We start from the raw sequence: 72,089 nt of genomic DNA on the forward strand, positions 1-72,089 counted from the left end.
GATGATCACTCAGCTTCCAATTATCTGCTACTTCAACAAGAACTACTACAAATATTTTTGTAATTTTTTTTTTTTAGGTTTTTGTGAGGCAATGGGGTTAAGTGGCTTGCCCAAGACCACACAGCTAGGTACTTATTAAGTGTCTGAGGTTGGATTTGAACTCAGATACTCCTGACTCCAAGGCCAGTGCTCTATCCACTGCGCCACCTAGCCACCCCTATTTTTGTAATCTTTACTCTTTTGTTTATGATTAATCTCCCCTTAAATCTTTCTTTCCTTTCTGTGGAATGAAATGAATTTGTGTACAAATGAATGTTTTTTTACCTTCCTTGGATTAGCAGATGAGCTAGTTCAAGTGTCACTTCTTTCCTCTTCCCTTCTTCTTGCTTTATGTAAACTATTAGCTCACACTCTTGCATTAAGGGATGTAGGCTGTGTTCATCAGGGTCAGAGGAGCAATTAAGGTCAGGTAGTGGTGGGGGTTTGATTTGACATGCTTTGTGTTTCTCCTTCAGAACACCTTACTGTTTTAGCTAGACTTTCTTGGCTGCCTAGTAGATAGCAATTGGTAGGGATGACTTGCCCCTTCTCCACAGCAGCTGCCTCTTTAGAGTTGGTTGTGAGGGATGGGCTAGAAGGTGGATCATTTAGCAATGTTGTTATTTAGCAGCTGTTGCTGGTGGTGGTAAGGAAGATACGATTCTCTACAATGATCCTCCTCTACAATCTCTACAATGATTCCTTCCTTCAAAGATGGCTCTAGGCACTGGTTTGGAAAAATTATTGGTAGTTTGGGGGGGACCCTAATCATAAGACTCTTGGGTTCAGGGTCCTGAGCAGTCTCTATCAGCATCTGAATAGAGAGCGATGAAGGTGGTGAAAGCAGCGATTTGATTTGTCTGGCACTTGCTGCCTCTGTTCTCTCCCAAGGATGCCCTTTGGATTTTGCCTATGATGTTCTTAGCAATTTTCTTTTTCCAGGAAGTGACTATGGACTCTATTTCCATATTTTCTCTCTGGTTCTTTTGATTATTGAGAAATGACATCTGGGTTTCTTTTTGTCATGGACTTCAGGGTGGCACAATAATTTTTAAGTTATCTCTCAATGGTTTCCTGGTTAGATGTTTTTGTTATGACACTAATGTTTTTCCTTTATTAAGTTTACAGATAATCCACTGTTTTTCTTCCATAGCTCTAATCTATACACCTCTCCCCCAATTTTTTCAAGTGCTCTCATTTTGTTTATAAAAATGTTTCTTAAATAAAAAAAAATACTTCATCTCTTCAAGGAATTCTAATTGAATTTGTAACCAATCTGTTTTTCAGAGATGTGCTTGAAAATATTTTGGAGCCCATCTCTTCCTCTAGATTTGTGTCTTGAGGGATTTTAATAACTTTTTATGGTAGGATTCCTTTCTATTCATTAATTTATTTTTCAAAGTATATGTAAAAATAATTTGTAACATTCATTTTGTTTTTGCGAGGCAATGGGGTTAAATGACTTGCCCAAGGTCGCAATGCTAGGTAATTATTGTGTCTGAGGCCAAATTTGAACTCAGGGCCGATGCTCTATCCAATGCCACCTAGCTGCCCCATAACATTTATTTTTGTAAGAGGCGGCTAGGTGGCGTAGTGGATAAAGCACTGGCCTTGGAGTCAGGAGTACCTGGGTTCAAATCCAGTCTCAAACATTTAAAAAAAAACCCTAAAAAAAATTTATTTTTGTAGTTTTCTTTCTCCCATCCTTACCTCATAACAAGTAATCTGATATAGGTTATATATGCACAATCATATTTGACCTATTTCTATATTAATCATGCCAAGAAAGAAGAATCAGATCAAATGGTTAAAAGCCACAAGAAAGAAAAAACAAAAACAAATTTTAAAAAGTGAAAATAGCCATGCTCTGATCTGCATTGACACCATAGCTCTTTCTCTGGAATCATAAGTCTTTCAGAATTGTCTTTGATCTCTGTATTGCTGAGAAAGCTAAGTCTGTCATAGTTCACCATCATATAAATTAAGTTGTCATCAGTTCATGTGTTTCCAGCTTTTCTGAAATCTACCTGCTTATCATTTCTTATAGTACAATAGCATTCCATTGCATCCATATAGCATTTGTTCAACTATTCCCCAACTGATAGAGAATTTTAATTCCCCTTGATTTCTAATTCTTTGCCACTACAAAAAGGGCTGCTATGAATATGTGTACATGTGGGCCTTTTCCCCTTTCTCATCTCTAATACTGCCCTAGTAGTAGTGTTGCAAGTAGTTTTATAGCCATCTGGGCATAATTCCAAATTGCTCTCCAGAATGGTTGGTTCAGTTCACAACTCCAATATTTATCATTTACCTTTTCTGTCATAAAGGGTGGGATTCTTTTTAAAATTTGCTCATTCTTCCAGACTACATTCTGGTTTTGAACTTTGTTAGAGCCAAGGCTCTGTGAATCTTTTAGAAGACAAATGTCTGGGCAGGATATTGTTAGTTTTCTTGGACTTTTGAGTGTTATATTACTCCAGCTTTAGTGACAGCTCAGGGTGAGAGGAAAACTAAAATTTCAGTGCTTCAAGTGCTTTGATTTAGGACAAAGTCTTGTTTCTGACTTGAACTCTTTTTTTGAGTGGGTTTAGATCTGACCAGTGTGAGGCCAGAGTGCTTGCCCTTGGATGGTGTTTAACAAATAAACTGCAAAAAAAGGTCTCACCATTATCAGCCAGTTGGAAAACTACTGGTTCAAAGACAAAAATGCAGGCTTCAGAGAGGACTATAGGCTAGAATTGATCCTACTCCATAAATTCTACTTCATGTTATATACCCTATGGTCCATGACCACTTATCATTTTAGAATTCTATCTCTAGATATAGGTCCCCTCCACAGTCAAGCACTAGATCTGTGACCTAAAATTGAGTAGCAAGCAGCCAATTGGCACCTATTCATGATTCTGCACAAGACTGAGCCAGTTTGGGATAGTCCTCTGTTGTAACGGAATCTTTTCGGTGAACCTTTACATATAATTGGAAAAAAATAATTAATAAAAAGAATCCTACCATAAAAAAGTTATTAGAATCCTCAAGGCACAAATCTAGAGGAAGAGATTGGGTTCCAAAATATCTTCAGGCAAATTTCTGAAAAATAGGTTGGTTACAATTTTTAGCCCTTGCTTTCAGTGACTAGGCTCACAGCACCATGCTCCACCAGCACAGGTGCAGCTACCAATTAAGCTTAAATCCTTATAACCCAGTGCCCAGTTTATGCAGATCTACAGACAAAGATATCAGGCCAAACATTGAGAATCAGTTCATTGCAAAGCTTTATTGGCAAATGGGAAAGAAGGAGAAACTCAAACACACACTGGAGGTACTGCACTGGGAAGTAAAGACCAAATGGACCAAAATCTAGCAAGAGTGCTTGGGAGTGGGATTCTTATATCCTAATTTTGGGTGGCTCCCCCAAAGTTGGCTGATTAGTGTATAAGGCCTCAGGGCATAAAGGGAATTCTATAGGAATTTTTGTATGGACACTGAGGGCTGGGGAACAGGGAAGGAAGATGTGCATAAGTGCAGAGAGAAAAAAACCAGCTGGCACTTACTTGATAGAATGCCATGTGGACACAAAGCTGCACTAATCTAAGAAAAATCTTGTTGCCAGTATTTTTCTCAAGAGTATTATCCTCTGTAAGTTAACAGTCTTCTTGAAGGGAAGACTGTCAGTGCTGGTCTCAAGACTTCCACCCTTCTAACAAACTAACAGAAAATAGTATTTGATTAAAAAAAACTTGTTAATTTTTTAAAATAAATGTTTATTTCAAGTATGAAAAGTAATGTTTAAATGTCCAAATTGTTTTCAATGTAAGAAGTAAAAAAAACAAAACAAGACTTTGGGGGAAAGTTTACAATCCAGTACAAAATTTAACAGTACAAAATGCCACTTTTAACAAAATACTCAAGAATATATTTCAAAATTCACAAATGTTAATATTTGCTAATACAGTTTATAAACATAAGAATGTATTTACAATTCTAATTAAAGTGTACATGTAGTTGTAGAGGAAGTTTTTCCTCAAATTTGTTGAATTTTAACAGCTCCATTCATTTGAAATACAAAAATAAGAAAAAAATTAAACAATTAAAACAATTACTCTATAATTATATGTTTGGTTCAACAATATAGCAGCTAAAATACTTTATGGTTTCCCTGCTAAGCACAATCAGGTTTCTTTGCATCAATTAATTTGATGTTTTTCTAAGCAAAGAAATGTTAAACTTTCTCCTCATAGAAAAAAAAGCAATTTCCAAATGATGTTAGAAATCAGAAATAAGGTTTATGATTGGAAAGCCTTCAGAACTGCAATAGTGAATCCAACACCAGTTACAGAATTGAGAATTTTAAAATGGAGAAAAGAAATTAATTAATCCTTGGAAGCAATAACATGTGGACATTTTCACACATTGCTTCCTAAATTTTATTTAACAAAAAGATAAATTACTTTGTAGGATTGTCATCTAGGCTTCTACTTCTTTTCTCCAAATATAATTTCTTATAGGTCTGAAACATTGTTTTTGAATCTTTTGATAGATTCTGAATATCCTTGCATCCATCCAAACTCAATGTTCTCCTGCATACTCTTGAATTAGATATAGCATTGTCATCTGAAAGGAAATAAATGTTAGTTATTATTAATCACAATGAAGTATAGAATTACTAATTAATAAAATAATAGATTACATTAGTTTGACTTAAAAAAATCAATGTAAAGCTAAGTATGGTTTATTTTATTCTTTTGATCTCTGCTCACTTCTGTATCTAATTCAGCTTTTCCATGAACATAATACTACCTTATTTCTATATTTATCTTTCAATTTTATCAGGTCCAAATGGATATAATCATTTGACACCAGTGTCCTTTTCTTTTCCCATCTCTTCCCATATCAGATTAAGTTCATAAAATTTTCAAAATTATGTACTCAAACCATACCCAAAGAAAAAATGCTTTACAACCTCTAGTCCGCTTTTATTCTTTATATTATTTCTTTAATGTCAGGCAGACCTAAGTTCAAATCCAGTCTCAGACACTTAGGTGTGTGACCTTCAGCAAGCCACTTAACCACACTGCCTTGCAAAGGCCAAAAGGAAAAAAAAAAGGGGGGGGATTTGTTTCTCCATGCTTTGGTGTTTGTCATCTCTTTCCTCTTTATCTCAGACTCTCACGCACTCAGATTCCCTGGTTTAGTTTCTTTCCATTTTTGCCAAATTTGTCTTAAGATTACTTCTCTCTTCTAGTTTAATAAGTCTTTTTCCTTTTATTTTGATTTCTAAAAATGTTTATTCATTCTTAATTTCCGGGATAGAAATTCCCTAAAATAGTATAATTTTTTAAAAATGGTTGCATGAAACTGAAAATTATATATAACTTACTATTCCTTTTTTTTATTTAGGGTGTTTCTTAGTCTACTGTCTCTTAACAGTCCTAACAGTTTTAGAATGAAAATCTCCAGTGAAGAAGAAGCCATTCCAACCAGACTCCTATTTCTGTCTTCCTCCAAGTAATCAAAAATCCAGCTAACCAGTTTATACTTTGCAGGCTCTACCTTTTTAAAACAATCACAGACAACATTGTAAATTTCTCTAGTCCTGTAGCTCTTTCAGAAATTGCTCTAAATTAGTAGATTAAGGAAATGCAAATCAAAACAACTCTAAGATATCACCTCACACCTATCAGATCATCCAATATGACCAAAAAGTAAAATGATCAGTATTGAGGGAATGTAGGAAAACTGGGACACTAATGCATTGCTGGTGGAGTTGTGAACTGATTCAACCTATCTGGAGAGTAATTTGGAATTATGCCCAAAGGACAATAAAATTCATGCATACCCTTTGATCCAACAATACTAGGTCTGTATCCCAAAGAGATCACAAAACAGGGTAAAATGTACATGGACAAAAATATTTATAGCAGCTCTTTTAGTGGTGGCAAAGAATTGGAAATGGAGAGGATGCCCATCAATTGGGGAATGTCCAAACTGTGATGCATGAATATGATGGAACAGTACTATTCTACAAATTATGCGGGATGAGACTTGAAAGTCTAGAAAAGACTTGCATGAATATCTGATGCCAAGTGAAATGAGCAGAACTAGAAGAACATTATACATACTAACAAGGGTGACTGACTTGTTCATTTCAGCAGTACAATAAATCAAATGACTTGTGATGGAAAACGCCATCCATATCCAGAGAGGCAAATGTGTAGTTTGAATGCAGACCAAAGCTCACTCTCTTCAATTTTTCTTTTAGAAAGATTTTATTGAGTTTACAATTTTCCCCCTAATTTTGCTTCCCACCCCCACAGAAGGCAGTCTGTTAAGTCTTTACATTGTTTCCATGGTTTACATTGATCTAAGCTGAATGTGATGAGAGAGAAATCATATCCTTAAGGAAGAAAAATAAAGTATAAGAGACAGCAAAATTACTAAGATAAGTTTCCCCCCCCCTAAATTAAAGGTCTTTGGTCTTTATTTAAACTCCACAACTCCTTCTCTGGATACAGATGGTATTCCCCATGGCAGACAGCCCAAAACTGTCCCTGATTGTTGCATTGATGGAATGAACAAGTCCATCAAGATTCTATCTTTAATTCTGTATTGTCATTTTTTTGCTCTTATAATGTTTTTTTCCTTTTGTTTGGATTTGATTCTTCTTTCCCAACAAGATTAGTTTAGCATAATTACCCATGTACAGCCTATATTAAATTGCTCTGGGGGGGAGGGAGGAAAATGTAAAACTCAAAACCTTGCCAAAAAAATGATTGTTGAAAAATGATTGCTATGTTGTTGGACAAACAAATGAATGTATATTTTTTAAAAAGGATAGCATCCAGGGAAGCAACATTATTGCTCCATGAGATCATATCTATATTGCATATCATGTTATATAAAGAGTACAAACACACTTAAAATATGTTAAAATATATTAACAGAAGGCAAAAGGACTGAAAATCATGCCTGAGAAGTATCTGAAAGTACTGATAGTATAAAAAAAGAAGTATTTTTGATTGTAGCTCAGTTATGACCACAATTGGGTTTTTGAGGCAAAGATAATAGACTGATTTGCCATTGTCTTCTCCAGTTTATTTTACAAATCAAAACAAGGAAAACAGGGTTAGTGGCTTGCCCAAGGCCACAAAGCAACTAAGCGTCTAAGGCCAGATTTGAACTCAGGAAAACTCCTGACTCCAAAGTCAGTACTTATCTGCTTGCACCACTATGAAGATAGAAGAGGGCTATAAAAATCAAAGGGTTGTCACTTGGAAAAGGGCAAGAATTTGTTCTGAGCTTTAGACAAGTAACTGAGTATTAGCAGCTAAGTAAAAGAAGCGGAAAGATTTTTGCTAAGACAGAAAAAAACAAAAAAATTTAATCAATGAAATCTCCTCGGGAGGGAGTAATTCACTATTTTTTTTTTTAGGATTTTGCAAGGCAGTGGGGGTAAGTGGCTTGCCCAAGGCCACACAGCTAGGTAATTATTAAGTGTCTGAAACCGGATTTGAACCCAAGTACTGCTGACTCCAAGGCTGGTGCTTTATCCACTACGCCACCTAGCCGCCCCTAGCAATTCACTATTTAATTGAATCTGTCACATGTAAATTTGCTGAGGATTTTACATAGAGGGTACTTAGGTATGATAAGAGCTAAATAATCTATGTCACCCTATTCAACTATGAAAGTCCATGATTCTGTGACACTCTCTAGAGCCATGTCTTATATTTGTATGGTTTTGTTTTCTTTTTCAATGTAGTTTTGCTTCTGTGCACTTTTGATAGTCATTTATGTTCCTTTGATGCTCAATGTTTTTAACTGATGTTTTCAATGAAACAAATTTTTACACATTCTATTATTGCCTTGCATTTAAATACAAAATTTTGATTTCTGCTTCCACTTTCAATTAAAGCAAAAAATCTACCACTTTCTCCCCCTCTCCCCATCACTGTGCTGGAAGCTTCCTTTATTTCTCATTTAAATAAACACTCAATAAGTAAACAAAAACACATGAGAAAAATGGCAGTAAAGCACAAATTATAAAGAATAAGTACTGCATGTTATTTTAATTAAGTATGCTCTTCCACAAATAAAGAGAAAAACAGTTAACATCCATCATTCTAAGGAAAGATGGCCATTAAAATTGAGTACAAGTAATATATCACCTTTATCTTTAACTGCTTCTATTTTCCTTTTCTTCTGAGGAATACATTTTAACCAATCTTCTTTTGTACTTTTTATGCCTGCAAATGATCAAACTGTCATTTTAATACATCTTGATTTGCAAATATTTCTAAGTGCTTGCATAACTATATTTGAAGTAGAAAAGTTGTATACACACAGAGTAAGTCAGAAAGCATTTCAGAGAATTATGAAAACATGATTTTAGTGGTCTCAATGAGAACATGCTCATAATTATATAAGATACTTTCTCTTTACAAAAAAAAAGTCAAAGAGTACCTTGTCAAATAAATGATCTTCCCCTCTCTAATGAACAAAACTTACCTCCCTTCACAAAAACTTTATAAAGAACAAATATTTCTTTAGTTTCTAGTTTTTTTGTACCCCCAAAGAGTTGATCAGACTATCAAGTCTAAATTTAATATTCCAGTGAGAAATAAGAATTCATGTAAAATATTTTCAGTTAAGCTAGTGATTTCCATATAGAATAGCTTAGAGTTCTTGAATGTAGTACTATTTCAAAAATTAAATAAACCAAAATGTTTAGATAGAAGAAAATGGCATGGGGAAAAAGACTATTTCAAAAAGTCCAAAAGCAGTACAAAGTATGAAAAATGTATACCCATGCTAATTATAATAAAATAATCTATTTTTAAAAATCAAAGAGTACAAATTCTCTTTTAAAAAATACACATATCTCTTAGTAATAGACTTATTGGAACTTTTGTATACTATTTCATATAATATTATTTTCAGAGTTCTGGGGTATTAATTTTTTAAACAAAAAATAAATAATACTAAGATGAAGAAATGGAGATAGAAAACAAAATAATGAATCAGAACAATTTTAGTTGCTAACATAAGACAATCATTTTAAACACAATTAGAACTTTCCCTACATAGTTAATCATAGTATAAATATTATATTTATAAAAATAAGTCATAATGATTTCTTACAAAATGGCACATATATGTGTGTATATATATATATACATATATATATATACACACACACACATATACATACATATTATATATATATACCTCACAACAGACTTGAGGCAAATACTAGCTATCATACCTATTTTACAGATAATGAAACTGAGGTTTAAGGGCCTGATTCACTGTCACATAGCAAGTTAAGTGTCCTTGGAAGGATCTAAACCCAGGACTCTAGACTTCAAGTCCAACACTCTTTCCACTACAGAAGTGATGCTTCTCAATCATCAAATTCTGTAAATAAATCATTAATTTACATAAGCAATTATCTCTTTAACAAATGCCATACCTTGTACAGGAACTTGCTCCTTCCTGGGAAAAGACTTAAAATCTGGATGTTCTTCACCGTTTTCATTTTTAAATAGTTCTTCTGGACATAGCTTAAATTCAAGCATTCTAGGTTTTTCACATTTATCATTCTCAAGTAAAAATAAATCTTGATTGGATTCATTACCATCATTACCACACTTAACTTGATTTGCAGAACTTCTTGGTGAACAGTCTAATTTTGTCAGGCAAATACTTTCTTGTGCAGTGCGTTTAAATGCAACTCTGTTCAAATACAGTTTCTTTTGTTCCTTTTGATCCTTTCCTTGAAGAGGAATTTGGTTATATTTGTTAACTTTTCTGTTTAAAATAGCATTATCAAGTTGTTTTTCATCAACTTTCTCTTGCACATTCCGTGCAATGCCACCTATCTTGGATTCTATAGAATGATGAATTTTACTTTGGTGAGATTTAGTGGCTTTATTATGATATAAATTATCTAATGATTTTTTATATTTCCGTACACCGAGTCCCTCATTTGATTTTGCACAGTTAACTAGTTTTATAGTGAGTTTGTTGCGCCACATACATTCAGAAACATGTGATTTATTTTTTTTTAATTTCTCACTTTCATGCCGTTGCTTTAAGTCTCCTTTATCAATCTTTTCTTTTTGCTTTTGCCTTTGAAAATAATCTTGAGAAGATAGGACTTTATTAATTTTACATGGTCTACCATTTGACTTTGGGTTTACATTTGAATTATTCATTATACTCTGGTGGTCGTTCTTTTCCAAATTTGTGGGTTTTGCATCTGCAGATGTTTTTTCATTGCAACAATTTTCTTCATTTGTGCTTGAGAGAGAGTCACACAATTTAGTCCCATTTACTATACATATTTTCTGTCCTAGTTCATATTTTTTCTTTTTCTGCTCTTTATTAGATACATTATATTGTTCTAACTTCCATTTTGGGTTTTTAAATTTTGAGCAACCTGACTTAAATTTTCGCTTTAACTTTTCTGATGATACTAAATCTCTTGAAGAACATTCCTTTTTAAGAAATTCTTTGTTTTTAATTGACCAAAAATGTGATTTCCTCTTTTCTCCATTTAAAGTAAGTAAGTTTCTTGCCTTAAATATCTTCTGTGGGCTTTCCTGAGAATCTCTTTCATTATAATTAACTATTTTCTTCCTTGAAGAAAAACTAAGCTTTTCTGTCTTCATGGCCTCTGGCCATTTTATTTCATCTTGTCCCATTTCAAGCAAACTTTTTTTTCCTTCAGGATAGTCCAGAGAATTCTGCAAGTTATTCTTTACTGGACTATTAATTTTTGTAGCAGGTATTTCCCTCTTGGTAGCTGGGTCTCCTTTGGAAACCAAGCTTTCTGAAAGTGAACTCTGGTCATCAAGCTTCTCTTCTGTTCTAATGTCCTTTCTAGAATTACAGAGACATTGTGGCACTCCATCATAAACAGTAGATAGCCAACCTAAAGCACAGCAATGAACATCATCTTTTCCTGTAGAGGATACTTTGGAATCCTGATTGACATTATCTTTTGGAGTTTTCATGTCTGAATCACGAGTCTGGACTTCTATTATTGATTCTTTTTTCAGAAAATTTTCCAATTTGTCTGGATTGTCATCTCCCTTGCAGATTTCTTTATTTTCTTTAGGGAATAATTCTTTCATACGTTCTGAGCTCATTATTGTAATTTTAATTTGGTTTACTGGATCTTCAGAGTCACAGTTACTTTTAATGCTGATTTCTTTATCTTTACTTACTGGGTCCATGGTTAATTGTTGTGATGATTTTTTGCTTTCTGCTGGTATAATATTGTGTGTATCTGCACATTCAATACCAAAAGGAAATTCTTCTACAAGTTCAGACAACTGGCCATCTAGATATTTCACAGATCCTGTCTCATCAAAAATAATCTCACTGTTTGCTCGTTCAGTATTTTGTACCATACAAGATAAAGGCTCTTTGGTGGAATGTGGGCTAGATACATCAGCAATTTCTTTAGAATTAAGATCTGGCTGATCATCAGTTGATGATGAACAATTTGCAATTTCTGTCTTTTCAATATTCTGTTCCACAAAATGTTTTTGCTTTACAATTCTATTATTTGTTTCACAATACTTTAGTTTAAATGATTTTGTCATTATTTTAGGAAGAACGTTAGTAATTTTCTGCAAATTTTGCCCTTCAAAATTACTTACAGATTCAAACTTTTTCTGGTTCAATTGCTCTTTTAGCTGTCCATTATCAATCACAGTGCTGTCTGGTAAAGAAACCTCTTTCTTATCAACCTGTGTTGAAGGAACAGAGTTGAACATATTGGCTATTTGGGAATTATAAAACATGGCACCTTCGACAAGAGAACAGACACTGGCAATTTGTAACAAGTCATCACTCATTGGACTATCATCCACCAACTTCACTGAAACTTGCTGGTCTTTGTTTTGTTCTATAACTTGCTCTGAGCTGTTTGTGTTGTTGGGAGAACAGTTCTTTTCTAAATGTGATAGGTGTGGCTCTGATTTGTCTAGTTTTTCTTTCATTATTTCAGATGAAAAATTTGGATTTATCTTTGAACGTGCTATTCCATCAGCTGATTTTATTTCTTGTAATTTGGAATCAAACTTATTAATTAGTACACAATTATTTGTTGCAACAGAAACTTCTACTGTACTTTCAACAGTATTAACATTTGATGAAACAATTGCTTTTTCATTAACTTGGTCTTGTAAACTACATACACTTCCTTCTTGAATAACTGGGAATACTGTTTCTAATGAAGGTTTAGTTGGCTTTAATGGTTGGTTACCTGATGGTTTTACTTCTGAAAGAATTAAAGGTGAAACAACAGCAATTTGAAGTTCAATTCCCTTTGTTGAATTCAAATTTCCAGATTCATGTTTGTGCCCAACAGGAGCACTTAAAGCTGGCAAAATCGTTTCATTTACATTTCTTATACTTATAGGAGATGACATTCCATCTGTTACTTTGTTTTTTCCTAATCTGTCACACTTCTGGACATTAGGGGGCTCTGATGGAGGCTTTTTCCATAATGCAAGACATGCTGTTAGTTCTTCCATGGAATAATTATTATCCTTTGCACAAGATTTCCCATTCAGCAAAACTGAAGTCGTATCTTTCAGTTTAAAAGAATTATCTAAACCATCTGTATTCACAATGGTAGTCGTTGGCAATTCCGGATTTTTCAATTGTGATTTAGCTCTATTAACTTCCATTTTCTGTTTTACTTCAGAATGGATAGATTTATTATAGTCCTCCCTATTTTCACTCACAATTTTTGACGTGTCCTGATTCATTATTTTGGAGGTAAAATCTAAAGTTGTACTGTTGCTTTTAAGGAGTTGAGAAAGAAGTATATAATTGTCTTCTTTATTTTTCAAAGTTTTTTGTCTTTGTTGGGCAACAGAAGTTTTAATTATATCATTGGATAATTGCTGAGATCTGCCAAATCTATTATCCTTATTACAATCTAAGGGAGTCTGATTTGAAAGTGTGTGTGCAGGAGTAATAGCTGAAAGATTTTTCTGACACACTGGAGAGGTTTCCTGCAAAAGAGCATTTTTGAGCTCTGTTTGCAATTTTCCAGAAGAGGCAGAATTAGGTAAAATTGAATTACCTTGGTTAATCTGTCTGCTGGAATCTACTTCTTTAATATTATTGAATATGTTGCTAGTTTTATTTGTATCTTCTGCAGACTTCATTACTGTGAGTGATTGAGGCTCTGAATTATTTGACATTAATTGTGGAAAAGGTTTATCCTTAGAAGGAAGTTGCAGAGACATAGCAGGACTCTGTGGCAAGGAAGAATTAAGTGGTTTATCCTGACTTTCAGAAAGAAAGGATTTTTTAATTTTAATTTCTTTTGCTAATTTCAAAAATTCATTTTTCATAGCCAGTAATTTTCTTATATCCCTAAATAACCCTTCTTTTGTTATCTTGGGATTACTTTCTTTTGATATATCAGTATCTGAATTAATATTACCTTCTCTATGAGAACCACTACCTTTTACCAAAGAACTACTATTTTCCCTGAGAGAAGCACTTTTACCAAGAAAACCACTACCTTCTCCAAGAGAATGACTGTTTATCTGGTTGCTTAGTCCTGGACTCCTGCCCAGTAATTCAGAAGGTACATCACAAAGACTTGTTCTCATTTGTTTGTTCTTATATTGAGGTATTCCAACTGCAAAAGAATTGCCTGATTCATTAAAGGGATAGCTTGTTTCAACATTCAGTTTCAGATGGCCATTTTCATTAGTGTTCTGCCACTGTTGTTGACAATCTCTTCCAAAATCTCTTTTTGTTTCAGAAAGATGTATTGGTTGAGCATGTAAAACTTCATTAGATGGATTTTGAGCTAAATACTGACTAGTTTTTTGAAATGGTGGAATTAATCTGCAATAGTAATTAGGAAGATTTCTATTACTGTTCTCAGTAACTGTACTAACAGCTGCATATTGACGGGATTGTACTATTGGATATGGTGGTGGAGGTGCTTCAACAGCTACACTAGGATTTAAAAGTTGATTATTTGTAACCTGTGCTACACTAGGATTTAAAAGTTGATTATTTGTAACCTGTAACGGTGTAGCTGAAGTAGCAGATTGCTTTTGAACGTTTATATTAGAAAGATTGGTTACTACACCTCTTTGCGAATTAAGATATTGACTAGATTGATGAAAAGGCACAGTTAGTCCACTGGATGTACAAGGTGGTATCCACCCACTGACCTGCTGTTCTGCTGAATACACATTAGATCCTTGATTTCCTGGATACAATGCTGGAACTTTTGAAGGATTTGATAACATCTGTAAGTGCATAGTATAGGTATTTGATGAGACATACTGGTCCTGAGATTTAAGTACATTATGGACACTACCTCCAACACTACTTTGTGATGTGCCACCAGATAATCCTCTGCTAAAAAAGATAGAATCACTCACTGAAGAACTTAACCAAGAGTTTCTTGGAGCCCCAAGTGATCTTTGTGAACTCTGCTCTGATTGATTTGGTACTACTTTCAACTGTGAAAAGGGAATTCTTTCAGTGGAAGTTTCTGGCATGACAACTGCCCTACTAGATATATTTGGGTGAGAGGCTTGCTGAGGGTTTTTAGGACTTTCAATATTTTGATACTGCAGTGACTGTAAAGTTGCATTTTTATTGGTAGGGCAAACAAATAGCTCCTGGTTGTTTCTAGAATAATTACAAGAACTCTGAAGTGTTAAAGTATGTGGACTCAAGGCTTTTCTCAAAAAATTTGATTGACTTTCCAAATAGGATGGAAGAGTAGAATTATCTTCTGGTTTGGTATTCCAATCCATTGTTCTTTTGTAGATGTACCAGTATAGTCCACATCAGGTTTTTTTTAAATGTCAGTAATCTGAAAGTCAAATAAACATTTATTTTTTCCAGTAATTGTTCCTAAAAGAGCTTATATGTTACTAAAATTTCTAGATAAAAAACTGGTTATTATGTAAACATTCGACTTTCACTGACTATTTCCATGATTTTCTCTATCATAGGATCCTGAAAAACGTTCTTTTGTGAAGAAATAAAGGTCACAGGCAAAACAGTATTAAGGTAAACATTTAAAAAAAACCTTTCAGTTCTATTAAAGGGCAAATTAAGGACAGACACAAGGTAAATGTCAATTTAAACAAGTTTCACAGAAAATCAAAATATCTTTTTTTAAAAATGTCCTGACCTAAAAGTTATTAAAATGCTCTTTCACAGTGTGGACATGACCATAGAAGTGCCATGTCTACCACGGACAAAAACGTAACTCACTTGTGTCTGAATTAGGTACAGGGAAGAACAATATCTGCAGCAGCAGCAACTTGTTATAACACGCTCTCCTTCAACCAGAGTTCAAGCAAATCTTTAATTTTTATACTAGATTGTAAGAAACAGCTAAACAAGCAAAGTATAAGATTTAAGTTGTGGGAAAACAATATCTAATTGCAACTGAAAACATTCTGGAAACAAATAACAAGTAAAAAATTAGTAAGTTGAACAAATGTTTCCCACTATTTGATTTAGAGATAGCAAATTCAGTGTGAATACATGAGCCCAGTCTATCCTTCTACATGAGAAATATCAAACATGTTGCCACAAGTTATCCATGAAAGTCTTGAATGTGGCCTGAATCAGATTAAAATGTAATCTAAAAAGATTTAGCAAAATGAAATCAGAGCAAACTATTTTCAATATTATTTTTTTCTTATGATTTGGTCCCTTTTGTTCCAAGACTTCTTTTAGAATATGACTAATATAAAAACGTTTAACATGAATGCACAAGCATAACCTGTTATCAGATTGCTTACTATCTTGGAGAAGAGGGAAGAAAAATCTAAAATTCAAATTAATGGTGAAAACTGTCTTTACAAATAATTGGGGAAAATTCTATTAAGATAAATGCTTTTTCATTAACTCCATCTTCTGCATCTACAGATGTCATTTGTTATATGTGTGCATATACAGTCACAGACACATAGACACACACACACATATTCTCTCTCTCCACATAGAATGTTGCCATTTGAAACTTGGTAATTTATTTTACCTGATTTTTAGTTGTCCTCTGAGCTGATGGAATTCCTTTATCAGGTTTCATTAAATTTTGAAGCTGCCAAAATTAAAATTTAATATAAATTTGATGTGAAAGGTCAATTGATATGAACTTACAGAATCAAAATAATAACAGCATCTATTAATCAGGTGCATTTTTCCATACCATACCACCTTAATTTTGATGGAAAATTAATCTCTTATGAACATCATATAAAATAAACCAGACTTTTAGATCTTGGCATTTTTCATGAGCAAAATGAGCTGAATCAAAAGAACATCATACACATTAACAGCAATATTTGAGTTGACCCACTATGATGGATGCAGTTCATCTGAACAGCAGTTCAGTTATCTTTGACAACTCTGGGAGATTTCTTATGGACAGTGCCATTCACATTCAGAAGAAAACAAAAAATTACACCTGAATGGATCTGAAAAGATACTATTTTTAAAAAAACTTCTCTTAATGCTTTTCCTTCCTATCCCATGGTTGTCTTTTCCCCCCCTTAGTCCTAATTCCTCAAACTCAAAATAAGTTTTTTATATATATATATATATATATATATATATATATATATATATATATATATATATAATGTTAAACACAAAAGTGTATGTACAACTTTTACCAGACTTGCTGAGGGAAGAGTGGTAGAAAAATATCTAGTTTATAAATAAGCAAGTGAATGAACGTTGAAAAACTTTTATAACATGGATTTGGAAAAAAAGAAATGAAAATATATGTTTCATTCTGTATCCTATGCTATTCATCTCATTTCTATGTTGTAGCTATTATACTTTATTGTCTAGCCTATAAAAATGGCTATTTTATTTGGTTTTATTTATCAGAATGTCCATGTCTTTTAAAATGTTTTTTTCTTTTGCAATGTTATTGTCATGTAGCTAAATTAGTATTATGTGCCTGGACTGGGGCACAAAGCTGTCCCTAATGAGATGAATTCCTAATTAAATAAGGAATAGAAGTGATAAGAATCAAGTTCTCTACACAAACATTAGAAATGCTAGAAAAGAATCTGATAAATGGGGGGGGGAGAAATCTTTGTATCAAGTATCAGAATTAAAGCCTAAAATCCAGATGATGATGATGATGATGATGATGATGATGATGATGATGTCCTTTGTTCTCAAAGAAGACCATGATAGCAGGGAGGTGATGTTATGATATGCAAGTGAATGGGATTTAAGTGACAGAGTGTTCTGAAAAGTCACCAGCCCATTGTCTAGATATAGATCAGAACCACTAGAGTTGGCCCTGGATGAAGTGAGAAACCTTGATCTTTTAAAGCTAGAGCTTTCTAAAGTTACTTTTTGGGAAAAACCAAGTTTGAGGAAGTTGCAATGAGTAGGCATACAAGGAGGAAGGAAAAAGGATTTAGAGAGTGGTTGACATTTGAATCTCACTTCCATCCTAACCATTCAAAGATAGAAACACACACACACACAAACACACACACACACACACACACACACACACACACACACACACAAATACATTTCATTCAACTAGAGGAGAAAACTGGAAGGAAAGAGAAGGAAGAAGGGGAACTTAGGAGGACTGATTAAGGGAAGGGTAAGTCGTAAGCAAAACAAACAAGTATATATAAACATGTCAAAGAAAAGGAATCTTGGGGATCTATAAAATAGAAAAATAATAAGAGAAAACTTTATGCAGTGACATTATAGTAAAGAAAAACAATTTTGACAGAATTACAAACTCTGACCAGCACATGACCAATCACAATTCCAGAGGACTCAAAATGTACACACCCTCCTTATGACATGTTTTTTGGTTATGCTTATGTGGAAATTTGCTTTGATTGACTACACACATACTGAAATAGGTTTTGATTTTGTTTTCTCAAGAGGAGAGAAGACAGATTTTGGCTGATTAAAAAAATACACACAATTTTTAAAAAATGCTTTAGTCTGATGAGATGGTTAAGGAAATTCAATTCAAGCACTTTTTCACATACACTATAAAGCTAAGTGAAAAATGACAGTTTTAACCCAAGACTGCTGTATTTATCCCTTATAAAAATCATTCACTGCCCCATATAGCTTCAATTATAGTTTAACCAGATGGCTCTACTACAGTGGGGAAAACTCAATATTTCAGTAAAGGCAAATGTAACCTTTTTTTGCTGCAGTTAACAGAAATATTTTAACCACAGGAACTGCTGAGATGAGCAACTCTGTTCAAAGAAAGAACCCCTTTCTAACTTCATTTTTTATGGTATATAAGGAATAATCTCTCCTGTAGGAAGAGTACTGGTAGAGTAATCTCTTGTAGGACATTGCTTGATCTCACAGTCCCTAGCAATAAACTTTGAAAAATTTACCTGCCAAGACATGTGGTCTTACCTTATATCTGCAATTCTGGATGTTCCACAAAGATTACTAATGACTAGTGGCTCCATAACCACTGAAGATTCCAACTGCAATACAGAAAGGTAAGGAAATATCCTTTAAGTGTTGTTTGGCCAGCCAACCTAAATTACATTCACTTGGGTTATAGGAACACATTTTTTACAATTATTTGTTTGTTCAAAAGTAAGTCAGCATACTGAAGACTCCTTTGGAGTCTTAATCCAAATTCATTCTGAGAGAGAAAACTAATGTGATAGAAATTTACAAGAGGAAAACTTGAACTAACCAGATCACACAAAGTCTACCCAAAGAGCCTAAAATCTTAACAAATGATATGTACTGATTTAGTAGAATCTGGCTGCCTGAATGAAGGTATGGAGATCTGTTCTTAGCCAATGAGGAAAAGTCTGGCCAACTGGGATATTCTACAACTGTCCCTTGTCCCCATAATGAGAATGGCATATTTTACATATACTCATTATAATACAAAATGTGGTAATTTCTGAGCTAAGGTTAAATTTAATCTTCTTGCCCAGGTTGGGAATAGAACTGTGGATACTAGATTAATTTGTCCTAAATTTAGACAAAATCAGATGATTTTAAAAGATGTAAGTTACCCTGAAATCTGAAGACTTTCTAGGTTTGAAGATAACATTTTTTTAAGAGATTGCAAAATGAAAATACCAAGGAAAAACTGGAAATCACAGAAAAACATATTGTTGACATTAAGAGTTTAAAGGGAAAATCTTGAATCCGAAAGTTTGGGAATCATCAATTATTCCCTAATCTTACAATTCCAGAGGAAAACACTGTATTGATCCTGATAATCTTGGACCTCTCACTTCCCCTCCTTTTAATATTAACCACTGTTGCTCTTCATTACCATAATTCTCCTTGTGCTTAAAGACCCATTTCAAATTTGGCTTGGTGGCAATGAAACCCAGAGGCCACTCTTTTGAACAGTACAATAAAATTCTTCTAAAATTTTCTTTCTGGCTTCTTTGTCCAAGTTCCCAGGAGGTTTTGATAATTGCCCATACATCCTCTTCAGAAAAAGCTCAAAGTTCTTACACAGAACTTTCCCAAACACATAAATTTCAGAAGCTTGAAGTGACTTTTAAATGTTACAGAGTTCCTTTGCCATATCAAACTCCCCAGTGCTTAGCTAAGAAAATTCAGTCAAGATGACCAGAGTCCATGATACTCAAAAACACCCAAAGATTAGCTCAAACTTGGAAATAAGACTTGACTCCCACAGCAAAGTTTCTTTACAGATCCTTGGAAAAATTGTTACAACTTTAGGAAAAACGGTAGAATTAATGCCCTAGAAGGCTTCAAATTAAAACTGCATGAAAGATGACATTAGTCTACCTTTCCTATGTATATTTCAAAGAGAAACTAATAAAGTAAGTTAGGGCAGCTAGATGGCAGTGGATTAGAGAACTGGCTTCAGAGTCAGGAGAACCTGAGTTCAAATGTGACCTCAGAGACTTAAAAATTACCTAGCTGTGTGACCTTGGGCAAGTCACTTAACCCTATTGTCTTGCAAAAATATACATCAGATATAGAACATATATATATATATATATATATATATGAATATATATGAATATGAAGAAATTAAAGCCTCCAGCACTCAGGCAAAAAGCAAATATGCCTACTATGCGCCAGTAAAGAACAAGAATTCCTACATTCAAAGAACTTGCATTAATGGAGGAGACAGTACACATACAGACACACAGACACACACACACACACACAAACACAGACACATACACAGTGTAAATGGGAAATAATCTCAAAGGGAAGTCAATAAGAAAGCGGAGGTATCAAACATTAGGCCAGGCACAGGGGACAGCCATTGAAAAGACTGTCTTAATTCAAAGAACATCAACTTTTGATATTTTTAGAATTATGTATCTATTCATTGGGGTCAGAACACTTGCAAACATCAAGACTGGTTTGAGGAAAATGATGGGGAAAACTATTCCTTGTTTGCTTCTAATATTGGTTTTTTAATGTCTAGATCCTGTATCCATTTTGATCTTATCTTGGTATAGGATGTGAGGTGTTGGTCTAATCCAAGTTTCTTCCATACTTAAGTCCAATTTTCCCAACAGTTTTTATAAAAGAGAGATTTTTTTATCCCAATAGCTGAACTCTTTGGGTTTATCAAATAGCAGATTACTATAATCTTTTCCTGCTATTGTACCTAGTCTATTCCACTGATCCACGATTCTATTTCTTAGTCAATACCAGACAGTTTTGATGACTGATGCTTTATTATATAATTTTGGATCTGGTAAGGCTAAGCCACTTTCTTTTTTTCATTAAATCCCTGGAAATTCATGACTTTTTATTTCTCCATATGAATCTAACTTACAATTTTTTCTAACTCATTAAAGTAATTTTTTGGAATTTTGATTAGTAGGGCACTAAACAAGTAGTTCAGTTTTGGTACAACTGTCATTTTTATTATATTTGTTCAACCTATCCATGAGCAGTTGATATTTGCCCAGTTATTTAAATCTGACTTTATTTGTGTGAGAAGTGTTTTGTAATTGTTTTCAAAAAGTTTCTGAAGTCTGCCTTGACAAGTAGACTCCCAAGTATTTTATACCTTCTGAAGTTACTTTGAATGGGATTTCTCATTCTAACTCTTTCTGCTGCATCTTGCTAGTCATATATAGAAATGTTGAGTATTTATGAAAGAGTTTATTTTCTAGTAGTTTTTTAAGATGATTTTTTGGAATTATCCAGGTATACCATATCATCTGCAAAGAATGTGTTTTGTCTCTTCCTTCCCTATTCTAATTCCTTTGATTTCTTTTTCTTCTCTTACTGCTGAAGCTAACATTCTTAACAAAATATTGAATAGTAGTGATGATAATGGGCATCCTTGTTCCATCCCTGATGTTACGGAGAATGCCTCTAGTCTATCCTCATTGTATGCACTGCTTCTTGATGGTTTCAGATAGAGACTGCTTATTATTTTAATGAACAATCCATTTATTCCTATGCTCTCTAGTGTTTTTAGTAGGAATGGATGCTGTATTTTGTCAAAAGCTTTTTCAGAATCTATTGATAAAATCATATAATTTCTGATAGGCTGGTTATTGATATAATTAATGCCTAGCAGTTTCCCTAATATTGAACCAACCCTGCATTCCTGGGATAAATCCTACCTGGTCATACATGTATTATCCTAGTGATAACTTATAGTCATTTTGCTAAGATTTTATTAAGATTTTAAAATTTTTCTTTCTCTGTTTTAACTCATCCTGGTTTAGTTATCAGTACCATATTAGTTTCATAGAAAGAATTAGGCAGAGTTCTGTCTTCACCTATTTTTTCAAAGACTTTATACAGAATTGGAATCTATTGTTTCTTAAATGTTTGACAAAATTCACTTGTAAATCCATCTGGTCCTGGAGATATTTTTTCTTAGGGAGTTCAATAATGGCTTGGTATATTTCTTTTTTCGGAGATATGGTCATTTAGGTATTTAATTTCCTCTTCATTTAACCTGCGCAACTTATATTTTTGTAAATATTCATCTATTTCATTTAGATTATCAAATTTATTGGCATAGAGTTGGACAAAATAATTTCAAATTATTACCTTAATTTCCTCCTCATTGGTGGTGAGTTCACCTTTTTCATTTATGATACTAGCAATTTCATTTTCTTTCTTTTTTTAATCAAACTGATCACAGGTTTATCAATTTTATTGGTTTTTTCATAAAACCAACTCTTGGTTTTACTTATTAGTTCAATAGTTTTCTTGCTTTTGATTTTATTAATTTCTCCTTTAATTTTTAGAATTTCTAATTAGGTATTTAAGTGGGGGTTTTAATCTGTTCTTTCTCTAATTTTTTAAGTTGCATATTTAAGTTCATTGATTTCTTCTTTCTCTAACTTATTCACATAAGAATTTAAAGATAATAAATCCCCTGACAACTGCCTCAAGTGCAAACCATAGGTTTTGGTATATTGATTCATTATAGACATTATCTAGGATAAAATCTAGGATAAAATAATTAATTCTTTCTATAATTTGTTTGAACCACTCATACCTTAAAATGAGGTGATTCAGCTTCCCATAGTTTTGATTCTCTATCTCCCTGGCCCAATAACACATGTGATTTTTATTGCATTATAATCTGAGAAAGATGTATTCACTATTTCTGCCTTTTTGCAATTGATTATTAGGTTTTTATACCTTAGTATATGGTCAATTTTTGTGTAAGTGCCACATCCTGCAGAAAAGAAAGTATATTCCTTTCCATTCCCATTCAATTTCCTCCCTAAGTCTATCATGCCTAGGTTTTTTAACAATCTATTTACCTCCTTAACTTCCTTCTTGTTTATTTTATGGTTAGATTTATCTAAATCAGGGAGTGGGAAGTTGAGGTCTCCCACTAGTAGAGTTTTGTTGTCTATGTCTTCCTGTAACTCCTTCAACTTCTCCTCTAAGAATACAGATGCTACACCATTGTGTGCATACATATTTAGTACTTTAGTGACTTTATTGTCAATGGCACCTTTTAGGAAGAGATAGTTTCCTTCCTTATCTCTTTTAATAGTATCTATTTTTGCAACTGCTTTCTCTGAGATAAGGAATAGTTTACCTGTCAGATCTATGGAAAGGGAAGCAGTTTATGATCAAGGAAGAGATGGAGAATACCATTAAAAATAAACTAGATAACTTTGAGTACATTAAATTAAAAAGCTTTTGCACAGACAAAACCACTGTAATTAAGATCAAAAGAAATGTAGTAAATTGGGAAACAATTTTTACAACTAGTATTTCTTTTTTCTTTTTTTGTTTTTTGCAAGGCAGTGGGGGTTAAGTTAAGTGGCTTGCCCAAGACTGCACAACTAGGTAATTATTAAGTGTCTGAGGCCGGATTTGAACTCAGGTACTCCTGACTCCAGGGCCAGTGCTTTATCTACTACGCCACCTAGCCACCCCCCCGACTAGTATTTCAGACAAAGGACTCATCTCTAAAATATAGAGAACTGAGTCCAATTTAAAAAAAAAAAGACAAGCCATTACCCAACTGCCAAATGGTCAAAGGATACACAAACGTAATTTACAGATGAAGAAATCAAAGCGATCCATAGTCATATGAAAAATTGCTCTAAATCACTAATTATTGGAGAAATGCAAATTAATCATCTCTGAAATGCCAACTCACACCTCTCAGACTGGCCAATATGACCAGAAAGGACAATGATAAATGTTGGAAGGGAAATCTGGGATACTAATATATTGTTGGTGGAACTGTGAACTCATCCAACTTTTTTAGAAAGCAATTTGGAATTATGCCCCAAAGACAATGTGTATATCCTTTTATCCAGCAATGATGAAAAAGGGTAAAAATATCACCTGTACAAAAATGTTCACAGACAGAACCAAATTGTCCCTGACTACTGCACTGATGGGCAAGTCCATCATAGCTGATCATCACCCATGTTGCTGTTAAGGTGTACAATATTTTTCTGGTTCTGCTCATCTCACTCAGCATCAGTTCATGCAAATCCCTCCAGGCTTCCCTGAATTCCTGTCCTTCCTGGTTTCTAAAAGAACAATAGTGTTCCATGACATACATATACCACAGTTTGTTAAGCCATTCCCCAACTGAAAGACATTTACTTTATTTCCAATTTTTTGCCACCATAAACAGTACTGCTATGAATGTTTTTGTACAAGTGATGTTTTTACCCTTTTTCATCATCTTCAGGGTATAGACCCAATAGTGGTATTGCTGGATCAAAGGGTATGCACATTTTTGTTGCCCTTTAGGTGTAGTTCCAAACTGCTCTCCAGAAAGGTTGGATGAAAATAAAACCTTTCTAAAATTAAAAAAAAAAAATGATGGGGAAACACAAAAGCAGTTAAATGGAAAAATTAAAACTCCATTCAGTTTAGCAATAAAATAGTTCATCCATTTCTAAGGAAGCCATTTAATTTCATAAAAATAAAGTTCAAGTGAAGTTTAGAGAGACATAGGACTCTTGGCTCAGTAAGAAGGCAGATGAAATTCACTTTTATGCAGATAGCAACAATTCACAATGCTTAAGGCTATTTATGAGCCAAAGACATATGGTGCATCTCAGGTATTCAGTGTTGATGGAGCTCAATTGTTTAATGATAGGTCTGAACAGACCATCATCAATCAATGCAAAAGCCATTGAGCACTTACCTCAAGTTGAAGTCAATCTACCCCTAGCTGAAGCAACAACTGAAAAAGAGGTTTTGAATTTCATTAGACTCCTTTCACCTGGTGCTAATTTTATTTTAGCTGAGGAGGGGAGGGAGAGTTGGAGTATATACATGTCCAATGCTCATACAAAAGCTGACTGAAATTTTCAGATTATATGTCATGAGCAGCATGTTGAAGGACTCAAGAATGCTGCCATCATTCATCCATAAAGGCAAAGGGAATAGATTGTCCTGTGACAATCACAGGTATGTTTCTCTCTTAGTCACTGCTGGTAAGATTCTTGCCAGAATCCTCCTTAATTGGTAGATCCTTCACCTGAAAAAATGGTCACCTATCTAAGAACTAGTATGGTAACTTCAGAAAGGGTCAACGGCTTGACAACTCCAGGAAAATAAATGTGAGAAGAGAAGTCTCTATATAATGTTTGTGAACCTGACCAAGGTCTTTGATATAGTCAGTCATGAGGGCTTATGAAAAATTATATCAAAATTTGGTTGCCTGGAAAAGTTCATCAGTAACTTGACCACATGCTTGCCTGGGTTCTGGATAGTGGATGATACTCTCATGATTGCACTCACAATAGAATGAAATAAGGCTGTCTTAGCTCCAAGCTTTTTACCCATTTAGCCAAATGTCTTCAATGAGAATGAACATGGCCACTACCATGCAAAACTCTTCAACTTGAAAAGGCTACAAGGAAAGACCAAAGTGGAGTGTTGGTGCACAATTTTCTGTCTGCAGATGATTGGGCACTCAATGCAGTCTCTTTAAGTTGAGACAAAAGAGTATGGCTCAATTCTCTGTTGCTTGTGCTAATTTTGGCCAAACTATTGGCAACTAGAAAGCACAGGTGTCCCATCAGTCAACACAACATCCATATGTGGAACCACTGATTACAGCAAATGGATAAGTTTTACTTTCCAGTTTTACTTTTCATTCATTGCCAGAAAAAAATGTGGGAGGGAAGAGGTAAATCAATCTACAGAACCACTGTGCTAGCCTCATTCTGGTATGCCTGTTAAACTTTGACAGTCTACCACCAGCACCATGCCAGGAAACTGAATCTCCTCCATTTAAAATTGTCTTAGGAAAATTCTGAAGATCACCTGGCAGGATAAGATAACAGACACTGAAGTCCTTTCTTGAGCTAAACTACAGAGAATGCAACTCCAAAGGGCTGACCACACTGTTCAAATGCCAAATGTACACTTAACAATAGACTAGTTTATGGAGAACTCATACAAGGCGGGGGCTCAGAAGGAGTAATACAGACACACTCTGAACATCTCTCTTAAGAACTTTAAAATTTGGCATGTGAGAAGGATTCTGTGTACCTTAAAGATACTTGAAAAAGGGGGTAAGGTAAAAAATGGCTGTAATTATAATTTGAAGCAATTTAAGTCAATGCTACTTATCAAGCAATCAAGTAAACAATCTGTGATGACATGATGATAACAATAGGAGCTTACCAAGCATTCAAATAATCAAACTGTGAATGAAACCCGACTAATAATATTAGAGAGGGGGGCGGCTAGGTGGCACAGTGGACAGAGCACTGGCCCTGGAGTCAGGAGTACCTGAGTTCAAATCTGGCCTCAGACACTTAATAATTACCTAGCTGTGTGGCCTTGGGCAAGCCACTTAACCCCATCTGCCATACAAAAACCTAAATAATAATAATAATAATAATAATAATAATAATATTAGAGAGATAAATAACACCAAGGGAAGAGGCAAAGATTTATAATTTTAGAGGGAAAGAAGGGAGAATGTGAATGCTAAGTAAATTCTATTCAATAGATCTGGTCCAGTGAGGGAATAAAATACATTCCCACTTAGGTTTAAAAATCTAATAATCTACAGAGAAGGGGGGGGGGGGGGTTGGGGCTGGGAAAGGGAAAGATAAGGGAGGAATGGATTGATAAAAGGGAAGGGAGGGTATAAGTGAAAATAAACTGAAAGTTAAATTTTTAAAAGAAAAGTAAAAGGGGAAAAATGGTTAGGAGGAATAAGAGAAAAGGAAAGATAAATATAAATGGAGAAAAATAGAGCAGAGGGAAATGAAGTAGTAATCTTAACTGTAAATGTGAATGAGATAAACTGTCCCATGAGACAGAAACGGACAGCAGAATGGATTAAAAAACAGAATCCTACAATATGTTGTTTACAAGAAACACATTTGCAGCAGAGCTGCACACAGGGTAAAGGTAAAAGGTTGGAGCAAAATATATTATGCCTCAGCAGAAGTAAAAAAATCCGGAGTGGAGATCTTAATCTCAGACAAAGTAGCAGCAAAAATCAATCTCATTAACAGGGATAAGGAAGGAAACTACATCTTCTTAAAAGGCACCATTGGAAAGAAGCTATATCATTACTAAACATTTATGCACCATATGCTATATGGTATAGGATATAGATTCCTACTAGTGGAAAAGCTGAGAACTGCAAGGAGAAATAGACAGCAAAACTTGAGTAATGGGGGACCGCAACCTCCCTCTCTAAGAATTAGATAAATCTAACCACAAAATAAACAAGAAGGAAGTTAGTAAGGTGAATGAAATCTTAGAAACCTTAGACAAGATAGACTTCTGGAGAAATCTTAAGGGGGAAGAAAAGAATATACATTTTTCTCACAGTACATGGCACCTTCACCAAAATTGTACTAGGGCACAAAAACTTTAAAATAAAATGCAGAAAGGGAGAAAAAATAAGTACACACTTCTCAGACCATAATGAAAAATTACATGTAATAAAGGGTCAGAGAAAAACCAAGAACCAATAGGAAATTAAATAACTATCATAAATAATGGGTGGATCAAACAGCAAATAATAGAAATAATCAATAATGATGAGACATCATACCAAAATTTATGGAATACAGAAAAAGCAGTTTTGAGGGGAAACTTAATATCTTTAAATGCCTATAGGAATAAAATAGAGAAAGAAGAGATCAATAAATTGGGTAAAAAAAAGCTAGAAAAAGAAATTAAACTTACCCCAATTAAATACCAAATTAGAAATTCTGAAAATCAAGGGAAAGATGAATAAAATGGAAAGCCAAGAAAACCACTGATCTCATAAATCTAAGAGTTCGTTTTATGAAAAAAGTCAATAAAATAGATAAACCTCTGGTTAATCTGATTTAAAAATGAAAGAAAATGACCAAATTACCAGTACCAAAATGAAAAGGGTGAACTAACAACCAATGAGGAGGAAATCAAAGAGACAATTCAAGGCTACTTTGCCAAACTATATGCCAATAAATTGGACAACTTGAGTGAAAAACCTCATTTCAGAAAAAGAAATGGAAAAAAACCATCAATAAACTCCCTAAGAAAAAGTCTCCACGGCAAACTCATTTTATGACACCAACATGGTGCTAATACCTAAACCAGGAAGAACCAAAACAGACAAAGAAAATTATAGACCAATCTCCTTATTGAATATTGATTCAAAAATCTTAAGTGAAAAAATAAAATTTTAGCAATGAGACTACCTTAAGTTATTACCAGGACAATACACCATGATCAGATTGGATTTATACCAGGCAGGCAGGGATAGTTCAATTTAGGAAAACATTCAACATAATTAAATATCAATAGTAAAACCAACAGAAACCATATGATTATCTCAAGAGATGCTGAAAGCCTTTGATAAAATACAACATCCATTCCTATTAAAAACACTAGAAAGTTTAGGAATAAATGGAGTTTGCTTGAAATAATAACTAGTATCTATCTAAAATCATCAACAAATATTATATTTAATGGGAATAAACTTAGAGCAATTCCAATAAATTCAGGGGTGAAACAAGGATGCCCATCATCACTATTACTATTCAATACAGTATTAGAAATGCTAGCAGTAGCAAGAAGAGAAGAAAAGGAAATTGAAGAAATCAGAATTGGCAACAAGGAAGCAAAATTTTCTTTTTTCTTTTAAAGATTTTATTTATTTTGAGTTTTACAATTTTTCCCCTAATCTTGCTTCCCTCCCCCCACCCCACACACAGAAGGCAATCTGCCGGTCTTTACATTATTTCCATGGTATATACATTGATCTAAATTGAATGTGATGAGAGAGAAATCATATCCTTAAGGAAGAAACATAAAGCACAAGAGATAGCAAGATTATATAAGATATGTTCCCCCCCCCCCCCCCAAAATTAAAGGTAATAGTCCTTGGTCTTTGTTCAAACTCCACAGTTCTTTCTCTGGATACGGATGGTATTCTCCATCATAGACAGCCCAAAATTGTCCCTGATTATTACAGTGATGGAATGAGCAAGTCCATAAAGGTTTATCATCACCTCCATGTTGCTATTAGGATGCACAATGATTTTCTGGTTCTGCTCATCTCACTCAGAATCAGCTCATGCAAACCCCTCCAAGCTTCCCTGAATTCCCATCCCTCCCGGTTTCTAATAAAACAATAGTGCTCCATGACATATACATATACATATACATCTACTATACACACACACACACACACCACAGTTTGTTCAGCCATTCCCCAATTGATGGACATTTGATGGACATTCTGTCAGTTTCCATTTCTTTCCCACCAAAAACAGGGCTGCTATGAACATTTTTTGTACAGGTGATGTTTTTACCCTTTTTCATCATCTGTTCAGGGTATAGACCCAGCAGTATTGCTGGATCAAAAGTTATGGCACATTTTTGTTTCCCTTTGGGCGTGGTTCCAAATTGCTCTCCAGAAAGGTTGGATGAGTTCACAGCTCCACCAACAGTGTATTAGTGTCCCAGATTTCCCACAACCATTTCAACATTAGTCATTGTCCTTTCTGGTCATATTGGCCAGCCTGAGAGGTGTGAGGTGGTACCTCAGAGATACTTTAATTTGCATTTCTCTAATAAGTAATGATTTAGAGCAATTTTTCATATGACTATCGATCGCTTTGATTTCTTCATCTATATATTGCCTTTGCATATCCTTTCACCATTTGTCAATTGGTGAATGGCTTGTCTTTTTTTAAAAAAAAAAGTTGACTCAGTTCTCTTTATATTTTAGAAATGAGTCCTTTGTCAGAAATACTTGTTGGGGTGGCTAGGTGGCGCAGTGGATAGAACACCGGTCTTGGAGTCAGGAGTACCTGAATTCAAATCCAGCCTCAGACACTTAATAATTACCAAGCTGTGTGGCCTTGGGCAAGCCACTTAATCTCATTGCCTTGCAAAAATATATTTAAAAAAAGGAAATATTAGTTGTAAATTGTTTCCCAATTTACTACTTCTTTTGATCTAGGTTATGGTTTGTTTTTGTCTGTGCAAAAGCTTTTTAATTTCATGTAAACAAAATTATCTAGTTTATTTTTAATAATGTTCTCCATCTCCTCCTTGGTCATAAACTGCTTCCCTTTCCATAGATCTGACAGGTAAACTACTCCTTGATCTTCTAGTTTACTAATAATATTGCTTTTTATGTCTAAATCCTGTATCCATTTGGATCTTACCTTAGTATAGGTGTAAGATGTTGGGCTAATCTAAGTTTCTTCCATATCAACTTCCAATTTTCCCAACAGTTTTCCCAGAGTTTTTATCCCAATAGCTGGACTCTGGGTTTATCAAACAGCAGATTACTATAATCATTTCGCGCTATTGCACCTAGTCTATTCCACTGATCCACCACTCTATTTCTTAGTCAATACCAGACACTTTTGGTTTAGCAAGGCAATGGGGTTAATTGGCTTGCCCAAGGCAACACAGCTAGGTAACTGTTAAGTGTTTGAGGCCAGTGCTCTATCCACTGTGCCACCTAGCTGCCCCTACCAGACAGTTTTGATGACATATAAAATAATTTTAGATCTGGTAAGGCTAAACCACCTTCTTTCACCCTTTTTTGCACTGAATCCCTGGAAATTCTCGACTTTTTATTTCTCCATATGAATTTACTTACAACTTTTTCTAGCTCATTGAAGTAATTTTTTTGGAATTTTGATTGGCAGGGAACTAAACAGGTAGTTTAGTTTTGGTAGAATTGTTATTTTTATTATATTAGCTCTACCTATCCACAAGCAGTTGATGTTTGCCCAGTTATTTAAATCTGATTTAATTTGTGTGAGAAGTGTTTTGTAACTGCTTTCAAAAAGTTTCTGAGTCTGCCTTGGCAAATAGACTCCCAGGTATTTTACATTGTCTGAAGTTATTTTAAATGGGATTTCTCTTTCTAACTCTTTCTGCTGCATCTTGCTAGTCATGTATAGAAAAGTTGAGGATTTCTGAGGGTTTATTTTATATACTATGACTGTGCTAAAGTTGATAATTATTTCCAGTAGTTTTTCAGATGATTTTGGGGGATTCTCTAGGTAAACCATCATGTCATCTACAAAGAGTTAGAGTTTTGTCTCTTCCTTCCCAATTCTAATTCCTTCAATTTCTTTTTCTTCTCTTATTGCTGAAGGTAAAGTTTCTAATACAATATTGAATAGTAGTGGTGATAATGGGCACCCTTGTTTCACTCCTGATCTTATTGGGAACGACTCTAGCCTCTCCCCATTTAATACAATGATTGTTGATGGTTAGGAAGCAAAACTTTCATCCTTTACAGATGACATGATGGTTTACCTAGAGAACCCAAGAATATCATCTTAAAAACTCCTTGAAACAATTAACAAATTCGGTAAAGTAGCAGGATATAAAATAAACCCACATAAATCATCAGCATTTCTCTATATGAACAACAAAGCCCAAGAACAAGAGAAAGAGAAATTCCATTTAAAATAAATGTAGACAACATTAAATATTTGGCGATCTAACTCCCAAGACAAACCCAGAAACTGTATGACTATAACTATAAAGCTGTCCTCACCCAAATAAAGTCAGATCTAAATAATTGGGAATATGTCAAATGCTCAGGGATAGGTGAAGCTAATATAATAAAAATGACAATTCTATCCAAATTAAATTACTTATTCAGTGCTATACCAATCAAACTACCAAAATAATTATTTTACCAAGCTGGACATCCCCCTATTTTACCAAGCTGGGAAAAAAAATAGTAACAAAATTTATCTGGAGCAACAAAAAGGCAAGAATAGCAAGGGAAATGATGGAAAAAAATTTTATGGTGATCTAGGTGATCTAGCTCTACAAGATCCCAAACTATATTATAAAGCAGCAGTCATCAAAATTGTTTGGTACTGATTAAGAAATAGAGTAATAGACCAGTGGATTAGGATAGGTTCAAAAGAAGTCACAGTAAATGACTACAGCAATCTACCATTTGACAAACCCAAAGACATCAGCTTCTGAAATAAAAACTCACTATTTGACAAAACTTGTTGGGAAAACTGGAAAAATAGTTTGACAAAAACTAGGCACAAATCCACATCTCATACCCTATACTAAAATAAGGTCAAAATGGGTACAGGATTTAGACATAAAGAGCAATACCATAAATAAATTAATGGACAAAAAATACTCTATCAGTTTTCAAATTTTCAAATAATCATGTGAAAAAATATTCTAAATCGTTATCGATTAGAAAAATGCAAATTAAAACAATGAGGTATCATCTCACAACTATCAGATTGGCCAAGATTAGAGAAAAGGGAAAATGATCAATGTTGGGGAGGCTGTAGGAGGATTGGGACATTGATGTACTGTTAGTAAAATTGTGAACAGAGAGTAATATGGAACTATGCCCAAAGAACAATAAAACTGTTCATACCCTTTGACCTAGCAATTCCAATTCTAGGTCTTTATCCAGAAGAAATTATTTAAAAATTGGGAAAAGTCTCACAAGTTCCAAAATATTCATAGCAGCTCTTTTTGTAGTGGCAAAGAACTGGAAATTGAGGAAATGTCATGGGGTGGCTAGGTGGAGCAGTGGATAGATCACCAGCCCTGGAGTCAGGAGTACCTGAGTTCAAATCCAGCCTCAGACACCTAATAATTACCTAGCTGTGTGGCCTTGGGCAAGCCACTAAATCCCATTGCCTTGCAAAAACCTTTAAAAAAAAACATGAAGGGAAATTGAGGGGGATGTCCATCAATTGGGGAATGACTAAATAAATCATGGTACATGAATACTATGGAATACTATTGTTCTATAAGAAACCATGAACAGTCAGACTCTAGAGAAAGATGGAATGTCTTATGGGAGAACCAAGAGAACTAAGGACACATCAACAACAACACTGACATGAGCAATTTTGATGGAAGTATCTCTTCTCAGAGAGCTAGGACAACTATTAGACCTGGCTACGGAATAAGTTATCCCCACCCAGAGGAAGAAAAACAAAACACAACACAACACAAACACAAAACAACCCTTCAGAACCCAATGAACACTTTATAAAAATTATCTCTTCTGTATTTCTTTCCCTTATTCCTAATTTCTCATACCAAAAATAACTGATACTGATCTATATTATCAAAATATGTATGTACAAGGCTAACCTGACTGTCTCTCAGGGAAGGGCGGTAGGAAGAGAGGGTGGAAGGAAATTTTGTTACTTAAAAATGTCTAGCATTTAGCAGGCACTAGTGTTCAGGTTCAGCACCCAAGAATCAGTACAAGAATTCAGAGACCCAGACTGTCTCTCAGTCAAGTAGGCTTTATTGGGCACTGAAGGGTTAGGGACAGGCTATATGTGAAGTGAACAAAATGTCCTTACCAACTATTGTGGTATGGTTAGATTTTGGATGTCAGAGGAGTCTTAATAGCAGAACATACATACATACGTACATATATATATATATATATATATATATATGCAAGCTTTTCAAAAAAAAAGCAAAACTCGTTCCAAAGTCATCAACATTTTTTTTTGGCTTTAACAAGGAACTTGAAGCAAAGAGGATTGGGGTCTTATCAAAAGCACCTCCCAAGGCTATTTTGAGGATTAAATGATATATTTGAAAAGCACCTAACATAGTGCCTTAAACATACTAATATGGATATGCTAGTCATTATTAATACTGGGTAGTTAGATGGTGATGTGGGCAGAGGGCTTGGAGTCAGGAAGACTATTCTCCCAAGTTCAAATCTGATCTTAGAAACTAGCTACATGACACTAGCTAAGTGACTGTATGAATCACTTAACCCTGTTTGCCTCAGTTTCCACATCTATAAAACGAGCTAGAGTAGGAAATAGCAAATCATTCAAGTATCTTTGCCAAGAAAAGCCCAAATGAGGTCACAAAGTGATGGACACGATAGAACAAGATTACTGTTATTTTTAAAGACTTAAGAGTTTTTTATCTTAGGGGCAATAGGGAGCCACTAATACTTACTTTCATTACTGTCTAGGATGCATTCTTGAGATTCTCTACAATAATAACCCAGAAACCTGACTCCACCCCTGGACTTGGCACACTGAACATAGTCTCTGCCCTTTTGATCTCCATTTTAAGGGAAAATACTCCCCCCCAAACCTCTTTCAATTTTCTTTTTGTTTTTACAAGGCAATGGAGTTCAGTGACTTGCCCAAAGTCACACAGGTAATTATTGTCTGAGTCTGAATTTGAGCTCAGGTCCTCCTGATTCCTGGGCCAGTACTCTACCCAGTGTGCCACCTAGCTGCCCATCTTTTCAACTTATGTGATCTTTTCCACCACCACCCCCCCCCGCCTTAGAAGATGGAGACAGTCCTTTCCAACTATAATTGTTTACCCAGAAGTGTGGAACACAATGCGCTCTTAATGAATGCTTGTTCACCAATTTGAGCAGGGAAATAACTTGGTCAGACTTATGCCTTTTTAATTCAGTTGAAGACAACATCTAAGTCTTTATATGAATTATTCACAAAAACGTTGAACAGATTCACTGGGTACTACACTAAAGACTTCTTATACTTAAGTTGATTCTCCAACAGGTTGGTCTTTAGGAGATGAATTTATATCTCTTACATAAGTTGCTGGTCTGTTCAATAAAACTATTCTGTATTCACCTAACTATGAGTTCCAATTCTGCCTTGGTCATTTATTACTACTTGTATGATACCAGGGAAACCACAACACTCTGAACCTATATCCATTTTCTTTTTTTTTTGCAAAGCAATGTGTTTAAGTGACTTGCCCAAGATCACACAGTTAAATATTAAGTGTCTGAAGCTGCATTTGAACTCAGGTTCTTCTGTGCTCTTATCTACTGCATCACCTTCAACTGGAATAAAAAACAGTTCATGAGACTTTTTGATGCATTGGCTAACTTTGCAAACCTGTTTTTCTATTTTTTTTTTATTCTTCATTATAAAAGTCAGCCTGGGAGTAAGAGTGGGCAGGAAATCTAATTCAGAAACATAGATGATGAAAAACAAGTAGGCAGTTCTATTCTTTTAAATGAATTCTTCAAACCAATTCGGATACTATTTGTAGCAAATCAGATTAAGAATTCACTGACACACAGACTGGCTCTCAGTCAACCAAGCTTTACTGATAGCTGTAGCATAGCAGGCTGGACAGGGAGGGGCTCAAGCACTAAGGGGCTAGGGGCCAGTTTCTTTTATAGAGTAAAACAAAATGTTCTTAGCAGGTGTTTAAGTCTTTAAGGATGTAGTTAGGGTGCAGGTGGATGGGGGAGGGCCTCAGGCAGGAGAAAGAATAGAATGGAGGGCAGTTAGAAAAAAGCAGAATTTGTGCCAAAGTCATAAACGTATTTTTCACAAGCAATGTTCTAGAAAAAAACAGAACTCAGACGGTGAGAGGACTTAGAAACGGTTAGGTTCTCATCACTATCATAAAATCAGCTTCTAGAAGGGCAGTCCTACTTATCTGTTTGGAGCAAATGTCTATCTATTCTAAATTATTCGTAAATTGAAAGAAGTGGTTTTTCCTGGACAAGATTAATATGTGGTTTAAGACTGAGTCAGACAGGGGCAGCTAGGTAGTGCAGTGGATACAGCACAGGCCCTGGAGTCAGGAGTACCTGAGTTCAAAACCTGCCTCAGACACTTAATAATTACCTAGCTGTGTGGCCCTGGGCAAGCCACTTAACCCCATCTGCCTTGTAAAAACCTAAAAAAAAAAAAAGATTGAGTCAGACTGTGAAGAACCTTGAAAATTCAATTTCCCTCTTTTTACTTATATTTAATGGAATCTATCAAACTGATGAAATCATTAGTACTTCTAGCAACTGTGTTAGAGCTGAACCAATGTGGGGAAGAAACACTGTCTGAGGTATTGGGATCCCAAGATTCTAATCTACTAAAGAAAACTGAGGCAGGAGGATTCTGAACAGTTCCAATTTAAGGAAACCAGTGATTCCCTAAGAAACTGGAGCCAAAATTTTCCTCTGTAGTCCCTCTGCCTAGTTTGAGGGGAATGTTTAAATAAGGAAAAAGCACTAAAAATACAACTTGGCAATAATTCTTTGATTGGTTAATTCTCAAAAGGACAAAGATACAATGGTCAAGGAAAGGAAGTGAAATTCCATGATGGTCATAGGATGGAGCCTAAGGAATGAGGTCCTATTTTTGGTCAAAGGAAATGTACCTCCCTACTCCCACCCAATGTTTGATTAGTGACTAGGCAAAAGAGATTCTGGAATTTTCTACTGTTTAGTCAGTAGCAAGATTCTGAGGCTTTGCTGTTTGTTATAACCATCCGATGCATAGAAAATGGGAAACCGTAGCCAATAAGAACATGGAGCAGGAGGAAGGAGTCCTCTCACTATCCCTAACAGATTAAAATAGGCCTATTTAATAAACTACATGGATATTGCCATCAATACATGTTAGATTATTAACTCTTATCCTAACCTTATTAACTATCAGAACTAACTTAAACAATCCTACTGCTAAATTCACTAATACAATCACTGATACCTATTAAATCAAAATGAACACATTAAAGATTGAGTAAGGTATCAAAACTATCTTCATAGATTATAGCTAAAGTAAGACCAGTATATACTCCTAGTACAAATTAATAGAAAATACAAGAAGTATTGCATACTCACTGTCTCTGGAGGCAGAGAACCTGGTTGAAATTTTACCTATGATTGTTTTACAAGTCCTTTAAATTCAGTTTTATGAAGGGAGATTGGACTAGATGGTCTCTGAACGTTAGACCTCAGACACTTAATAATTACCTAGCTGTGTGACCTTGGACAAGTCACTTAACCCCCTTGGCTTAAATAAATAAAAATTTTACAGCTCTAAACCTATGATTACAAGATCCTATAAGTATTTGGACCATTTCTCACAAAAAAATTACATTTTTATTTATTATTAAGCATAGACCAGGATATACACACCCCACACACCCCCAAAAATAATATCTGCATTCTGCATTCAGACACAATCAGTTCTTTCTCTGGAGGTAGGTAGCAGCAAATTCCATTCTTTTTTTAAGGTTTTTTTTTGAAAGGCAATGGGGTTAAGTGGCTTGCCCAAGGCCACATAGCTAGGTAATTGTTAGGTACCTGAGGCCAGGATTTGAACTCAGGTACTCCTGACTCCAGGGCAGGAGCTCTATCTAGTCACCCCGCAAACTCCATTCTTAATCACAATATCTGGAGTGTTTTTTTTACAGTATCAGTTTCCCTTACTGCACTGATCAATTCAGACTGCCTTATCCAATGCTACTCAAGACCCAAAACCACAAATAATGAGCTCATTAGCATAATAACTAAAATTAAAGAACTTTAATTACCATAACATTTTTAAGCATAATAACCACTTAAAAAAACAAGAATTTATTAAGTAAATGATTTATTTTTAAAGATTAAATGCCTACTATTTACAAGGCATAGGCAATACAAGGGTCAGAGTCCCACTCCTCAAGATGTTTCCAGATAAGTAAAGAGTGTAAACATGTATGTGAATGTATACAATATATAATAAATGGAGAAGTTACTGAGTGAAATTAAGGATGGCATTTAAGCTTAGCGAGGCTTTGCAGGGGCCTAAAAGACCTGTCTGTAGGCTATTTAGTCTGGCCAAGGCAACATGGGGGGATGGGGGAGATGGGAGGAGAGACCACCTTGCCAAAATTCAATAAATATAGGAGGTTTTAGGGGTAAACTAATTAAATGTTTGACCAAATGTAGCAAGCAAATGATGTTATAAATATCCAAACTCCTGCTTTAAGACAATGAGGAATTTTAAAAAGCCAAGGATAAACAGGGAGATCATGAGATATGAGATAGACTACAACATATAGAGTAGCCCAACTGAGGTAGTTTCAACTTCTTATATGTCACCTAATTTGGGAGAAGTCAAAAGATGACTTCCTCTACCAACCATCACCAAATTAGGGAATGTCACAAAACTATCCCTCTCTCCTCTCACTCAGGGTCACCAATTTTCTCTACCAATCAGAAACCCATGTCTCATCCCTATAATCCTGTGTTTTCTCCTTTATCACTTCCTCCAAATTGTATCTTAACTGTTTTGAGCTCCAGAGTTCAGTCTTAAGAAAAACAGAATTAGGTTACATGTGTGTTTCTTGCTTCTCAAGCTGGCAGCCTACTTGCAGGGAGCTCCACCTGAAATAAGACAAAGACCACAAGGGTGGTGGGGGTAGAGGGACACAATCAGCTTCAAGGTGTGACCTTAAGAGTGTCATGAAGTTCTCTTAGGAGGACTGGCATTTGTCACAGTTCTATTAAGGAAATCCTTTATTTAGGATGTCTACCTTCAGCCAAGTCACAGTTTCTTTAGCAAAGGAGAGGTGCCCCCTCACTCAGAATATTTTCATTTTGATGATGGATGAAATTTGTCCTTTGTTCTCAAAAAGACAATGACAATGAGGGAGTTGATGCCAAGAGATGCAAATGGACTGGATTTAAGAGAAAGGATGCTGTGCCTCACTTACTCTTCCAGAGACATCTGGTCCAATGGCCAAATATAGATCAAGATTCCTGGAAATGACCATGGATGCAAAAGGACCCTGGTCTTTTAAAGCTAGGTCTTTCCCAAGTCACAATTTGACTGAGACAATGCCCCATACTGTAATTAAGGTTGAATAAGAGAGAGATGAGGGGAAAAAAAAGAACAAGAACCAGCACTTCGGAAAAAAAAAATTAAGCTAGGATGATAAGACCCCCCCCAGTATTTCTGGCTGAAACATTAATAATTGTTATTTGCAGGGACAGCTAGGTGGCATTGTAGATAGAGCACCAGCCCTGGAGTCAGGAGGACCTGAGTTCAAATTTGACCTCAGACACTTAATAAGTACCTAGCTGTGTGACCTTGGGCAAGTCACTTAACCCCTCTGGCTTATATAAATAAAAATTTTTTAAAAATTATTATTTGCATTCTCTCTGAACCATTAAAGCTCAAACACTGACCAAGAGTCTTTAGCCTGAGACCCTTCTTCCTTTGCTCAGCTATGTGACAGCTCCATAAGGCAAGATATGGTTGCATACATAGCAGGAAGTTTAGAATCATTCAGATGTCAATCCAAATCCTTTCTCAATTCATCAGCTTTTCTTCTTCTTCAAGTGATGAAGAACTTAAACAGGTTTCACACTGTGTGGAAATTAATCGGACTACCAAGAACCCTGGACCTGAATTGTTTCTGCATAGCATCCTTTACTAAATAAACCAATTTTCTGGATGAAATTCAGTTACTTTATTCTACCATTACAAATTAGTCCTACAGTTTGAGGTTTAGACTAATGTGCAATTATACAGGAAAGAACTAGACTAGGAAGAGATTTAAGTGCCAAACAGATTATCCTAGAGGCAATGGAAAACTAAAAAAGCAAACAAACTTCTTGAGAAGAGGAATGAGATGGTCCTATCTGTACATTTTTAATAAATTTCTAACTGCATGGAAAATGGATAAGGAAAGACTTCCAGAAGATATTTATTTATAAGATTAATTCAATAATCCAAGACAAAGGAACTGAACTAGACCTTTGGATATGTATATATGAGTAGACAAAAGGAAACCATCTGTTGTGGTCAAACTAACAAGACTTGACAACTGTATGTGGTTCCTCCCTTTTATTTTGATTCTTTCACAACCTAATGTGGAAAGATGTTTAACATGACTGTACATAGACACACACACACATATTATATATTTGCATGTATCTATGTACAGCGGAGACAGCAAAGTTTTAGGGTAAAGTTTATTACTGTTGACTGTAATACTGGGGCTAAATACCCAAATCGTACAGTGAGAACAAACAGGGGAATGGAGTTTATAAAGGCTATAAAGGGCGGGGGGGAACTTCAGTCAAACAGGAGTTACAGAAGCGGGAAATACAGCAAAGGTTAGTTTACTTCAAGATCTGGTGAACATCTGATGCCACAAAAGATCTATGGTATATCTCATGACCTCAGAGTCAGTTATTTGAATAAGAATGCTGCCCTGTCAGGATGACCCCCAGGCTTAGGGAAGTTATAATTTCATAGCTGAGAAGATTTTCGGGACCCAGAAATTTCAAGGACCTCCTTCTGCCACATTTTCACAGGGGTTATACAAAGTTCAGCACTTCAATATAAATAACTATCAGATTGTTTTCTGTCTTGGGGAGGGGGAAGGGAAGGAGAAAAATTTGAAATTCAGAATCTTATTCAAAAATGTTGACTTTTTAAAAACTTTTATTATTTTTCCTTTCTTTCTCATGTTTTTTCCCCTTAATTCTAATTCCTCTTTTTACAACATGGCAAATATGGAATTAATGTTAAACACATTTGCTCACGCACAACTTCTACTAGTTTGTTTGATGGGGAGGGAGAAAAAGGGAGAATGATAGAAAAATGTGGAACTCATAAACTTGAAAATGAATGTTAAAAACTACCTGTGCAGGTAATTGGAAAAATTAAATAAAATTTCACTTAAGAATAAATAATGGCCGAATGAAAGACAGAAACTTTATGCGTACAAAAAAATAAAATAAACAAGTGGAATTTTTTAAAAAAAAGACAACTGTTTGGGGGCGGCTAGGTGGGGTAGTGGATAAAAACACTGGCCCTGGAGTCAGGAGTACCTTGGTTCAAATCCTGTCTCGGACACTTAATAATTACCTAGCTGTGTGGCCTTGGGCAAGCCACTTAACCCCCTTTGCCTTGCAAAAACCTAAAAAAAAAAAAAAAAAAAAGAGAGACAACTATTTGGCCTGGAGAGAGGGAAGGGGAGAAGTAGAGTGTAAAGAGCTTAAAATGATTTCTGGTTTGCAAACCTTAAAAGACTTTAAAGAACAAGGAGTATGGGTTTAGGTAGAAAAGACATGATACCTGAATAAGAGGTTTCAGGAGTCACCTGCAAAAGAGGAAACTGAATCTGTGGGAGATAATAACAAGATACATGACAAGGAATAGAACAAAAATACATTTCTAAAATATGTTCTTTTAGTTCTATAGTACTTAATCTTTTCTGTCTCATTAAACTTCCATTGGTGAAACCAATAGGGCCCTGTTCTTAAATTCATAAACTAAAATACAAGGATGACAAAGAAAAAAAAGAAAAAAGAAAAAAAAGCCTAGCCCCAAATTAAGAACCCTTGTCTTCCTTACCTTATGCTTAAAAATAAGTAATTTGGAAGAGTAGTTAGATGGCAACGAGCAGAGAACACTGGACCTGGAAATCAGAATAGTTTTTGTTGTTCACTTATGTCCATCTCTTTGTAACCTCATTTGAAGCTTTCTTGGCAAAGATATCAGAGTGCCATTTGCTTCTCCAGTTCACTATACAGATGAGGAAACTGAGGTAAATATGGTTAATGACTTATTCAGGGTTATAGGGCTAGTGACTGAGGAAAAAAGGTCATCATTCAAATATGACCTCAGACCCATACTTAGTTGTGTGTGTGTGTGTGTGTGTGACTCTGGGCTGTTAGGGTTCGAGAATTCCCCAATCTCCAAACAGAGACACTCGACATGATGGAGATGAGATGCAATAGCAAGGGTTTATTAAACTAGCTCGAGCTAGGGTTCCATCCTAGGGCAGGGCTAGGATCCTGAAGAGTAAAGCGAGGAAGAGTCCTTATATATGGTTCAGTAGGGGATTTCCAAGCATCTGCTGGTTGGATATCTTGAGATGGTGCAGTATGTCCTCATTGGATGCAGGTCCTCAGGGAGGTTCTTTTGTCACATGGTTTACCAGAAATGAACAGGCTCTTAAGGAAACAAACTTAGGAGTGAAGCTTAAGCAAGAGGTTGGAATTTAGGCAAGAGTTCATAGATGTTGACACTAAGGGTCTTAAAGAAATTTAGGCAAGAGTTCATAGGTTTGACAGAGTGCTTTCTATGGGGTGGGGGGGGAAGCAAGATTGGGGGAAAATTGTAAAACTCAAATAATATCTTTAATAAAAATAAATTAAAAAAACAACAAAAAAATAAGAGTTCATAGGTTTCAACACTCAGGGTCTTACAAGGCAAGTCACTTAACCCTGCCTTCATAAACCGAAGAAGAAAATGGCAAATCATTCCAGTATCTTTGCAGTATTAAAATGCTAAAAAGACATGACATGGGAAGATAGGCCCCACCAGACCCCAAGTCAGAAAGCCCCGTTGTCATGAATAAACAAAACAAAACAAAAAAAATACAACTTATGTCATTAAATGAGTAAAAAATAAAAATTCTTACTGCAAACTAAATAATAAATTGGATAGAGAGCCAGAGCAGGGAAGACCCAGTTCTAGACTAGTTTGTGATTTGACTATCAGAACTATCTTCAGATAGCTTCTAAGATTGTAAATTGCTCTAAGTTGCAGGATATAAAATAAACCCTCATAAATCCTCAACTTTTCTATATATGACTAGCAAGATACAACAAGAAGAGCTAAAAGAAGAAATCCCACTCAAATTAACCTCAGACAATATAAAACACTTGGGAGTCTATTTTTCCTAGGCAGACTAAGAAACTTTTTGAAAACAATTACAAAACACTTTTCACACAAATAAAATCAGATTTAAATAACTGGGCAAACATCAACTGCTCATGGATAGGTTGAGCTAATATAAAAATGACAGTTCCACCAACACTAAACTACCTATTTAGTGCCCTACCAATCAAAATTTCAAAAAATTACTTAACTGAGTTAGAAAAAGTTGTAAGTAAATTCATATGCAGAAATAAAGTCAAGAATTTCCAGGGATTCAACGAAAAAAAAGTACAAAAGAAGGGGGGCTTAGCCCTACCAGATCTAAAATTATATTATAAAACATCAGTCATCAAAACTGTCTGGTACTGACCAAGAAATAGTGGTGGACCAATGGGATAGATTAGGTGCAATAGCAGGAAACGATTATAGTAAACTGCTGCTTGATAAACCCAAAGAGTCCAGCTACTGGGATAAAAATTCTCTCTTCGACAAAAACTGCTGGGCAAATTGGAAGTTAGTATGGAAGAAACTTAGGTTAGACCAACACCTCACACCCTATACCAAGATAAGATCCAAATAGATACAGGATTTAGACATAAAAAACAATACTTATTATAAGCAAACTAGAAGATCAAGGACTAGTCTACCTGTCAGATCAATGGAAAGGGAAGCAGTTAGTTTATGACTAAGGAAGAGATGGAGAACATCACTAAAAACAAACTAGATGATTTCGATTACATTAAATTAAAAAGCTTTTGCACAGATAAAAACCACTGTAACCAAGATCAAAAGAAATGTAGTAAACTGGGAAACAATCTTTACAACTAGTATTTCTGACAAAGGACTCATTTCTAAAATACAGAGAACTGAATCAAATTTAAAAAAAAAAGCCATTCCCCAACTGACAAATGATCAAAGGATATGCAAAGGCAATTTACAGATGAGATCAAAGTAATGCATAGCCATATGAAAAAATGCTCTAAATCATTACTTAATAGAGAAATGCAAATTAAAATTTCTCTGAGTTACCACCTCAAACCTCTCAGACTGGCCAATATGACCAGAAAGGATAATGATCATTGTTGTAAGGGTTGTGGGAAATCTGGGACACTATTACATTGTTGGTGGAGCTGTGAACTCATTCAACCTTTCTGGAGAGAAATTTGGAACTATGCCCAAAGGGCAACAAAAATGTACATACCCTTTGATCCAGCAATACCACTACTGGGTCTATACCCTGGAAGAAATGATGAAAAAGGGTAAAAATATCACTTGTACAAAAATATTCGTAGCAGCCCTGTTTGTGGTGGCAAAGAATTGGAAATCAAGTAAATATCCTTCAATTGGGGAATGGCTTAGCAAACTGTGGTATATGTATGTCAAGGAACACTATTGTTCTATTAGAAACCCCGAGGGATAGGAATTCAGGGAAGCCTAGAGGGATTTGCATGAACTGATACTGAGAGAGAAGAGCACAACCAGAAAAACATTGTACACCCTGCCTAACAGCAACAAAGGGGGTTATGTTCAACCTTGATAGACACACCCTCCCTAACAGCAACATAGGGGGTGATGTTTAACCTTGACAGACTCACTCATTCCATCAGGGCAACAATCAGGAACAATTTGGGGCTCTCTGCAATAGAGAATACCCTCTGTTATCCAGAGGAAAAAAACTGTGGAGTCTGAATGAAGACCAAGGACTATTACCTTTAATTTAGGAAAATAACCTGGTATCTTGTCGTCTGATCTTGCTACCTCTTATGCTTTATGTTTCTTCCTTAAGGATATGATTTCTCTCTCATCACATTCAATTTGGATCAATGTATACCATGGAAATAATGTAAAGACCGGCAAATTGCCTTCTGTGGGGAGTGGAGGGGGGGGAATTAAGATGGGGGGAAATTGTAAAACTCAAAATGAATAAAACCTTTAAAAAAAAGATTGTAAATTGCTCAATGTAGGGAGAACAGCTTGGCCAGATGGAGTTTGCTCAGTGAATTCTTTATTAACACAAGTAAAATCAATTATAGATTTAAAACAAAACAAACAATAACAATTACTGTTACAGTTAACGGTGATTACTTCTTTTTAAAGTTTACACACTTAAAGCCACAAATTCTCCCCTTATGAAAGGGGATCCAAACATACACTCCTTTTAAATGTAGATGACATGAGACAATATAGTCAAACCTTATTTAAAACTACTAAGTGCAATACAAATACTGTGTCTATTTTACTTTAATATTGTTGTTTTGTTTTTTAAGCATTACAAAATACACAGTTCTGACTGAAACAAGCACTCCAAAGCTTAATGAGCCAATTGCTATGCTTAACGCTCCCAAGACCCTGATTTAGGGGATGAGATGTCCCTAGAGGCAAGCTTGACAAAGGTATGTTTCTATACAAAAATACCTAAGGAACAAAAATGCCTTTAGAAACAGAAATTGTACCAATGTGTACCTAAATATCGACCTCCTAGTGTTGCTTAAAACAAAAATAGACCTATTATATATGAGCAGAAAAATGTTAAAAGTTGACTTGTACTCGTTTTTTCTTTAAGGAAAAAAAACCCTGATTCACAAACCCAATAGTTTCACCATCACCTTTTACACTATTTATTTCCTTCAACTGATTATATCCAATTTATCCTATCAGGTCACCTCTCCTATTAGACTGTGAATTCCTTGGGAGGAGGTGTTTTTTTTCTCTGAATCCTCCAAACTAAGTTAGTAAGTAGAACAGTATTAGCTACTGATATCTTATTGCCTGATCCTGCTATCTCTTATACTTTGTTTCTTCCTTAAGAATATGATTTCTCTCTCATCACATTCAATTTGGATCAATTTATACCATGAAAACAATGTAAAAGACTGGCAAATTGCCTTCTGTGGGGGGTGCGTAGTAAGATTAGGGAAAAGTTGTAAAAGTCAAAATAAATAAAATCTTTAAAAAAAAAACAGTATTAGCTTTATGGTTATTTAGGCGACTAGGTGGCGCAGTGTATCCAGGATAGGGACTGAAATAAAAAGACCTGAGTTCAAATTCAAGCTCGCTCACATACAACATCTGTGACCCTCCACCAAGTTTTTTTGCCTCAGTTTCCCAATCTCTAAAAGAGAGATATTAATATCTACAGAATTGCTTCGAGAATCAGGAGACACAGCGGAGGTGCAATTTTTACTTACAACAGTTTTATTCAATTAGAGCCGAGGCCTTCTCTCTAGCACGGATCAACACCGTTTTCCAGTGGGTGCCGAGTCTGCAGAGCATCAGCCTCCCGAGGCCTCCCAAGCCCCGTGGCGCCCTCGCAGCTGCAGAAGCACTCACGGAATGCCAGAGGCCTGGGCCCGGGCCGGGGCCGGGGCCGGGGCCGGGGCCGGGGCCGGGGCCGGGACAAAAAGGCAGCGGCCCGCGCAGCGCGCTGCGCCCTCCTCTAGGCGGCCCCCGGCCTCACGGGGTCGGACGCGCTTTCCGGGAGAAGCCGAGCCCAGTTCCACGCGAGGGCCGGAGCCGTGGGGGGCTGTTCCGCTTCTCGGGGCCCCCAGTCTCCCCGGGCCGGCAACAGCTCCCGCCCCTTCCGGACCTCCGCGCTCCCTCCGGGCCTACAGCCCCGAGAACAAAAGCGACGCTCCCCAACGCCTCCCCACCCCCCGCTCTCGGACGGCGACCGGGCCCTTTACCGAGTCGGGGGTCCAGCTCCTTCCCTGCCGCCAGAGCGACGCCGGGGCACTGCGCCGGGGCCGAGGCGGCCGACCAGGAGGGCGGGGAGAGGCGGGAGAGGCCCGGGACCGCGCCGCGCCGCGCCGCACCCACTCCCGCTACAAACCGGAGCTCCCCCTCCCCCACTCCTCCCGACCCCGCCCCCAGAAGAGCGCCCGCGGACCCGCAGCCCCGGGTCCTAGCAACCCCCACATTCATTTCGCCAGCTGCGGATTGCAAGGAGCCTGGTGGCAAATGACATCTTCAAGGTGGGTCAAAACGAAAGGGTTTTAGCTCAGTGTTTAAAATATAGATGTTGAACTGGAAAACCTGAATTTCTCGGTTAAAGAAAAAAAGATTTGCCTAAGAGTGCAAAGAATTCTGATTGGAGTCGATTAAATATGTTCCGGATTTTAACATCTCCCTTAGTGTGTTTGACACTCTCCTCGTCAAAAAACGAACATGCTTTTTTTTGTTTGTTTTTAAATATATTTTAAACAAATACAAAATAAGAAAAAAATGCAGAACCTAAGAGAGAATTCAACATAAAGCAATAAATTTCCACTTCGGAAAACCCATATAATAAGTGCATTGTGTTTAAATTGTCCCATCCTTACTTGCTCCTGGGTTTTCTTTTGTTCTCTATTTTAAGCTTTTTCTCTTCCTCCCCTCAGAATACTATAATTTTGTATATATGTATATTATATATATATATAATATACATATATATCAAATATGTGCTTACATTATCTAGATAACTATAATAATACACATATCATATACATTCATTTGCATATACTTACGACCTTACTATATTACTTTCACTTGTCCTGTTTCTCTGAAGGTGGAAAGCATCTTCCTTCATTTTTTTTATTTTATTTTTTTATTTTTATTATTTTAGGTTTTTGCAAGGCAAACGGGGTTAAGTGGCTTGCCCAAGGCCACACAGCTAGGTACTTATTAAGTGTCTGAGACCGGATTTGAACCCAGGCACTCCTGACTCCAGGGCCGGTGCTTTATCCACTGTGCCACCTAGCTGCACCCAGCATCTTCCTTCAAAAGTCCGAGTCTTTCCATATTTTTCTAAGTCCACCAGTTCATTTCCTATACCACAGCAACATTCCAACCTTTTTACTCCCTAGTTATTTTAAATACTCTAAAACAATATTGATTAATATGGCTGACAGTGTAGTTTCTCTGTTTTCCTATTTTGATTAAATCTATTTTATCTTTGACTTTGTCTGAGATAATGATTACTACCCTTCCTTTTTTTTTATTTTACATAATAAATTATATTCTGGACCTTTATTTTAAGTTTGTATGCCTCTCACTTTTATAGAATTTTCTAAAAGCAACATATTGTTGAATTCAAATTTTTAATCAAATATTTCCATTTTATGAGAAAATTCATCCTATCCTATTCACCTTCTGGGCTATATTTATTTATTTTTTAATTCCCTCCCTATTTTCATTACTTTTCTTCTTATTCTTTCCCCTTGTTCCCTCATTCTATTTTATTTCCACCTCCTATCTTGTCTTCCTATTCCTTAATTTGCTTTTCCTCCAAGAATCCCTCTCTTATCCCCTCCCCCACCCTCTCCCCTTTCCCTCTTCTTTCTTTTTTTTTTTTAAGTTTTTCGCAAGGCAAATGGGGTTAAATGGTTTGCCCAAGTCCACACACTAGGTAATTATTAAGTATCTGAGGCTGGATTTGAACCCAGGTACTCCTGACTCCAGGGCCGGTGCTCTATCCACTTTGCCACTTAGCCACCCCTTGGCCCTCTTATTTCTGTCTGAATTTAGAAGACTTTTTTACCCTTCCATATACCCTTTTATACTCTATTGTTTGCTCTTTATCTCTATTCCATTAATTTACATACCCTTCCTATACCTCCTCTTATCCTGTTCCTTTATCCTTCTATTTCTTTATAAATTTAGAAGACTTTTATACCCGTTGAGACCCCTAAAATTGTAAGAACCTTAAAAACATAGGGTCAAAATAACCTAACAGAAAAATGTAGATTCACATGGGATTTACAGATCAAAACCTAAAATGATTGCAAGGAAACTGAGGGAGACACTGGCATATTTATCAAGACAAAAAAATAGGGAAATATCATTAACCAGCCTTAGTGGCCTGAACTTATAAGTTGCACAATATCACTACCCAAGACTGCTCCACAAAGACTATCCTTTTCATATCTCCCCCTGAATTCTTCTCTTGTCTCTTCCTGGGAGGATCCTTGCATCCTGATCATTGTCCTCCTGGGCTTCTAATTAACACAGAGAGAAACTTAATTTCTAAGGAGTGAGGCAAGCTGATCTGATACAAGGCTAGTGTACTCTAAAGGGAATTGATCTTCTATCACAATATAGTTATGAGAAATTATTATTGCTTTCACATCTTCTAAATGTGATGCTGAATCTCAACTGAGCTGGCTCTAACACACTCTGAGACATAAACACTTTTGGTTGAGATCTCTGGGTTTCTTCTAAAACTTCCATTTAAATTTAAATATCTTTCAGTTGTATTGTTCCCTACCAGATCTTATCTAAAACTTTTTTGGAGGCCTGCTTGATCTTACTTTGAATTCTGGGTCTTGAATTTAAGGACAGGCTATCTATCTAAGTGTCCAACTATCATATAGATACATATATATATATATATATATAAAATACATGTATATAATGTATATAAAATGCACAGTCAAAGAGTTAATTTATATGTTCATTTATATGACATATGTGATGAATTTAATAATAATTTAGTTTCTAGAGAACCTTTTTTTACAAGCAGACTCTGGGCCTGGAAAAAACAATGAAAACAAGGTAGCTAGTAGAAATTTGTTTTCATCATGATTGGACCTGCATTTCCCCTTGATTTATGCTTGCTTGTGTTGAATGAAATGTTACTATAACCCCCAAACTATACAATCAACCCAGAAGTTCCCAAAGGACTCCTACTTGGATGGTCAAAAGTGATTTAATCATTGTATTGTCCACCATGGTAGGCTCCTCCCAGGAACATCACTCAAGTCCCAAATCATGTATAAAATATCTGGCTCCACAATAGCAAGGGGGAGCTCCAAGGAATGGAGTAATCCCATGATTTGCAAATCAGTTCCTTATAAAAAAGTAAATCACTATATAATTTACTGGCACTTGATCTCTGGCTTACTTTGTCATTCTCAGGGTAGAGGCAGTTCAGTAAATACTTGGTTAACACTATATATACATACATACATATATATACATACATATACATATATATATTGTGTGTGTATATATATATATATATATATATATATTGTATATGTATGGTTTGTGAAATTGTGTAATACATAAATCCATCACTCACTCTTGAGTGGATCAATAAACTGCAAATTATCAATTTGTCTGTTACCAGTGCTGGCATATTCCTGCACTGACTAATGTCTAGTCCTGAAATAAATCAGTCATCAGTTGAGGAATAAAGTGTCTTTATTTAATTGAGGTAATGGGGTAGTATTTTATTGAGATAGCAGTGTAGCAAATCTGCCACCCTGGGAGATGTCCCATGAGTGCAAAGCATTCATTTTCTAACCCAAGCAAAAGCTTCTTATACCTTTAGGAGGAGAGGGAAAAGGGAGAGGCTGTATGACATAGCCAAGGCCTGGTCTTGAGACCACAGTGGTCCTTAGCAATCTGAGCTAGGAAAACTACTTCATTCGGGTTGTTTTGTCCTTCCTGTTATGAATTTCAAAGGAAGTGGGCAAGGACATTAGAAGCTCAGATTCAGTTAAAATCTAAATTCTTTTAAAAATGTAAACTCTCTAGGTGGTGGCTAGGTGGCTGCTAGGTGGTGCAGTGGATAAAGCACTGGCCCTGGAGTCAGGAGTACCTGGGTTCAAATAAGGTCTCAGACACTTAATAATTACCTAGCCGTGTGGCCTCGGGCAAGCCACTTAACCCCGTTTGCCTTGCAAAAAAACCCTTAAAAAACTAAAAAAAAAAACCCTAAAAATGTAAACTCTCCTATTGGGGGGAATTTAGGGTATAGTTCAGTTCAACCTAATCAAAAGTAAATATCTAAAGAATAGGAATGTAAATCCATTACTGAAATTTTGAAATTACTAGAATCTTCAAGTAACTTTACATTTGATATCAATAATTTTCTGTCATTTGCACAATTCCAAATTGCATTCTAGAATGGTTGAACAGCTCCACCAATAATGTATACCTATTTTTCTCACATCCCTTTCATCATTTGTCATCTTACTTTTCTTGTTGGCTTGGTCAATTTAATTGGTATAAGATGATACCGTTGAATCATTTTAATGAATATTTCTTTAATTATTAAAACTATAGAGTGCTTTTAATTATTCATATCCTTTTAATCATTTATCAGTTGGGACTATAATTTCCCTATTCTTGGAAATTTCTCTTCATTTCCTATATATTTTAGAAATTAGATATTTTTCAAAGAAACTTACTGAAAAGCTCCTCTTCCCCCAATTTCCTGTTTTTTCTTTCAATTTAAGCTGCATGTTTTGCTTATGCAAAAAAATTTTAATTGTATATAATCAAATCTTGATGGACAAATTTATTTCATCAGTGCAACAATTAGGGAAAATTTGGGGCTATCTGTGATGGAGAATACCATCTGTATCCAGATAAAGAACTGTGGAGTTTAAACAAAGTTCAAGGACTATTCCCTTTAATTTAGGGGGGAAAAATTGATATCTTATTGTCTGATCTTGTTATCTATTATACTTTACATTTCTTCTTTAAGGATATGATTTCTCTCTCATCACTCAATTTGAATCAATGTATACCATGGAAACAATGTAGACTGACAAATTGCTTTCTGGTGGGGGGGGAGTAAGATTAGGGGAAAAATTGTAAAATTCAAAATAAATAAAACCTTTCTTTGAAAAATGTCAGGGAGTGTACTTAGTGCTGCTTGAGTTATATCTTAAAAAGAGGGATTTTCCAAGGCAGAGAGAGGTAAGGAAGAGGAAGCACATTCCAGCTACCAGTACAAAGTTGGGAGATGAGAGATGGAATGAGGTGTGTGTGTTTATTTGTGTGTGTATGTGTGTGTGTTTGTATGTAAATATATTTTGTCAAAAAAATTTTCTGCATCTATTAAAATAATTATATAATTTTTGTTGTTTTTATCATTGGTATGGGCAGTTATTGATATAATTTTTCTAATATTGAATCAGCCCTGCATTCCTAGTATACTGTAGCCATATAATCACTGTGATGTATTTATTGCTGTAATCTCCTTGCTAAAATTTTATTAAATTTTTTACATTCTAATGAGAGCCATGTTGAAGAAAAAAACACAAACAACTTAATGTTGAGAATAACTCAACTTTATTGTTGAACATCCATTCTCTTATAACAAACCTTATCTCAGAAATGACAAGTCAGACAAAATCCAGATGCATAGCTCCCTCGTTATATTTACAATATCTGTACTTTGAAGTCTTTTAGAATTCCTTATCAGAATTTTCCCACTACATTCCAAGCTCAGTAGATGTATAGGTCAAGGTTCATTGGTGAGCCAACCATCCTGTTTATTAAGCAGGAATACATGCTTGATCTCTGGTAACCTTTGTACCAGGGACACCTGTATTCCAACTCCACAGAAGCTGTGCCTCTTACAACATTTATTAAGGAAAATAATATAGAATTTTCTTTGTCTGTTTTGAGTCTCCATGGTCAAGTTATCAAAAATCATATTTATATCAGAGAAAGAATTGTTGGAAATCCTACTTTACCTATTTTTGAAATAGTTTATTTAGTGTTAGAATTAAATGTTCTTTAAATGTTTGATAAAATCTACTTTAGTCCTGAGTTGTTTTTTTTTCCCCCCTTGGGGAACTTACTTGTGACTTGTTCAATTCTTTTTCCTAAGACCAGGACTATTTAAGTATTTTATTTTCCATTCTATTAACTTAGGCAACACATATTTTTGTAAATATTAATCCAGTTTATTAAGATAGTCAATTTTACTAGAAGATAATTGGGCAAAGTAGTTCTAAATAATTGCTTTTATCTTCATTGCCTTTCCATTTTTGATACTAGTAATTTGACTCTCTTCTTTCTTTTTATTTATTTTATTTTATTTTATTTTATTTAGGTTTTTGCAAAGCAATGGGGTTAAGTGGCTTGCCCAAGGCCACACGGCTAAGTAATTATTAAGTGTCTGAGACCAGATTTGAACCCAGGTACTCCTGACTCCAGGGCCGGTGCTTTATCCACTGTGCCACCTAGCCGCCCTTCTTTTTTTAAAAAAAAAATCAAATTAGCCAAGTTAAGGTGGCAGATTAGATTAGAGCACTGGCCTTGGAGTCAGGAGGGGACCTGAGATCAAATCCAGCCTCATACATTCAAAAATCTAGCTGTGTGACCTTGGGCAAGTCATTTAATCCTATTTCCTTAAATTTAAAAAAAAATCAAATTAGACTGTTTTCTTTATTTATTGAGGTTTAGATGTTTAACTGAAAGTTATTAATTGGTTAGTTTTCTCATTTTTTAAAATTTTATGCCCAGTTTGTTGACCTGCTCTTTCTCTCTCTCTCTCTCTCTCTCTCTCTCTCTCTTTTATTGATATGTTTAGAGATATAAATTTTCCCCAAGTGCTACTTTATTCCATAAATTTTCATATATCTATTGTTGCTATTTTTTTTAGATTTTTGCAAGGCAAATGGGGTTAAGTGGCTTGCCCAAGGCCACACAGCTAAGTAATTATTAAGTGTCTGAGACTGGATTTGAACTCAGGTACTCCTGACTCCAAGGCCAGTACTTTATCCACTAAACCACCTAGCCACCACCTAGCCGCCCCCTATTGTTGCTATTTTTAATTGAAGTATTGTTTCTATAATTTACTCTTTGACTCAACCATTCTATAGGATTGTTATTTCTTCTTCAAACTAATTTTTAATCTTTGCTTCAAAAGTCTTTTATCATATGTAATTTTTATTACACTGTCATAAAAGAGACATTTAATATTTTTGCCTTTTTTCATTTGTTTATCAGATTTTATGCCCTAACACATGATCGATTCTCTTAAAGTGTCATGCACAACTGAGATCAGGTATACTCCTGAAGGAAATATAACCTTTTCAGTATTCTTCAGAGATTTATGGTATCTAACTTTTCTGAAATTTGATTCATTTTCTTAACTTCCTTCTCGTTTATTTTATAGTTAGATTTATTTAGGCTGAGAAGGATAAATTGAGGTGCCCCCATTACTGTTTTATTGTCTATTTCCTTCTGTAACTCATTTAAATGATCGTTAAAGAATTTAGATGCTATAACTCTATTCCAGCTCTGGGGAGCTGGAGATTGAGAGGCTGCCTGGCAATTTGGAAATGACTGAACAAATTGTGGAATGTGATGAAATGCTGTTCTTTTAGGGGAAATGATGTATAGGATGCTCTCAGTAAAAAAAACTTGCATGATGCTAGCATCCATGGTGTATGTTTAGGGCAATATGAGAAATAATTGAGCCAGGTGAAGAGTCATAGACGACATTATTTATTGATCAGGGATTCAGGATATTTATACAATAACTACTGCATAAACAAGTTTCTACTCCACTTGATTCTTACAATACTTATTATTCCTATCAATAGATGTTATCCATAATGTCAAGGTACAGGGGTCACAGGTGTTTGTCATGATTGATCTAATTGTTTACCAGGGTATGTGGCTAGCCCAGACCTGTACAGGACATGGTCCTGGTACAATTACAAGTTATGTGCATTATTCATTGCAGCAATAGCTTTCCATCCCACCATATAACAATACATTAAAACTGTCATTATTCCATGACTGAATCACAAAATCATCAATGATCTTAAAACAAATTCTTACATTAGGATAACAATCTAAAAAAGGTGAAAAAACATGTTCTTTTCCAATGTCCCATGTAACAGGATATTAACAAGTTTTTTGCGTCTCCAAATACTTCTAGTGGTCTCATTACATCAGACCCCAATATCCCTGATACTGACATGGTGAAAGTTTGTCTTTTATATCTGAAGCATCAGTTGGATTACTTCCAAGGATCTGTTCCTATGTCTGCTTCTTTTGCATTTCGATGGCCTGCACCTCTTCTTCCTCATGTTGGTTCTCTCTTTCAGTGACAATGCCAACATTCCTTTTAGGAACCCAGATTTTTCCATTACCTGTGGAAATAGAAACATATCTCAGCCCTCAGATTATTACCTAGTCAGGTCCTATCCATCTTCCTTCCCTATCTTTTCACATTACTGTGTGGGACAAATGCCACTTAAATAAATTTCAGAGATCTCTCAAGGTACGGAGAGAAAGTTTTATTCGTTTCTTGAGGAACAGGCCACAATCAATTAGAGAGATTGAGGCAAAAATGAAAGGTGCAAGAATCACATTTGTCCTATCACAATCCCCCCACCACCACTGACCCACCCTCCTAATGTGGAATGTGGTTTTATAATCTAAACACGAAAACTACCCTAGGGAAAAGCATAAAATTCAAATCAAAACCAGATTATCTCTTTAGCCTTAGGAATTGAATGATTCTCAGGACATCAACAGAAAAGGTGAGGTCAGTTGACTCTTCACCAATATCCCAGAAATTTGCTTTGTCAAGGGAGAAGGTGTACATAGTTAACCAAATTCAATCTATAATATTTTACTGAAGAAATCTCAGACTTTATCCCACTCAATTCCTCCTCTTTATTTTGATGAGATTTCTTCAAATTTCTGAGTTGGCCCATAAGTCTAAATAACAACTCCCTGATCACCTCCTTACTTCCCAGGGACCCTTTTAGATAAGCACTGTAATCACCATGATAACAAGTACATTTCCAAAGTTGCTGCATCACTTTCCACTGGAAGTTTTTATACCAATGTCTTTAGAAAGGTCTTCCTGACTCCAAAATTGATCAAACTAAATTCCTGATTTGTGTCATTGGATCAACCCCAAGAATAGATAATATACCTAGTGATGTTCCTTAAATTATTTTTCTTGCAAATGGCCATTTCCACACTTTCCTAGCAAGTCCATACTAACTCATAATCAGTTTCCCTTAATAAATGCCCCAGTATGCACATCTTTACAAAGGATCCAGGTACCGTCATTAATCTCACATGAGTCTGAGGCCACCTGTCTCTAAATTGTACATTCCAGAATATATGCACCCCACTTCTGGACATATTCAGACATATTCTACTCCTCAGGTAAATATCGTGGCCAGTCAGTTATAAACAATAGTCACCCTGAACTGACTCAGTCATATGCCACTGGTGTTTCTCTCCTCTGGATCAGAATCCTGTGCCACAGTGCACCTCTGATCAGGGACTGAGAATCTAGGTCAGACCCAGGGGTACTGCCACCCACTAATCTCTCTTTCTCTCTCAATGGAGAACATTTCACCCTGCCTCCCCTCTTCCTTTCCATAAGGAGAAGGGCATAAGTAGGGGTGTCACACTTACAGAGTCAAGGGAAAGTTACAGATAAACAATGTACACATAGGTGAGAGATGGTGAAGATGAACTGGTTCAGTGTCTCTCCTTCTCTTCTCTTCTCCTTCTCTTCTCTTCTCTACTCCCTTGGAGGCATCCAATGTCCTTCAGCATCCTCTGAATCTGTTCCAAAAAGTCCTCTCCAGCTCTGGTGACTACTTGTCTTCTGGTAAAGAAACTGCCTAACATCTTAATTCAGTTCAAAACGCGTGGGTTCCATCACAAAACAATGGGATTCTGGAGCTTATTACAATTTACATTTTGCCTTACTGCCATATTGACACACATACTTCACTTTTAACACTTTTAATTTCCAGTAGAATTTTACTACATGAGCAAACTCACAAGCTTGTAACATATACAGTCAACAGTCATCTTTGTTCTAAGAGTACCCAACATCTGGTTTAAAATAAAAGAATTTTAGCCTTTGTTCTCATTACAATGACTCAAACATCCTTAACCAAAGTGATTTTTTCCCCAAATATTCCCATATTTTCCTTTTCCTGGAATACTTATCTAACTCACATTCCTTTCCTTAAACTAGAATTTGAAACTATAATTATCCTAACAATACCCCATTCTTCTCCTTATCTAAATACCCCCTCTAACACAAAAACTAAGGAAACTTAATTCCTACCTTAGCATGTAGCTGATAGCAGGTGTCAGAGCCAGACACCTAACCTATCTCTGGCTATTAGATCCAATTCACCTAAAACTTTTTTTTAGTTTGCTTGGTAACTAACTATAAAGATGCAGGACATTAAAGGAAAATTCCTTTACAGATATAAGTATTGAATCTCAGTGTCCAGGCAGGTCACATGGGTAAGTCAAATGTCTTAGGCCAGATCTATTCTTCCAGGTGAAATATTATCCAAATGTCATTTTGGGGAAATCAGGTCAAAGGGGTCCAACCTCAGCTATACTGAGAAGCTGCCCGTTCAGCTGCCCATCCCTGTCACCTGATATCCGTGGCTCACTGGCTTCCTTGGCTCCAAGAACATAACATTTACCCAGTAGCATTTCTTTTTGTTGACCATCCTAGTATCTGACATAAGAGAAAATCGATTAAAAGTCCTGTGATCTAAAATGGTTGTTTTACCTAGTTAGAACTTCCAGTGAATACAATTCACTAAATTCCAATTATAATCTTAATGGAGTCCCAATTAATGAAACCCATACCTAAAGATCTGAGTATCCTTCCTGGGTCTTTGCCTAAAACCAGGCATTCTAACTATGACTGGCCCTACAGGCCTGTCTCCTACCTCTTACTACAGACATCCCTTTGTCTGAAATTATATCTACTCTATTTGTATATAAAGATGGTATATCAGATTCCCCTTGGCTAGAGAAACTTCCTTCTAGTCTGTTGTATCTTACAACAAATAAATGCCTCCTTTGTCCAGGAGATTACATGGAGAAATATCAAATTATCTTGTGTTTATCTTTCCTATATTATATAGTGCTTTTACTTAAAAGCAAAGAACCACTGCCTTGGAATATACATATAGATCCAAAATATTCCCAATTCACATACATAGCTAGAAACTTCTATTCATAAACTTATTTACCTGCTAACCATCCTCAACATACAAATGGTTATTTTTCCCGAGGCAATTGGGTTAAGTGACCTGTGCAAGGTCACACAGCTAAGCAATCACGACGTATGAGGCCTGACCTGAACCCACTGAGCCACCTAGCTGCCCCCTAACATACAATTTACTTTTCAGAATTCTTTAAAACCATTGAAACATCTTAGGTTGCCTTAAATTTCCAACATGTGTTATTAACTTCATTATAACAAAACAGTAATAAGAGTAACAGAGTAACACACAAATTACTAGATTTTTTTAAAGCAATCCTTCCATTATTACATTGTTCATGAACCCACAGATCTATCCCAGAAATGGTCATACTTTTTCATATTTCCCTTATTGACCTTCAAAGCAATGACCCTAATCCCAGTCTTTAACAATACAGTATTTAAATAACATATTCACAATAGATAGCTAAATACTGCAAATATAATCTCCTTGCGGTTACAAAAGAATACCACATAACTGATAAAAAAAACATCTTATTCATCAATAAGTTACCTTACAATAGGGCCCACAATTGCTATTTGTTCTGAGCCCCCCATCAGCTGCCTGCAGTTACCAAGAGAGAAGGCCACATTCTTGATTTCTTTAAAATTAAACCTGCATTGTTAATATACATTAAACATTAAGATTCTTATTTAAACATCTCATTTCCTTAGAACAAGAGCAGAATGAATATCCCATATTCTTTACACTTTTGTCTCTTTACCCAAATTCTCAGAATCCAATCTTATACATATGCCACATTTAAAGCCTCAATGTAATTACAACTCAACTAACTTCCCAACAGTTTAGTTTGATAAAAACTGTAGAGTACCTTATACAGAAAATCCAGCATTCACATTCCAAAAGCTCTATGCAAAATAAAAATACAATTGTTAGCATTATTAAACTTAACATTAAAACCAATTAGAGCTTTTCCCCAAATGAAATCAGTAAACATCCCTGATTGTTAGGAGCCAGGGTCTCTAAGCTGTTTGACACAGTCTCGGCAAGAAGACTCAAGGCAGCCACACTGCCTGATGGAACAACATTTCCTTCTTCAATATATATAAGGATTCCATATATACCCATATTTATAGGTCTATTATTGATTGCAAAACTTACTCATCCTAATAGTGGAATGACTATAAAGGAAGGATTTCAGAGAAATTCCTTGAATAAAACAGATTGTGAACTCTGTCCAAATTTAACAGGATTGCCTCTCCCTGAGACATACAAAAGGCTTCAACATTATGAAATCTTTGGAAAATACAGCACTGGGAGTTCCAGGGAGATGTCAGAATATATACAGGGAAAACAGATACAAGATGAGTCAGATAGAATTCCAGGGAAATTAACAGTTTTCCCCCCCTTATCATACACAGGAATATATGATAAAGATGGTGAGAGAATAGTTAATATAGGTGACCAATATGTGAAATCTAACAACCTTAGTTTAATGGGAAAGAATAAAAAGTCATAGAAACCATAGCATCTACCAACAAGGGCTGAAAGAAAAATTGGTTATTGAAGGAGTCAACGGACGGGTGGACAAACATAACTACCCTCACTATAGGTTGTCAAGGGAGCATATTGAAAAACATTACATATGTGGCACAAAAACATAAAAGCATTCCATTAAACAAATTATATCAAAGATTATTATCAGGAAAGTTTTGCTTAATTAATAACTTTACTATGCAGCAACAAACTAGGCAACAGGCAGGTTGAGGTCATCACGGTCTGAGCAGGGACAAGAAAATTAACTACATGATTGATAATCACACTTGTAACCACTATATGATCAGACTCGTAACCATATGAACTATATGATTAATGATGAAAACTGTACACTTTTGTAACCAAGGAAATGATTTTAGTTTACTTGTTTGATATGATTCTGAGACTATAAGAATAAATCTAAGCAGCTGACAGTCAACCTGCTCCTGCCTTTACCCATTTGTTGACTCAACTCATTTTTCCAACTCTATCCCTCCTGTCAGGTTCCAAGGCCTCCCGTACCTGATAACCTAGGTATTTCTCTTCCTAGTTAACCCGGTACCACTTTTCTTTAACCCAAAGGTGTTACAATAGAGTTTTAAAATCCCAAACTCCTTGCAGAAGTTACAGTAGTGTTAAAATAGTTTAATCCCAAACTAATTTAACAATCTAGATTATTTAATTCCTTCCATTCTGTACAAATTTTGTCAGAATGTTACAACACTAGTATCCCTCTTTTAAAACCCTCAGCTTGCTTTCCAAAACTCTAGTTCAGAAACTTTAGAAACAATGAAAGTCATCACTCAGGCCACATGGCCAGCAGATATTCATTAAACGTGATTTCCTTTCAATAAAGGAGTCTCTTAACCCCTGGATCTTAGATATTTTTTTTTCCAATCACATATCCCACCTGTGGAGGGTTCTCTTTCCCTTTAAGGCTTCTCTCCTGTCTATCTCCTCTCCCTCCATGGCAGGTGGGGCTCTCAGGTGGATTCGTCTAGGGTTCAAGTCTTAACAAGATAGTGGGTGGGACTGAGACCACCACGTGTCCAACCCACCATCCCCTTCCCCCAACCCAGGGAGAAAGCATGGAATCTTTCCCAGACACTTGTAAGGATAAAAAAATCTTTCCTCTTAAAACTTTTCAGTCCTCCCCTTAAAGGTTCTTTCTTCTCTTAAACTCTTCAAAACTCTCCCTAAACCACAGCTTTTCTCTTTAAGAAACCCCCTCCCTTCCCTTAACTCTGCACATCTACCACTGGCTCAGTGAGGGAGGGGATGATTTCCACATGGGGGGGGGGGGGCAATACAAAGTCAAACTTGCTCAAACCTTCTGTCTACATGCTTCAACCCATTTCTATACTTAATTCCTTTTCTTGACTTTAATTCTTGGGCTCTTAAGCTCCTCTTGACTTTAATTCATACTATTCTGAACTAGAATCACATAGCTTATACAACTATATAAACCACAGATATGATTCCACTTTTCACATTACATTTTCTATCCCAAGCTTTTAATAGTTAGCATTTCTTGATTATAACTGCTAAAATCCTGGAGAAGGCAAACAATCATTATCCAAAAATCTCTTAGCCTAATCAGAATATTCCCTGTCCCCTTTTCTTCAAATAGAGTAAAGCTGAGTAACTTACATGTCCCATAATTTTCTGTAATAACCAATATTACCAGAATCTAAATTGATAAACTCCTGAAGCTCTTGTTACCATATCATTCTGGAAAAAAATTAACTATTTAGTTTCCCCTATACTGGCATATCTTGGCAACCACATTATATACTTTAGGATTAACCTGACTCTCTAGTCTTTCTGAAATTTATTTTCTAACAACCTCTTTTTTTAAAATTAAAATAGCATTTCTTTCTATGATAATATTCACTGTCTCTTTCCTGTTTCTTCAATTTCAAAATAAGGTCCCTTTGAACATTTATTTTACTGATTCTTCCTGAAGTAACTCTCTCTCTCTCTCTCTCTCTCTCTCTCTCTCTCTCTCTCTCTCTCAGTCCTTTTTTCTAAAAGAGAGTGGGGGAAAAACATTCTAGCATCACAGAATCATGGAGAACTGGAAAGAGAAGGGAACATAAAGAGGGAGGGGGTGGCCTTCTTATAATGGTAGAATAACAGGATGAGTAGTTTGGCCTCCCTAATCCATTCTTTTTTAATCAAAATAAAAATCCCTCTTTAAATGCTCAAGAGACAACCTAGGAGTGAGGAGGGAGGGATCAGATTATCTATTGTAACACAGGCAGATAGCAGGCTCAAGGGAAGAGCCAGAGAGAGTTAGATAAATACTGCCTAAAAATCCAAAACAAAATGAGGCTACCCAAGGAACTCTTTAGGGGAACTTGCAAACTCCTCCTTTCCCTGTTTAACAAATCACACAAGTAAATAGACATTCTAAACAAAAACAGACAAGGCACAAACACAGATCACACAAAATGAAACAGAATTTTCCAAACTGACAATTTCAAAACACAGGCCAATGGCAAATAACTGACATCTCATGAATGCAGAGGGGGGAGATTTCAGCCTCTCTTCCGACAATCTCTCCCTCCCAAAGGCAGACCAAATTCATTCCTTCTTATTTCTCCTTTATATTTTAGTCTTATTTACCTGATTTACCTCAGGGGAAGGCTTAGGACAGTGTCATATGCTTTCCTTAATTCAATTACCTATAGACCTTTTAATGGCTCCTAGTAGCCGAGAAATAAATCTGAACTATTTTGTATACTTATAACAAGAAAAACTCAGAGATATTGTAACAAAATTTCTTTGAAGTTATAAAACAATATCACATAACTGATAAATACATATACATATATTCCCTTCCATAAACATATGATGATAGATTACAAACTTTTTTTTCCTTTGCCAACAAAAGACCTTGTGAGATTGTTGACAATTATCAATCTTGATTTAGCATCAAAACAAATCAGATTACAAAATTTAGGACATCTCTTTCCCAAAAGACATCAGCAAATTATATGATTCAATATTCCCAAATTCTTTGACATACTGTTTGTCCCAATAATATTTTCCTTCTTAATAACAAACATAAATTCTCAAGACTTGTTACAAAATTTAGGTGACTAAATTATTCTTGGATATTTTTTTCTTTATTTACAAGGTAGAGAGACCTTTTTCCCCCTTCCTCTTTTCAAAACCTCCTGAGGGCAGTAAATCTACCCCATTTTGGGCTTCATTCCCAAGCAACCCATCTGGGGGGTGCCCCCCCCACAGCACCTTGCCCCAGCCCCACCCACCACTCCTTTCAGAAAGAAGGGTGGAGGGGTCTGGAAGTATACATTCACTAAACCTTAAAGTCTCAATTAACATAAGTTGAATAAAGCTGTCAATCAACATTAGCCTAGCTCACAGATGAGATCATTTCACAAACTTTGCAATTTATAAACTTTGAAATGGTATAAACTGATAGGCTCAGATCCCAACTATATTAATTACTTAATTTAGACCTTTTTAAGCAATTAACTTCCAAATTCAAACTAAAAGGAGTAACATTTAACCTTACCTATTTCAGATCTGAATTACTTATACACATAGGAGTTTAGATACTAACACAAACACAGAAACAATTCTTTCGTATTTCAAACTTATCAAAGTGAGATTGTTGGACACCTTGGCCAGCACCAAAATCTCAAAATATAGAAACATTTTTCTACCTCTCCAGGCCAGTGGAGAGATGTAAAATGTCCTATTAATGTTTAAATACACATACACACATGTATTTATATTATATATTTTTGAACACACCAATCTTTAAGACTGGTCAAAAAAACTTTTTGGAATCAGGATTTCTTGAGGAACCTCATATATATTCATGAAAATCTTGAAATAACCAATCAAAAAAAAGACTGAATGCAAAAAAGTATGAATTTTTCTGATGGTAAAGGAATGATGAATTGTGTCTAAAAGATTTCCCACATACATTACATTCATAAAGATTCTCTCCAGTATGAATTATTGATAAGTAAAGATGTGTGCTCTTGGCTTGTCATTACATTGACAAGGCTTTTCTCCTGTATGAATTCTCTTGTGGAAAGTAAAGCTGTGTGTTCCATTTGAAAGTTTTCTCACATTCACCACATTCATAAGGTTTATCTGTAGTGTAAATTCTTTGATGGGAATACAGCTGTGTGTTTGTCCTGAAGATCATCTCACATTCATAACATTTGTAAGGTTTCTCCCCAGTATGCATTTTCTGTTTGTTTGTTTGTTTAGGTTTTTGCAGGCAAATGGGGTTAAGTGGCTTGCCCAAGGCCACACAGCTAGGCAATTATTAAGTGTCTGAGGAGGATTTGAACTCAGGTACTCCTGACTCCAGGGCTGGTGCTCTATCCACTGCACCACCTAACTGCCCCCAGTATGTATTTTCTAGTAATAAGTAAAGGATGAGTTGCAGTTAAAAGTTTTTTCACAAACATTACATTTATAAGGTCTCCCCTATATGAATTCTCTGTTGGGAGTTGAGCTGTTTTCACTTTTCCACTTTCTTTACATTTATGAGGCTTCTCTCCAGTATGAGTTTTGTGATGGTACTAAAGGGGTGAGCTGAAGCCAAAAGTTTTGCCATATTCCTTACATTTAAAAGGCTTCTCTATAGGATACAATTTTTGATGATCAAGATGGTGTTTACCCTGGATGAAGTGTTTTCCAAACTCATGATACCCATGTCTATGATTTATATTATATATATTATATATTATATATTTATATATATATTTATATTATATAAATATTATATTAAAAAGATTCGTCGTACTCTTGAAAGATTCCCTACATTCATTATCCTTAGAAGGTTTCTCAACATCATAATTCCTTCTTTCTCCCATTGTTGCATATGGGTGAATATCTTTTGATTTGTCCATAACAATATTAGTCTTTGAAAGGTACTTCTTTTCTCCAGTAAGGGACCACTGTTCCACCCATATAGGTTTTGGCCTTCCTAACTCAACAGCAGCCCCAATCAAAGAATCCTTGCTAATCTTTGCCCCTAATTGACACAATATATCCCTTCCTCATAATATTGTAGGGAGTCCTTCAACTATGAAAGGAGTGACAGTCCCTGCTTTATCTTCTTTTCTCCATTTCAAGGGTTGACAAGAAATTTCTGTTTCCTGTTGACCTCCAATGCCTACTAGGTTAGTATAGGCAGCTTGTTTAGGCCAAACTAACGGTCAGTTCTGTATGGGGAACACAGTCCAATTTGCCCCAGTATCAGTCAAGCCTAGGAAAACAATTCCTTCTATTTGGATAACACAAAGAGGTTTTTCTGAAGAAATCATAGTAATAAACATAGTTTCATTATTGTTTCTCAATTTTGACCCCTTAGTGAGCTTCTTTTCCTTCTAATTTATACAAGATCCTGAGAAAACACATAACTGAGCTATACATTGGTTACCTGTTATGTAACTATCATCATTATTAGCATTCACTATTGCAATAGAGAAAATTTTCCCACTCACATGCTTTACTAAAGGCATAATATGAGTATATTCTGGATTTGGTGGATCCAAAATGATTGCAAACTCCTTACCCATTAATTGTAAAGGGTGAATAGGCACTTCAGTACAAGAATGTGGAGGTACTCTAAATTTCTCAGCACTTTTAACCATCAATATTTTTGTATGGGTCAGCATGCTACCAATGCATAACTGCTTTTTTCCATTCTAGGCCCTGCTGGTCCTGAACTGTCATACCCCATGATTGTTTTTTGAGGGTCCCCGGGGGGAGGGCCCCTTTTCCCATTTAAATTACCTTGTTTACATGTCCAGTGTCTTGCCTTTTTAACTTTTTTTAGGTGTTTTTTTTTTTTTGCAAGGCAAATGGGGTCAAGTAGCTTGCCCAAGGCCACACAGCTAGGTAATTATTAAGTGTCTGAGACCAGATTTGAACTCAGGTACTCCTGACTCCAGGACCAGTGCTATATACACTGCGCCACCTAGCTGCCCCCCTTTTTAACTTTGAACACAGAGTTTTAGGATGATGCGCCTTGACCTTTCTGGGTTTAATTCCTTGTGCACTCCAACAATTTTTCTTTAAATGTCCAGGCTTTCCACAAACAAAGCAAGTCCATTTCTCATTATTTCCCATGTGCGTATTAGCAAATGCTTCTGCCATTAATTCTGCATTATACACCTGAGACCCTAAACTGTCAACATCTTTTAATCATTTCCCCAATGATGGCATCATTTCTTAAGCCAATCTTTGCTTTCTGACAATTAGCATTCTCATTAGCCTATGCTAATTGTTTTATTAATATAGCTGTTCCTGATCCATCTTCTAAAGCTCTTCCTACTGCCTCCTGCAACTGGGCAAAGAAGTCTACAAAAGCCTCATCATTTCTTTGTCTGATAAGTTCAAATGGTTCTTTCTTTTCATTTTGTATTAGAAGATGTCCCCAAGCATTCTTTACACAAGTAGCAATTCTTTCATATATTTCTAACCCATAATTTATTTGGTCTGCATTGTTGTGAAACTGACCTGTCCCACTTAATTGTTCATAATATGTGGTGGCGTTGGGACCTTGTGCATGCCTCAAAGCCATCTATCTATATTGTTCTACAAACTCCATCATCCAAAAGACAGATTGTCTGGGTGACAAACATGCCCTATCTGCTTCCAGTCATTAAGTGTTAATATGGAGTATGCAAGATGATCCAATTACTGGACAAAAGGTGATCCTTCACCATATTCCCCCACTGCCTTCTTTAAACCTCTGACTGCTTTTATATTTACTGTCTCATGTCTTCACCTAAGGTTTCCTGGATTAAAAGGATCTGGCTCCTCAATAACAAGATATGACTGAAACTCAGCTCCTAAATCTTACAGAATTTCTCCCAAATCCCTGGCCCTCTTGATGGCCTCCTGCAATGCTGAAGTTTTTTTTCACTAACTGGTGCTGTAGGACCACTCCTAGGCCCCTTTTAATAATATTCATTTATTTCTTCCTTCTCTATCCACTGAGGAGAATATTCTCTCCCTTTACCTTCAATTTCCTCCATACCTCCTTGTTCCAACTTCCTTTCAAATATCCCTAATATCTGCCTCATGATGAATTTGTTAGCTCTCCAAAGTCTTCTGCTCTGGGGTGTGGCCTGGAAGCTTTTTCCTCAATTGTGTGACAGCTCAAAGTCTCAGTCATTTAATTCGTGGTTCAGCTTGGTCCTTTTCCTGGACTCCGATCAGATGGTACTGAATATGCCTTCGTGCTCCACACTTGAGTGTCATTTGTTGCATGCCTGCCAGCTAACTTAATCTGTTACTCATAACCTAATACTTGTTTCAGACAAATGTTGAAGAGGCAGTAGACAAAGATGACACGTTCTCCCTTTATTTTACAGAATGACAGAGTTTAAATATCTCCTTAGTCCCTGGTTTACTCCCAATTCACATGGTCCTCTCCAATTAGCAAATTAAACAAATACCTCCATTCTTGAGGACAGCAGATGATAAAGTTTACCTCCTCAGGTTAGTTCTTCTCACACAATGTTGCTATCAACGGCTTAGTGTTTAACACAATGCTCCAGGAAGTGCCAAAACATAAGGAACATCCAGAAGATCCAGAGAGCCCACCCAGAAAATTAGGCCAAGGGGGTGTTGTGGGCAAGAGGACCACTAGGCCATTCCCAGTCACACAATGACCTCTCTGTGACCCTCAACAGTCTCTTACAAATATCTTGCACTTTATAGATGAGTTCATTCACAGTTAAATTACTAACTGTATTTCCCTCCATCATATTGCGTTACTTTTCTTTCTCTATTTACTGTCACCCCCTTGAGTTTATTTTGCTTCAGACCATTGCCTCCCTTAGTTTATCCTCCTTTTTATTCCTCTATCCCTCTTTTCCTTCTACTTCTCTGTTTGATGAGTATCTATACTGTATGTATATTTCTTCTTCTCTCCTTGAACTAGTTCAGATGAAAGTGAGATCAATGTTATCTACTTCTCCCCTCCACCATCTCCATTGTATTATTAACTTTTGCTTCCTCCATTTATGAGAGACAAATTTTACCATTCTTCCTCTCCTTTCCTTTTTTCCCCAGTGCATACTTCTTTCCCACCCTTACATTTTTCTTTGGGATCATCTAAACATCATAGAATCACAACTATATTTTTTCTTCCATTAATTCCCTTTAAGACTCTTCATGATGATAACAGTTATATGTACCCTGTCCCCATAAAAGAATGTAAAGTTTAACTTTGTTTCATCTCTTGTAATTTCTTGCTCACATTTACTTTTTTATGCTTCTCTTAAGACTTGTGTTGGAATATGAAATTTTCTATTCAACTCTATTTTCATCAGAAATACCTGAAAGTCAGGGGGCATCTAGGTGGCTCAGTGGATAGAGCAGTGGCCTAGGAATAAGGAGGACCTGAGTTCATATCCGACCTCAGGCATTTAATAATTACCTAGCTGTGTGACCTTGGGCAAGTCACTTAACCCCATTGCCTTGTTGCCAGGGGCCAAGAAGCCCCATGTCAGAAACTAAGATAAGATAAAAGGAGCAAAACAAATTCCAGACATACCAGGAGCCAAGAAGCCCCATGTCAGAAACTAAGATAAGATAAAAGGAGCAAAACGAATTCCAGGCATACCAAGGGCCAAGATAAAGGAACAAACAAATTCCAGGAAAGAGGCCTCACCCTCTGTTATCAAGAACAAACTGACCGCAGACTATCCCTTCTGTCAGGCCAAGGCATACCAACTCCACCCCTAAGCTAACTCCCTTGTTCCTTCTCTACAGTATATAAGCATGTACTTTTTCTCAAATAAACTCAGACCTTATCCACCACCCTTGGGTCTCACTCTCCTTATTCTCACCCATTCCTTTTCAGGCTGGGTCCTCCTCGACACCCCACTTTGCTGTCCCACGGGTCGGGGCACCTTGTAGGAAAAAAAAAGAAGTACTTGAAAGTCCTCCATTTCATTAAATATTCACTTTTTCCCCATGGAACATATTGATAGATGGACCTCTGGTGTTGGTATGGTTCTGTCTAATGGAGTTAGTGAGATTTAATCAGTCAAACTAACAACACAAAACAAGGCTTTTATTTGTTATTTACTTGATTTGTGACACATATACATCCTTAATAGCTGTTTACCAAATCTGAAGGACATAAACACATATGTACACACACATACAGACACACACACACACACACACACACACACACACACACATAAACACATACACCATTAGTTTATCACATTTGAGGGATACACTTTCCTGACACTATATTGCAGGAGGCAAATGAAGTTGACTGCAGGGATTGTGTAGAGTAGGTGAGTAACTGTGACCTCTAGGGGTCTGATGCTTACAGGTTGACATGTATGGTCTAAATCTGCTCCTATTTAATTAAAATGAATTTCAGAGATTTCTCAAGGTACAAAGAAAAACTTATTCATTTCTCACAAGAAGCAGGAGTAAGCTTTGCTGTGTAAGCAGCTGAAGGGAGGCACCAAGTACAAGTAGCAAGAGTATTAAATAGAGGACTTGATGCAATATCAGCCTACCACTGACCTTTATCTTCATTGACTGAGGATATGGTCTTACAATATAAGCACAAAATTTAGCCCACATATAAGAAACAAGGAGGTAATACACGGGATATAAATGGAAACATGTTTGCCCCAAAATGCCTAATACAGGAAGGCCTAATGCAGGAAGGAGGAAGCCTGTCCCGGTCCGCATGTTTCAGGAAATATTTTGTTTCATTTGATACTAAGGGGGAAGGGGAAGGGGGGGTTGCCTCTAAAGCATTTTCTGTAAGAAATCTCCCATTTTAACCCATTCAGACAGAAGTCAACAACAATGCTAATTACTTCAATTGTCTTGCAGCAGCATGCAGTTTCACTTAAATGCTTTTCCAGGTGAGTCGGACTACCAAGTGCAAAGTTGTAGTTTTTTTGAGGTAATTTTATTTACAACAGTTTATCTGGGTAGTAGTCATCTGGCATGTTTTCTTTGTTATTTAGATATTTTAGGTTCATTTATAGGGTAGATAGAAGCTAACATAAACTGCAACTATAATTGATCCCTTATGAAATTCATATTTTGGTCCAAATTTAGCATAAAATATTCAGCACTAGGAAGAAAGGAAAAAATAATTTCAGTACCTAAAGAGCTTTCCAAATGTTTATCTTGTAATAGTAAAGCAATTTATATAAAACTACTTAGTCACAAAATGTAAGCTTAAAACAAAATTGCTCACCCCGAGTTAATCTATTAATTCCCACTGGACACTCTAACTGATCTTTGTATTTCCACATTATTCTTTGGGAATTTCAAAACTTTTCTGCTATTGGTTGGGGAATTGATGCTCCCTCCAAAGTCCAAATCATACCTTGAAACTTAACTGATTGCCAATTTGTATCATTTATAAGGCAAATTCCCCTCTTTAATTAGTCTTTCAACAATTCTAGCTGTAATTTTCTCTACTCTTTGTCATATCCCCTAATTATAGTATTATCTTGGTAATATTGAATAAAGCAAATATTCATATCAATTTTATCTAGATTGTATCTATACAAATTATGGCATTAAATTGGGTTATTAATATATCCTTGTGGGTATATACAGAAGGTAATATTATGTTTCATGCCACATGAAAGCAAATTGCTCCAGACTTTCTTTCAACCACTTTGAAGAACCTATTACTTAGTAACTAAAAAATCAAGGTCAAACATATTTTTAAAGTTTGACAATCATTTCTGAAACATTAGAAAGGACGTTTTTAGTGGGTTCAGTCCTTGTATTAATTTCCTCTAGGCCGTTAGATTAATTCTAGTTGGGGTAATGATTCATTCTCCTGTCAGAATTTAAGGGATTCTTAAATCCCTAAAGCAAATTTAGGTCCTGGTCTATCTGAGTTCAGATACTGGTTACAGTTTGGTTGATCCACATTCACAGTTGTGAAGATGTAAAATTTCCTAAAACATTCTACAATTCTTTTGTAAATCCTGAGCTTTTCTACCCCTTTTGAAGATTCTGATAGCTGGCAAAGATAAAGACTTTTGTTGCCTATTGGGGTGAAAAAATCATTATTTCTATAGCTGCTTTTGAAGAATCAAAATGTGTTGTTCTTTAATTTTTTATTATAAGAACACTTTTATACTTTTATAAGAACTATTATAAGAACTATTTATATATTTATAAGAACTATTATAACTATACTATTATAAGAACACATATACTTTTCATTGCCTTTTAATTGAGTTTCAAGTCTACAGTGTGTCAAAAGAAATTATCTTTAATTATTAAAAATTTTACCTCTTATGCCTCCAATCAGCTCAGGCAGAGCCTTGCAAATCACAGAATTGTACTTTTTATTATATATTGATTCATTTTATTTCATTCGCTTTCACATTGATTCCACTTTCCTTTTCAACATTGCTACTTTCTCAATAATGCAACTCACTACTTCTAAATCATGTAACATCCATCTTCCAAACTTATATCATTTTTATTTTGTTTCATCTCTCTTTTGCAAATTAGCACACTTTTCTTATGAAATCTTAAATTCATTGCAAAACTTTACTTTTTCCTGATTGAGTTGAAAGGGCAAGATTTACAGATAGTTTCTCATCGTAGCAAATAAAAAGCTTTCAATTTGATTTCTTACTTAATAACTTGAAATGCATGATTGAATTTAGTTCCTTTTTAGGTGACAACCTAATTTACTTTAGTGTCTAATTTAATTAGTGTCTAATCTGAAATTCTTTTAGTTGGAATTAATACTTCTGATTTTATATTTCTGAACAGAAATTAGTTTCTTAACCTTTAACTAATAATTATAAAATGTCAGTGTGCTATGTAAGGCTTGTCTCCTATAATGTTGACTTGGCCTGTGTCAATACTATCTGGTCATCTCAAATGATAGCACCAATAAATTCCTTACCTGATCAACAAACCTCTCTTTCTTGGATGAGGAGAGAGAAAATCCTATTGTTTTTTGTAAAGATTTACTCTCCAGTCTAAGTAGGTTTCTTGTCAATAGGAATTTTAAGCAAATATTATAAGATTTGAGGAAATCATATTGTAAAGCCATGTCCTCTATATGAAATCTCATTGGTTACCTAACTCAGTTTTTATGATTCTTTGTCTGTTTTGTATAAAACAGCCCCCAAATTTTGTATCAGCATTGGCATTCACAAGGATGCCATCCATCCACGATTTTGGTAAGATCCTAGAGAATAAAGATTCATTTATAAAACTAACATTGTTGTTTTATTTTTAGCCTAAGAAATCTATGCTTAACAGTTAAATTTTTTTCATTCACTGAAAATTGTAATCATGTAAATCAGAAGGGTCAAGTTCAAATAAAAATAGTCACCAAACCTTAAGTAAGGATCTCTTCTTCTACGTATTAACCAAGGAAACCACATCATCATATTATCTATATTCTATTTATTTTCATATAATATTTTTATGTTTTGTCATATTTTTGTTACATGTTTTTAAGCTATTTCCCAAATGCATTTTAATCTGGTTGCTTCACTCAGAAGTGATGTCTGTAGTGTATTTGGCACCTCTGCTTTAAACTAAAGTGGGAAAACTTTACTGCATTTTTAATAACTTAGCTCTGTGTATCTGAGAGACCAGATTTGTTGCTTAGAGACCAGATTTGTTTAATGCTTAACTCAGAATATCCAGGTTATGCTGACCTCAAAAACCTTCCAGAAGAACAGGATATATTGTCACATGGAATGTTGGAGTTTTCTCTTGTTATACATCTCAAGTGAAACTGTAAGGTTTATCTGAAAACTAACTCTGCATTAGACAAACAGCTACTGTTTCCTCACACCTTTATTTGAACTTTATATCATGTAAAATTTACAAAAGCTCAAGGGTAGCAGGCCTCCTGTTTCAGTTCTTCCCAATGATTTAAACTTCTTCATTTTTTTAAAAAAAAATTATTTATTTTTGAATTTTGCAATTTTTCCCCTAATCTCACTTCGCTCCCCCCCACCCCCATAGTAAACTTCTTACTAAAACTTTTTTAGTTCTGGGTTTGTAATCAATACTGCTCTTTTAAAATTAAATTTTGCCTTTTCCCAAATTATTTGACTTTTTTAAATTAAATTTATCTTCTTTTCCAAGTTGGAAAGAAGTTAGTATTCGGTGGCCTTAAGTACCAAATAAAGTTTCAAAAATGTATAGCACAAAACTGGTTTTATGGTTTTGTCTTTTTGTCTCTGCTCAATTTTTAGGGTCACTGGAGGCAAAACTTATAAAATAACTTTGGTTCCATTTAAGATTGTGTATCCTCTAGTCCCCCTAAAACTAAAGTAATAAAAATGATTCATGG

The 72,089-nt window shown here is 35.6% G+C and overlaps 1 protein-coding gene across 4 annotated transcripts; it reads right to left on the reverse strand.

The window, feature by feature from the left end:
- Window positions 1-224: 224 nt before the first annotated feature.
- On the reverse strand, window positions 225-46,253 carry RESF1 (retroelement silencing factor 1). 4 transcript variants are annotated; one of them, XR_012470212.1, is made up of 8 exons: window positions 46,148-46,253; window positions 18,484-18,557; window positions 16,094-16,156; window positions 9,512-14,911; window positions 8,208-8,285; window positions 4,491-4,653; window positions 3,594-3,747; window positions 225-3,129 (listed from the first exon to the last, which is right to left on the reverse strand). XR_012470212.1 is itself a non-coding variant. In XM_074194766.1 (7 exons), the coding sequence occupies exons 4-7, from the start codon at window positions 14,850-14,852 to the stop codon at window positions 3,087-3,089; spliced, it is 5,625 nt and encodes a 1,874-aa protein (XP_074050867.1). In that variant the 5' UTR covers window positions 14,853-14,911; window positions 16,094-16,156; window positions 18,484-18,557; window positions 46,148-46,253; the 3' UTR covers window positions 225-3,086. The 4 variants fall into 4 exon arrangements, 3 of the variants coding, with proteins under 3 accessions (XP_074050867.1, XP_074050868.1, XP_074050869.1); XM_074194766.1 differs by lacking the exon at window positions 3,594-3,747; XM_074194767.1 differs by lacking the exons at window positions 3,594-3,747; window positions 46,148-46,253 and adding an exon at window positions 45,653-45,773.
- Between the last annotated feature and the right edge of the window lie 25,836 nt (window positions 46,254-72,089).

This window comes from Macrotis lagotis, chromosome 7 (assembly GCF_037893015.1).
Source record: "Macrotis lagotis isolate mMagLag1 chromosome 7, bilby.v1.9.chrom.fasta, whole genome shotgun sequence".
Lineage (NCBI taxonomy): Eukaryota > Metazoa > Chordata > Mammalia > Peramelemorphia > Peramelidae > Macrotis > Macrotis lagotis.

Excerpts from the sequence above, each read along its gene's own strand:
- RESF1 (XM_074194766.1), bottom strand. The coding sequence starts at position 14,852 with ATGGATTGGAATACCAAACCAGAAGATAATTCTACTCTTCCATCCTAT. Across the intron at positions 4,654-8,207 it reads AGAAGCAGTTAAAGATAAAG|ATGACAATGCTATATCTAAT; the intron begins GTGATATATTAC and ends ATTTCCTTTCAG. Across the intron at positions 3,130-4,490 it reads CTAGATGACAATCCTACAAA|AAATTTGCCTGAAGATATTT; the intron begins GTAATTTATCTT and ends CCTATTTTTCAG.